Below are 70,520 nucleotides of genomic sequence, written 5' to 3' on the forward strand. Positions count from 1 at the left end.
ACCTCACGGTGGAAGTGCATGGCAGAGCAAAGTTTTTGACACCAGAAGCCAGGGAGCAAAAGAGAAAGGGACAGGGATCCCATTATCTCCTTTGGGGGCACGTTTCCAGTGACCCAAAGACCCCATATCAGTGCCCACTTCTTAAAAGTTTCACCACCTCCCAATAGGGCCATACTGGGCACCAAGACTTTTTTTTTTTTTTTAATATATAGCCTTTCAAAACATTTAAGATCAAAACCATAGAATGGGGGAAAGAGATAGGGGAAGTTAATCAGTTAACAGCTGTAGGAAAACCAACAAAATGACTATATTGAAACCTTGACTTAAATCCTTTCACTGCCAACCACAAGGAGTAGCTTTGTTATAGCAGAAAGCATGCCCATGCACACTCGTGTGCTCCCAGGTGACACCCTCTGCCCTATTTTGATGCAGTAAGGAGGCCCTTACCAGATGACAATACCTTGATAGTCTACTTCCCAGTCTCCAGAAGTGAGAGAAATAAATTTCTTTTCTTTATAAATTACTTAATCTGTTGTACTGCTATAGCAGCAAAAAAACAGGCTAAGAGAGGGTTCAAAAGTTGCTTGTTTTTATGTGAGAATAATGGCAATACACATTCATTCTCTTGCTTCTGTACTATGTTAATGCCACTCTCTGACACAGTATTTGTTGACTTTGATTGTCTCAATAGTCCACAGTGGACACCGTGGTAGTCCACCATATTAATGACATAATGCTAATTTGACCTAGTGAGTAAGAATAACCACATACTCTAGATGCCCTAGTAAGACACATGTCAGAGGATGGAGACAGAAAGTGTGAACAACCCATACTTGTAAAGCTTTATCTTACCTCTTTATTCTAGAAAAATTAGATATATATTAAAGTAGACAAAACAGCTGAGTGCAGTGATGCATTCCTGTAATCCCAGCAGCTCAGGAGCTGAGGCAGAAGGATCACAATTCAAAGCCAGCCTCAGCAACTTTGTAAGGCCCTAAGCAACTTAGCAAGACCCTGTCTCTAATAAAATACAAAAAGGGCTGGGGATGTGACTCAGTGGTTAAGCACCCCTGGGTTCAATCTCTGTTACAAAAAAGAAAAGAAAAAACATAGACAAACTAGCAAACCAAGCCCCCAGATCCACTCTCAAGGCCAATGTTATTTCATCTATGTCTCTATTCACTTCTCCCAACCCATATTATCTTGAACAAACTGGTGAAGTCAGGAATGCAGGAGTCTGGAATACACTAGGGTATCCCCTAGAAAATAAAGACAAGTTGTTGTGCCTTACCCTTTGGACATAGTGCTTGGTGAATTCCTGCTCCAACTACTTATTGAGTTCTTCATAAGGCTCACAACTTTGAGTGAAGCCCAGAGTTAAGAGAAAGCTCTACAATGTGTCCCACTCTGGTACAGGCTTCCCTGCCATTTGGTCCATATAATGCAGCAAATTCAAGGACACTAGATAGAGTCTCTGACAAGCTTTACTAAAATAGTTTCAGTGCAGATCTCTAGAATTCTGGAACAAGACCATGCCAATAGCTGGGCATGGTGGCACACACCTGTAATTCCAGCAACTCGGGAGGCTGAGGCAGAAGGATCACAAGTTCAGAACCATCCTTAGCAATTTAGACTCTGTCTCAAAATATAAACTAAAACAGGTCAGGGATGTAGCTCGGTGGTTGAGTGCCCCTGGATTCAATCCCCTGTACCAAAAAACAAACAAACCATACCTTTGAAACAGACAGCTACTTGACCTTTGAAAAGCAGCTATTTGTTTCCAATAAAAACAGGACCTGGCAATGGGGCATCAAAAGTTTATGTAACCAGAGATGCCCAGTATAATCTGGGTATTGCTAGATTCTATCAAGTTATTATATCAGGAAGGCTCATCAGCAATCCACCATAAACAGAAACGGCAGATTCAAAATCAGGACTAAACAGGTCAATAGGGTGCATGTTATAACAAAAACAGGTGGCTCAGATGCCATGATACCTACCTCAGCTATACTAACACCTGTCTCAGCTCAAACCCGTTAGGAGGTTCTCTGCAACTAATTGAAGAAGGTAAAAACACTCAGCTCTGACTCACAAATAGGTTAGCATAATCCTATATTGATTACTGTTACTGCAACACAGCTCCATTTAGGATGTAGCCCTGAAAACTGGTGAAGGAAAATCCTTCCAACAGGCTAAGCTATAAGCGATGCACTTGTTCATTCATGTTGTAGAGGGGGCAAGACAGTTTGATTTACACGTACTTGTGAACAATGGCAAATAGGTTAGTTGAGTGGAACCTGTTCAGATCTCAGGTCCCACTTGTGTGCAACTTGGAAGTACAGGGGAGTAGATGAATGGAACAGAATTAGGAAATAAATGACTCCTCATCCTAGATAGCTCTTTAGGAGTCCCAGTGGAGCTGGGCATGGTTGCACACTTATAATCCCAGCTACTCAGGAAACTGAGGCAGGAGGACTGCAAACAAACAAACAACAACAACAACAACAAAAATCTAAAGAAGGTCCCAGAGGAATGAAACCTGGGTCACTCATAGCAATGAGGCTCAGACAAACCTGAGACAAATGAAAAGAGAGAGGCACTTGCCTTCTGCTGGTGAAAAAGGTAAAAGAGCCACCAAGATATTCTGTAATTAAAGGTAAATATTTGAGCCAGACTCAACCATGCACCTGTAGTCCCAGTTACTTGGAAGGAAGGATCACTTAAGCCCAGGAGCTCAAGACAAGTAGGGAAACATAGCAAAACCTGCTCTCAAAAGTAATTAATTAGTTAATTAATAATATTTTAACATAAAATTGCAAAAAAAGAATGCAGAAATCCTAGATGAACACAATATCTATTTATCTACCTATCTATCTGTATAAATTTTTTTGTAATGAAGAGTGAACCCAGGGGTGCTTTACCACTGAGCAACATCCCCAGTCCTTTTTATTTTTTGAGACAGGATCTCACTAAGTTGCTTAGGGCTTTGTGAAGTTGCTGAGGCTGGCCTGGAACTTGTGATCCTCCTGCCTCAGCCTCCTGAGTTGCTGGGACAACAGGGGTGCACCACCATGCCTGGTTCACAATATAAAAATTGCAAGTCACAATTGGTATTGCTAATTTGTCTTTCAGGTTCCGGCTTCAAGAGGGCTCTTCCACACAGCATTGTTATTACACCCGGCCATTGCCAACTATCAGCTCAAGTTCACAGATTTTTGTTGGCTTTATCTCCTTTGACATTCACTTTACCCAATTCCTCAGATTTATTTTCTAGGGATCACTTCTCAAAATAAACTACCTCATATAAGTTCTTAGGCTTTGCCTTATTATCTGAATTTGGGGTGGAGGACTGAAATCCTAGCTAAGTAAGGTAACAGCTTACTACTCAAAGGATACTTTTTAAATTAAATGGAATCTATTAATAATTTCACTGAGTTAACAGGCATAAATCAGTTATCTTGCACATTAGGACATATGGTCTAAATATTGCAGATAGGGAAACTGAGGTTCCAAGGTGGTGGGATGTCAGTATAAGAGGAGGGGTCAGATCTGAGGCTACAAAACAGAGTCAGAATTGTCCCTCAACTTCTCAGTCAGGGGCCAAGGAAGCAAACCCATTGCTGCAAAAATCTCCAGAGGTGAGCTCTTTCACCTGTCAATCTCATCTGCCTCTTGAAACCCTGGGCTCAGACTCCAGCTCAGGCTATCCATCTCACTATCTATCTCACACAACAGCTGAAATGCATAGATCATAGATCTGGGCATTGAGCAGAACCCACTCCTCACCGGGGAAAAAAAAAAATAAACAAACAAAAAAAGACCGTGGCTTCTAGTTTGTTACTCTGCCAGGTCTGGGCGTCAAATAGAACCAGCTCCAGCTCCTCTTCATTCCCTCCCTCCTTAAATTCGTGGAATGGGGCCTGGCTATTCTACAAACAGAAGGCCTTCCAGTCCTAGAAGCTTCTGGAAGCCTGCCCCAAAAAGGGGACCTGAGGGCATGGGCAGGGCCAAGCCAAGGGGATGAATATTGGAACTCTGGTGTGGTGACAGCCACGCCTCCATCACTATGCTCTGGAAATGGGTCAGAATCTGCCTTGAAGTCTTCTACAGAAGCCCGCAGAAGGACTTAGGGACACCGCTAGGGCCACCCTGCAGCCCTTATCCCCAGCCCTTTTGGTCCAGAGCGCATTTCTGACCCAACATGACCTTGTTCATCCCTCCCAGGCTCTGGGCCTGTTAGTCCTTTTCAAGGTGAGGCTCCTGGCGCTTCTCTGGGCGCCACCGGTTGGCGACTGACTCGAGCCCTCCTAAGACCAGTGAAAAGTGAGCTCTCCGTCAGCTGATGCCAGCCACTTGAGCCGGGTGGCAAAGGAGAGCGCGCCCTCCTGTCACCCCTGCAGCCTGCAAAAGTTTCCCGCGAGCACAGACTTCGCTAAGTCTCTGGTCCGCGCCCGCACGAGTCCAGACTCTGCACTGGGACAGCAGAAGGACTCCTGACCCGGGCTAGGCCTGGCACCACGCGGACAGAGAACCTGGGGTCGACCTCGCTCCCAGGCTTTGGCCTCTCCCTTTCCGTTCCGCCCTCCCACGTTGGACTGGGGATCGTGAAGTCAGAGATCCGAGCTGGCCAAGCACTACCTGGTGCCTCAGCGCTACACTCGCTCACTAGCTTGCAGGCGACACCGCAGATCCTGGCTTCAAAGCCCTTAGGCTGCCTCTGGGCGAGCCAGGGCGCGCAGCGCGGGGCGGAGTCAGCGAAGAGCCCCGCCCCAGCCCCGCCCGGCCGCAGCCCATCCCTCTCCTCCAGCAACTGGGGATGGGGGTGTGGTCCCGAGACTTAGTCTTCTTCTGGCTCCGGGATCATTCCAATGCCTGAAGCCCAGTTTCCCGAAGCTGTCTTCTGCCCCGGAACGTTCTGACATCCACAGGAAAGGCCTAGGACGCGCGGCAGTCCCGAGAACGTCCTCATCACCAGGTTGCAAGCTGCGTAGCAGCGGGAAGCATGAGGGACTACGAGGAGGTGACCGCCTTCCTGGGCGAATGGGGTCCCTTCCAGCGCCTCATCTTTTTCCTGCTCAGTGCCAGCATCATCCCCAATGGCTTCAACGGTATGTCAGTCGTGTTCCTGGCGGGTACCCCGGAGCACCACTGCCGTGTGCCGGACACTGCGAATCTGAGCAGCGCGTGGCGCAACCATAGTATCCCGCTAGTGCGGCAGGAGGATCGCGAGGTGCCCCACAGCTGCCGCCGCTACCGACTGGCCACCATCGCCAACTTTTCATCTCTGGGGTTGGAACCGGGACGCGACGTGGACCTGGAGCAGCTGGAGCAGGAGAGCTGCCTGGATGGCTGGGAATTCAGCCAGGACGTCTACCTGTCCACCATCGTGACCGAGGTGGGTGGCAGTCCCCCGCCGGGGCCTAGGTACTGGGAATGGAGCAATCCTCCATTTGCGTCAGCCCCGCGTGAGACTCCCTGGCAATGCCTGAGTCAGCGCCCCCTCTGCCTCAAACCTGCCTGGTATGCTACTAGCTTAAGCTTCTAGCAACAGGTACGCAATCCAAGGGAGCAAGACTCACTGTAGGCTCATTCCTAAAGCGTTTCTGTCCAGTACCGAGAGGGTAGAGAATGGAGTGTTGTCACTAACTGTCTTTTCCTTTCCAAGTTTCACAACAAATGAAGTTATTTCCTCAGAGCCTAAATACTGTTCTGGGGAGGCCCAGCTCCAGGCTGCCTTGATTTACAGCCTATATTACTTTCCTAACAGGGGTGAGAGCAGAGTTGTGGAGGACTTTGCTGAGTCCAGGCATAGACACAGAGAAGGGCTCCTATCCTGAGGCCCCAATTTCTTCCAAAGGGAGCATGCTGGTTGTGCACAGGGAACAAGAAGAGGTAGAGCCCTAGCCTCAAGGCACTCATGGATAGACTCGCAGAGAATTCTTACGAATAGTGCCAGCTAGTGGGCAGGGGCTCCAGCCTCTGTCACTAGCCCCTCAGTATCAGAAGTGGTTTGGGTGCAGGTTCTGTAAGTTTCAGAAGTCGGGGTGTACATGCACTCACTCTGTGTTTCCTACTGTGCATCTATTGAGGACCAGGAGATGCTAGATCAGGTCATACCCTCCTTCTGAGAAGAGTGTTCCCACAGACTAATTTCCGGTTGTTAATCAAGCTGGTAGAAGTCCCTGCTTCTAGACTTCATCTTTATGTTCCTCCCAAGAAAAAAGGAACAGTTGTCTCTGCTATGGCCTCTGTTATCCTTTTCCCTCAGTACAATGTGGCAATCACTAGATAATAAGTCTGGCCCTGTGCTGGGCCCCAGGGTGTAGATATCCGGGACATGGGTCCTGCCTTCAAAACTCAGATGACTACTGGGTGCACTGGCTGTGTTAGAGAAGACTAACATCAACCCTGGTTAGCAATGGGGTTTGGGAGCATGGCTTGCTTGCTGTGTGACCTGGGGTAAATAAATTAACCTTTTCTGTGGAATAACAAAGTGAGGAAATGCTCCAAGAAGGAATGATAACATTTAAGCTACATCTGAATAGGACCTGTCCAGGCAAAGATAATGGCAGATGTGGGGAATGGAATTCCCATAGATGAGGGTAGTTATAGTTCGGAGGACCACAGGAGGCTATAAATGCTCATAGGTCCAGTTCATAGGCATACTGAAGAGCTGACTTTATTTTGAGGATGGCAAGAATGTAGCAAGGCCAGATTTGTATTTTTAGGGAAAAAAAACTTACTCTAGCTTTTATGAAAAGCAAGAGGACCTGTGAGGAAGCTATGGAAGTCACCTCTGCAAGAGAATGGTGGTCAGTTAGGAGTGGTGGCTATAGAATCTGCAGGAGATGTGGGAAGTGACCCAGCCTGTGGACCTCCTCTGAATCCCCCAGCATTAACTCTATGCCTGCCTTGGGCCCTGAGATGGCTTCTCTGGCTTTTACCCCCTAGCAAGGGCTCCTAATGCTTGCCTACCCCACCTACAGCCCAGCTCAGGAACATCTCAGGCTGGGAGCCAGTTCAACCCACCTCAATTCCTGGAAGTATTCTCAGCAGCTGAGATGGAGGCTGGACCGACTGGCTGCAGACTTCCCAGGCAGCTGGACTGAACTCCCCTTCCTTACTGGCTTTGTGAACCTCAGGATGTGAAGGGTAGGCAGCTAGTGGCTTCCAAGTCCATAGGTACCACTGTTGTGTCCTGTTCCGAAGTTTGTAGACACCTCTAAGGATACACATCCTCATACACATACCTGTTGCACCACAATCATCTGCTCTGCTTTTCTTTTGCATTTTTTTTTTTTTTGAGATGCTTGGGATTGAACCCAAAGCCTCATGCATGCTAGGCAAAGCTGTACCACTGATCTACCACTGAATTATATTCTCAGCTCTTCCCCCCCTCCACACTTTTTTTTTTTTTTTGACAGAATCTTACTCAGTTTCCCAGGCTGGCCTCAAACTTGCAATTCTCCTGCATCTGCCTCTAAGTAGCTGGGATATAGGTGTGCAGCACCACACTCAGCTCCCAGATCAGATTGTTTTTCATCAACCTTTCCTTTCCTTGCTTGCTTTTTGAGTGATGAGAGTAAAATAAAAGGCAAATGGGTACTGGTGGCTGGGAGGAGGAGTGGGGAGAAAAGCAAGTGCCAAGGTGAATGATATGGGTGGCTCTCCCCAGAGGGGTGCTGGCACAAGGAGTTCTGGGTGGTCACTAACAAAAATAAAAACAGAAATTAACACATGTTGGTGAGCACGTGGAAAAATTGGAAGACTTGTGTGTTGCTGGTGGGAACATGTGTTTTCCATTGCAATAATAAATACCTGAGACAATCAACTTAGAAAGAGACAAAATTTACTTAGCTCCTAGTTTTAGAAGTTCCAGTCTGTGATTGATTGGTGCCATTGCTTTTGGGTCCTGGGAGGCAGTGTAATAGAGCAAAGCTGCTTTCCTATTGGAGGAGACCAAAGAGAAAGAGGAAGAGACTGGAGTCCCACAATCCCCTTCAAGGGCACACCCCCAAAGATCTACCCCGCCATGGGCCCACCAATTAAAGTTTCCACCATCTCCCAGTAGTGTCATGCTGGGGGCCAAGCCTTTAGCACAAGGGCTTTGGGGGAACATTTTAGATCCAAACAATGGAAGAACATTAAATGGCATAGCTTCTATGGAAAACAATATGGTGGTTCCTCACAAAATTAAAATTAGAGCTGGTCATGGTGACTCATGCCTGTAATCCTAGCAGCTCAAGAGGCTGAGGCAGGAGGACCATGAGTTTGAGACCAGCCTCAGCAACCTAGAAATGTCCTAAGCAACTCAGCAAGACTCTGTTTCAAAATTTTTTAAAAAATGAAATAAAATAAAAATAAAAGGACTGGGAATATGGCTCAGTGGTTAAGTATCTCTGGGTTCAATTTCTGATACTGAAACAAACAAAAAAATTTTTAAAGGATTACCATTATGATCCCACAATTCCATTTTTGGGTACATACCCAAAATAATTGAAATCATTGTCTCAAAAAGATATTTGTATACCTGTGTTCATAGCAGCATTGTTCAAAATAGCCCAGAGGTGAAAACAACCCTAATATCTATCAACAGATGAGGGTATGTGTATAAATGTTTATGTGGATGTGTTTACACACACACAATATATAATATTATTCAGCTCTAAAAGAAAGCAAATTCTGACACATGCTACAATTAATGAACCTTGAGGATATTATGCTTAATGAAATAAACCAGTCACAAGAAGACAAACATTGAATGATTTCACTAATATCCATTATGAAGAGTAGTCACTCATAGAAACAGAGTGCAGATGATGGTTACCAGGAGCTGGAGGAAGGGAGGAATGAGGAGTTGTTGTTTAATGGATATCAAGTTTCTGTTTTGTACAGTGAAGAGTTCTGGAAATTGGTTACTCATGTGAACTCTATTGAACTGTGCATTTTAAAATGATGAAGATAGTAAATTTTATGTTATGTGTATATTTTATCACAATTTTTAAAAATAAGGATAATAATGACCCACCTCATCTGGGTCATTGGGAGAGCGTGGTGAGATCATGACCCCATATATGTCATGTGATAACCAACACAGAGGGTGGCACCAGCAAATGGCATAATAGGTGGGTGGTAAGGACAGGACCTCATCACCCTCTTTCTTGTACCTCTGTCTGGATACTGTGGATATTTTGGGACCTTTTCTAAGTCTCAGATTGTGGCTGGCCTAACAAGTGATAAGATTGCTGGTGGCTGAGCCCATCTCCCCAGAGGGGAAGATCCAGGGCTCCGATAACAGGACATACATAGGTTCAAACTCATGCCTACTTGGCCAGTGCCAGTGGAAAAAAAAAGGCCTCCTCTCCTCACAGGGTCAAGCCCATTTCCCCAGGCAGGTCTGGGCATCTGGGCTAGCATAGGTAGAGGGACCATCCCCAGATCATGTCTCTGCTTTTTCTGGGCCAGGATCTCCCAATGGGCATAGTTTCAAGGACAGAGAAGCCAACCTAGGCTTCCTCTCAACCTGGCCCTCCACGGGGGGACAAGATCAGCTATATCCCCAAGGATGCCATGTTCCACCATAGAAATGTGTTCCGTAGATGTCAGGTAGCAGGGATCTGGCGTCTGAGTCATGACTCACATGAGTATATCCGTCTGCTTATATGTATGTGTGCATCAGGTCATTTCTTTCTTCAGAGGCTGTTTGTGAAGTCCAGTTTATTAAGGCAGCTATTAAGAATCAAATGTTTGAAACTTCATTTTGAAATCAATTTTGATTTAGAGAAAAGTTGTAAAAGTACAGAAAACTCACATACACCCTTCATCCAACTTCCGCTGATGTTAACCATGACTCATAATCCATTTATCAAAAGCAAGAGATTAACATGGATTAACAATTGCATTAATGAAACCAGTTTTCCCCTTAATGTTCTCTTTCTGTTTGGGGATCCAATCCAGAACCCCACATTATATTCATTGTCATGTCTCAGTCTCCAATCTGTGACAATTTTTCAATTTTCTTTATCTCTTGTGACCAAGACATGTTTTATGAGTTATTTTGATAAATGTGCCTCCTTCTGAGTGTGTATGAATTTTTCTCATAAGCACATTGAGTTATGCACTTTTTGGTAAGAATACCATAGAAGTGATGTGTCTTGGAATATCATAACAGCAAGCACGTCTTAATTACTGGTGATGTTAATCTCAATCACTTGGTTAAATTTGTTGTGCTAGATCTCTCCTTGTAAGTTATTATTTTTTCCCTTTCAGAGTTAATAAATATCTTGGGGGAGATATTTTGAGATTATAAAAAAAATACCAAAATACCTCAAATTTTTACCCACTGCTTTTATCATCCTTCACTAGACCTTGACTGAAACCATCATTACTATGGTATTTTCCTAGTGTGGATTTGGAATTATTCTGGAAAGAAAAGCTTCCCCTCCACACCAATGTATTTATGCATTTACTAATTTATATCACTAGAGGCTAATTGCATATTTATTTTACTCTATCAGTTATCAATTCTTAGTTATCTTGTTGTTGCAGATTGAACCAAATTACTTTTCACTTTAAGAAAAAAGAATGGAAAAAGGCAGGGCAAGGTCCTTCCTCATCTTTGGACTCAGGGCTGGAAGAGGCTGTCCTCCACAGCCTCTTGGGAGGAGAGCCAGTTGCATCTAGTAGCTAAGGGAGGCAGCAGGGCAGAGACAGAGCAGGGGCAGGTGGCACCTGAGATAAGACTGGACATTATGTGGGGAAAGGTAGGGACCTCAGGTATCCAACAGTCTGTCTGAGGATGGGGTTTTTCACTACTCCAGTGGCCAGACCTTAGTCTCTATGGACATGCCCTCCCTATAGCTCTTTAATACCATGTACTTCAGAGAATAGCGACCTTGTGTGTGAGCAAGCTCAGAGCCTCCTGCCCTAAGACTCAAGGAGCAGGGACAGCAATCGGTGTCCTGATTTGCAGGGAGCCTAGGTTCATCAACAGGGCCACAGGGAGGGCAGAGATAGGCCTGGTGCTAAACATGGGCTGGCTCTTGCCTCAAGCCTGTCATCTTTTCCCCAGGAACATCATTAGCTACCCTTGACACTTCCCCCACCACCTGTCCATGACTGGGGATACTGAGGTAGTCACCTCTGAGCCAGAAACCTTTTTGATAGGCCATCAGTAGTCTGAGACAGGTCTACTGCCACGCACTCTATGCACTGTCCTTTCTGCGGATGGCTGCATCCTTTAGGAGCCTGATGGTGGAGCTGCTGGTGGCCATGTTCCTAAGCATGGTGACCATGCCCTTAAGTGTGATCAAAATTCCAGCAAAGAGCCCATACCCCTAGAGGCACTAACCTTGTGCTACTTTTCCTGAAAGATGGGATCAGGGCACAGTTAATGGCAAGAAACACTGATTTCTACCTACAGCCTCAAAGTGGGCCTGGTCTATGGAACAGGCTTCATCCCCTGCTGTCAGGGAGCTTCTGGGAGGCACTGGGGCAACCAGTGAACAATAAGACTGACAGCCTGGCAGTGTGGCTAGCCACTGTGTACAGTCTTTTCTGACAGGTGTGCAGGCTGCCCTGGGATACTTCTGGCTGGTAGGGAGACCCATAACCTGGCTGTCAAGATGGCCTTAATATTAACCAAATTGCTCAGCTGAGTCCATGCTCTGACCTGACCTCTGGTAGATTTCAAAGGGGATGAGGAGGCAGAGCCTCGACTCAAGCAAGTACCGGTGAGACTTATATTTCCAGTCAATGCTTCAGAGAGCAGATTCTGCCAATGCCAGAGAACAAACAAAGGAGCCTCCGGGGTGTCCCCTATCTCTGGCCTGAGTGTGCTTCTCTGTTTGTTTATCAGCTGCCTTGCCCCAAATTGTTTACCTGTTGCCTCTCAACTGTGTTCCTCTGACAACAGGCACCAGGATCTCAGAATGTGCCTTTGTTCCACGGTTGCTGCACCTGTACTTCCTGCCAAGTTTCTGGATAAACAGACTTGGTCTGTGGGCAGCAGAACTCTCTGAATCCAAGGTGGCAAATTGACAAAACAAGGCTGTGATAGGGCTTATCAGGAGGAGCTGGATGTGCCTGGGGCTTCTGAAAGGATTGTAATTCCCCTCCCCCCTTGTGACAGGTTACATTCAATTTATGTTTTAGACTAATGCAGATCTGCCTCATTATCTGGAGCCTTAGTGGGGCTTAAGCATGTCTCTGGAGCCCAAAAGAAGGCAAAGATCCCCATTTGGAGCAGAGATAATGTGAGGAAATGGAAGCTCTAGGGAAGGATGGATTCAGCCCTGTGGTCTAGCAAGAAGTACGACTAGCCCAAGGTTGGCAGCATGTGCTTAGCATCTGCAAGACTAGAAGGCAGTTTCACACTGGCTCCTTCAAGAGCTTACCCTCAAGGCTAGGTGGCTGGCACAGACCCTATCCACAGAGTACAACGTAGAAGAGCTTTGGTGGATCCAGTGCCAGGATGCAGAGGCTATGCCCAGGTCCCTAAGTGCCCATCCCTACCTTTCCATTCAAACTCCTTGTTTTTTGCTTTGATCTAGTCTGATGACCACAGAGAACTCTTCACTAGCATCTATCTACCTGAGGTGGTTTTTGCTTTACCACTAATCTAAAGGAAGAAGCATGTTGATAACATTTTAAGATGTGGCAGCTTCAGTTATCTGTAAAGGAAAAAATGAATAGAATAATTAAATAGCCAAAAAGATGGCCCGCAAAATGTGAGAAAACATTTGCAAAATCATATATTTGATAGAGGACTTGTATCCAGAATACAAAAAGTACCCTTTAAACTCAACAATAAAAAGCCCAATTTCACCAGCTATTATATGCCTGTAATCCCAGTGACTCAGGAAGCTGAGGAAAAGTGATCACCAGCCTCAGCAACCTAATGAGACCCTGTATCAAAATGAAAAAATTAAAAGGGCTGGGGATGTAGCTCACTGGTAAAGCGCCCCTGGGTTCAATTTTGTATAGTGAGAAAAAAAAAGACAATCTGATATTAAAATCAGCCAGGAGCCTGATGCACACCTGTAGACCCAGCCACTCAGGAGGCAAAAGCAGGAGGATTGCAAGTTTGAGACCAGACTGGGCAACATAGTGAGATCTTATCTAAAAAAAAAAAAGTAAAATATTTTATGTATTTTGGAAAATAGGTTTATTTCTCCAAAGAAGAATATTTGCAAATTAATAAGCACATGAAAAATTTTTCCAACTTCTAAAATGGTAGTGACAGGGCCTCTCCAGATTTGCTTCCCAGTGAAACAACTGTAACTAGTTGTTATACACACATACACACACGCACACATGCATGTACACACATACACATTATAGAGTGTGCACACACACACGCACACGCACACAGTTTTTTAAGAAATTGTCCTAAGGACATACAACAAATGAAAAACCCTTATGAGTGGAAGTCCATTGCCCTGTAGTCTCAACCTCTTTATTCCTCCCTTTCTTCCTTCTCCCTCTCCAGCACAGAAAGCGGGATAGTGGGCCTGGCCAAGAAAACAGAGTTCTCTCTTCCCTCAGCTCACAGTCAGGGGATACAGTCTTACCAAGAGGGGCCACCAATGCCCACCCCATCTCACCCTGCATTCCCTGAGCTCTGGGTTGCAGAGGCTAAAATCCTGGTGAATGCAACCAGGAGTTCAGGAGATCCCTTTCTCCACCCAGCCCATATATATTGGAGGCTCTAGCCAGGTCCCACGGGTCAAGAATATGGAGGTCTTGATTTCCCTTGCCTCGGCTCATTCATAGGTCACAGGTTCCATGTCAGGAGAAGCTAGCCAAAAAGACCAGGGGCTGCTACCCACACCCAGTGTCCAACTCATAAAGAACAGGTGTCACTCTGAGAGTGGGTCACTTTCCTGACCAGTGCTCTGGAGCAAGGGCTCAGAGATTTGGTCTTGGGGAGAAGTAGTCAAACAAACAAACAAACAAACAAAACAGATAGTTCTGACACTGTCCCCACGGGAACTGACTTTATTTGAAACAGAGGTATAGACGATGGTTAAGCCTACTATTGCTTCTAAAAATAGGGGAGATTTTGTGGTAAGCAACTAAGAGGAAATGCATAGCTCCAGTAGAACAAACTAACCCACAGGGCATCTCGTTTACCAGAAAGAACCAATAAAAGAGACAGCTAAGAGCAGCCCTTTTGAAGTCAGGACAAACCTCAAAGCTTGCCTCAAAAACTACTCCACCCAGTATCCTAATTAGAGGTAGCCCAGGGTAGGGGTAATCATCAGGGAGACCCGACTTCATTTCCATTACAAACTATGCCATCTTGTGAAAGAAAAAAAAAAAGTAATTACCTAGGCTTTTTTCCTTCTATTTTTAGTGAAAGACTTAAGACTGTCAACTCCCAAAAGTTTATCTGTTTTATATTATTTCATGCTATAGTAATGTTTTAATATTATTTTAAATCTGAATTTTTGTGTGTATTAGAACATCTGGTGTCCGTACCGAATGCATCTAGGCCATATCTCCTTATTACAAATTTTATCTGCATATTGGTGTCATTGACTTAAAATTTCAAGACACTTGCTTTCAAAATCTGTAAGCCAATATTAGATCTAGAAACAAAATTTTATAGATTTTAACTATATTAATCTTTTTAGGTTTTATTATAAATATAATAGAACCATATCTATCATATATGTTGCTATTAGAAATGTCAAAATATGTATAGGTTTTTAAAAAAGTAAAAAAAAAAAATGCCTGCAAAAGGGCTTGAATTCAATTGGATTGGATTATGGGACAATTTATGCCTTGGGGCATTGTCAAAAAGTAAGAAAGCAATTACCCAACATTTAATGGAGCCTAAAAGTAGGGTGTGATACTTTCATAGGCAAACAGCTTAATAGAAAGATCATGAAATAGGGGTGGGGTTGTCAGTATCCAGAGTCTCTACAACATGTTATCTAAGGTGCCCAGTTTTTACAACAACAAAATTATAAGACGTGCAAAGAAACAGGAAAGTGTGACCTATACTCAATAAAGAAAAAAGTAAGCAACAGAAATTGCTGGAGAGGGCCGACTTGTCAGATTTAACAAAGGCTTAAAAGCAACTATTATAAATATGTTCAAAGAGCTAAAGAAATGTAAAAGTAAAAAAAGGTATGAAGAAAATACCTCATCAAATACAGAATACCAATAAAAAATAGAAATTATATTTATATTTTAAAAGAACCAAAAAGAAACTCTGAAGTAAAAATGTGTAATAACACAAATTAAAAATTCATCAGATGCTCTTAACAGAGATTTGTATAGGAAGAAGAAAGAATCAGCAAAGTTGCAGAGGATTGGAAATTATGCAATTCAAAGAGCAGAAAGGAGAGAAAAAAAAAGAATAATATGGGGAAAAAATGAGCAGAATTTCAAGGAAAATGTGGAACACCACTAAATACACCAGTATATGCCTAATGAGAATCCTAAAAGAAGAAGAGAGAAAAAAGAAGCAGAAAAAAATAAATAGTTACTGAAAACTCCCCATATTTGATGAAAACATTAATCTATACGTCTCAGAAGCTCAGCCAACTCCACGTAGAATAACCACAAAAGAAATCCACAACCTGGATACATAGTAAAACACCTGGAAGCCAAACACAAAGGAAAATTTTTGAAAGAAGCAAAAAATATGACTTGTCACACACAAAGTAACTCCAATAAGATTATCTTTTGCCATCTTATAAGAAATAATAGAAGACAAAGAGCCATAGATGACATTCTAATTGCTGAAAGGAAAAAAAAAACTGTCAATGGAGCATCATGTATCCAGCAAGTCTTTAAAAAATTAAATAAAGACATCCCCAAATTTAAAAAACAATTCTCAAATAATTTGTTTCTAGCAGTGCAATGCAACTTTACAAATAATGCTAAGAAAATTTCTTCAGGAATAGATTTCAGCAAGAGTTTTCAAGTTTATATTCTGAGAACTATCAAACATCATTATTGAGCTGGGCCTGGTGGTAATTGCCTGTAATTCCAATGACTCTGGAGGTTAGGCATGAGGATCACAAGTTCAACGCCAGCTTCAGCAACTTGGTGAGGCTCTAAGCAATTTAGCAAAACCTTGTCTCAAAATAAAAAATAGGGCTGGGGATGTGGTTCAGTGGTTAAGCACTCCTTGGTTCAATCCCCAGTACCCTCCTCCCCAAAATCATTGAAATTAAGGCCGAAATAAATGAAAAGATATCCCTTGTTCTATTCACAGAGTCAAAAACTTATTGTCAACATGGAAGGACTCCCAAAATTAATATACAAATTCAATGCAAAACACGTTCAACTTTATTAGTCATTAGGAAATGCAAGTCAAAACCACAGGAGATACTTCTTTATACCTATTGGGACAGCCAAAATTAAAAAGACACATAATAACAGTGTGGGTAAAGATGTGGAGAATTTGAAACCCTCATTCATTGCTGTTGGGGTTATAAAATGGTGCAGCGAGTTTGGAAAGCAGATTGGGAATTCCTCAAAAAGTTAAACATAGATATAACCCAACAATTTTGCCACTATGTACATGCCCAGGAAAATTTAAAATATATGTCCATACACAATCTTGTTCATGAATGTTCATAGCAGCATTATTCCCAACAGCCAAAATTGAAAACCACCCAAAAATCTGTTTAGATAAATAAAATGTAAAGTGTTAATACTATGGAATATTATTCAAACCAAAAAGCAATGAAGTGCTGAAACACTCTACAACAGCACAGATGAACCTTGAAAACATTATGCTAAGTAAGAATCCAGTCACAAAAGACTACTTATTGTATGTTTCCATTTATATGAACTTCCCAGAATAGGCAAATCCATATAGCCAGAAAGTAGATTAGTGGTTGCCAAGGACTGGGACAGAAGAGTATGGGGTGTGGCTGCTAATATGTTTGGATTTTTTTTTAAGCGATGATGAAAATGTTCTAAAATTAGATAGTGCTAATGCTTACACAACTCTGTGAATATATGAAAACTACTCAACTGTACACTTTAAAAAGAGTGAATTTTGACATATGTAAATTGTATCTCAATAAAGCTGTTAAAAACAAAAAGAATGAAATATTCAGGGTTTTTTATTGTTTTTGTTTGTTTGCTTTATTTTGCAGATGATCAAGAATTTTCCAGCCTTAAGTCACAACCAAGTTATAAAGAAGGAACTGGGGTGGATGTATATTCTATTGTTAATTATTACTTCTTACTTTCCCTCTGGAATGAAGGATAACTATAAGAGAACACTATAGAAATCCGTTTTTCATTTTTAATGGACCATTGCTAATTTTTCATTCACAGTCATCTCTGGGATTAAAGGCCATTTATAAAAGGATTTTATACCTTGTGGTAAGAGCTTTTTTAGTTCTTAGTAATTGGATGAAAGAATTTTTATCTCTTTGCTTTTTAATTCATGCCATGCCTTTTTTAAAAAATATTTTACTTTTTAGTTGTAGTTGGATATAATACCTTTTTTTAAAATTTATTTTTATGTGGTGCAGAGGGTGGAACCCAGGGTCTCACACGTGCTAGGCAAGCTTTTTTAAGTTATGGTTTTGCTTTGGACAAAGGCATGAAGTTAGTAGAAAAGGAACTACCATTTTGCAAGGCCACAATGTGTCAGATATTCCACTTAGGTTTTTCATCCAATGTATACAACGAAACTAGGAAGCGCTATTGTTGTCACTTCTTTAAAATTAGAAGCAGACTAATATTGGTGAACGCATGGCCCACACAGCCAGAAGCGGTAGAATCTAAGAAAGCCTGTGCTGGTTGCTCAACATGAGGCTGCTTTCCAGAGCTCTGAGTTCTATGCAGGCCAGAGTGAATATACTGATCTTGATGGTCCTTTGTGGCTTTGGTAAAAGCTAAAACTGCCAGACTTTGGCTACTCAGAGAGTTCAAGGTTGCAGGTGATTTTCAAAGGACAGTGCATAGGTACTCAGCAGCCCCAGAACTACACATTTTCTCCACTCATTTTTCATTGCCCCTAGTTGTTTAACATATTTTCATCAACAATCTGTTAAGTATTCACCATGTGCCTATCCTTGTGTCAGTGTAAGTCATCTAAAATATATTTATACTGATTATTCATGTTTTAGAATTCTGTTCTTCTAGTAAAGGATAATGAGGAGAGGAAGGTATTTTTTTTTTCTTTTTCTCTAGCTAGAGAACAAGGGTGTTGTAACCCAGAAGAGCCTTCCCTGCCAGGACTACTAGGCTTATGCATGCCCGTACACACTGATCTATCCCTAAAGTGTGTTTGAACTTGAGCTTAATGAAGGCAGAGACCATGTATTGTGGCCAGCATAAAGCATCGGCTGGAACAGATAGATGCTCGAAGTCAAATAAACAAATGATTAAGCAATTTCTCTGGCCAATCCCCAAAAAGTATTTGGACTAGTCATTTTATTACTCTGTGCCTTTTTTTTACTAATTTGTAAAATGAAGATGAAAAGAATATTCACCCTATATGGAAACTTTGAAATCCCATTAAATAATACAAGATGCTCAATAAGTATTCAAAACACTAGACTGTCATTCCTAGTATTGTTACCATTGGGAAGCAAAAGAGGCACATTTATGCCAAGAGTGACCTTCCATCCCTAATAACCTTGTAACCTGGACTTTTGTCTCTTGAAGCATGACTGAAGGACACATGGTCCAGCTATATGGAGCTCCTTCTATTCTATTGTGAGAATCTTGGTCTGAGATCCTGAGGATCAGGTGGACATAGTAACACCGGGAGCATACATAGAGTGCCTACCCCTACATAACCTGGGCCAGCTAGTTGCCACATTTTACTCTTTCTCCAGAGGTAGGCTTTGTTTTCAGAATGTTAGTGTTTGGCTTAAAAGAATAGCCCCAGGCAATGTTGGCCCGCTCCTCACCACCCACCATTAGCCACAGGCCTCTGGACATGTGTCTCTGTGTGTGTGTATCCACATGTGCAAAGACCCATAGGAACAGTTCTGTCCCATCAAGATGAAGATGGTTTCTTATTGAATCTACAATGTCTGCTAACTACAGAGAGTTCTCTGTGTCCTGACTAGTTGTACCCCAAGACATAGCCCTCAAATTCCCAGGAGGTGGGTGCAGACAGGGCCTGGCTTCCCCAAGAACAGCCCTTTGAAGGGAAGGGCTTCTCTTTGGGCTGGCAGCTGATTTACTGGGCTCCTGCCCTTTAAGCCCAGCTGGAATTTTATCTGCCAATCCTTTGTCCCATTACCAGGCTCCTCATAGCTTTCCAAAAGGATAACCTGGACATATAAGGGGGAACCCAACCCTACAGCCACTCATGAGGTCTAGCTGTTTCCTGCAGAGTTTCCAGAGGCAGATCACCACTGCATGCACCGGCCCCCTCCTGTGCTGTATCATGCTGGCAAGGCTTCTTACACCTCTCTTCAGGGAGGAAAGTGAGACCTAGAGCCATGGCTGCATGGCCACCAGAAAGGAAAGCAATGGAGTGCTGGCCCTCACCTCACCCTTTCCAGTGCCCCAGCCCAGAACTCCTGCCTCTCCTCCATTCTCCAAAGATCAGGCTTGACCCCACTACCAGCACCAGCTTCATGGACATGCAACCTGAGCAGTCACACAGAACCCCACAACCAGTTTTAATGCTCTGCTCTTGGCCGTCTTGAAATTCATAATTTTTGAAAAAGGGGTCCTATAATTTCTGTTTGCACTGGCCTGCAAATTAGGTGTAGATGGTCCTACGCACTACTTTTGTTCATGCAAAAGCTGGCTGTACATCTGACAGCTTTTCTCTTTTCTTCCTCTCAAGTCTCATTGCTACCTCCCTAAGTCAAAGAACTAATAGAAAAAATATTTGAAATGCCATAGAATAGAGGACATTATATTTGGAGGAGCTTTTCTCCTCAACTGCAGATGGAACAGTGATTGAGAACAGACATGCATACCTCTGCCTAACTTGAATTTTCTTGGTTCTGTCCAAGGTTGAAGGCTGTGTTAGAGGCCTTTTACTCTGGGGGCAATTTTCTCTGGTATCACATTCTCAAAGAAGTGTAGGTTATCTTATTTAATCAGCTCCTTTTGTCCTGCCTTTGTTGTTCATGTTCAGAGCAAGACATGGGTATAAGGTTGGGCTCTGAGGCCCTAATTGGTATCTAGCATGCTCATTTACTTGCTATGACTTCAGACAAATTCTAGTCTCAGAGCATCAGTTTATTCTTCTTAAAAATGGGTCACATTTCACATCATGAGACTTTGGAGCCTCAATCATTCATTACTCTGTGTGTCATGGGCAGATCCCAAGCTCTGAAGCTATTACCAGTCATTTTTGGAGACAGGTGGCTATTAATTCAGGCACCATCTTGTGCACCACCTCTGATCTACCGACTGGCAGAGCACTTGATATATAATATTTGAGGGCTCATTGCTCTCTTCCCTGAAGTCCATTCAGGAACCTCTGCTGTCTTACTCTGTTTTCTATTGTTGTAACAGACTGGGTATTTTATTAAAAAAAAAAAATGGTTTATTCAGCTCAAAGTTCTGAACACTGGGAAGTTCAAGGTCAGGTGGCTGCCCCTAGAGAGGTCCTTCTTACTGGTGGGAAACTCTCTTCCAAGTCCCAAGGCAGCACGGGGCGTCAGTTGGCAAGACAAAACAAGCTTGCTCCCTTGGATCTCTCTTCCACTTCTCTGAAGCCACAGTCCCACGGGATTAGGGCCCCACCCTTTACGGCCTCATTTAACCTTAACTACCTCCCAAAAGTTCCACCTCAAATACCATAGTTGGGTTAAGTTTGTACCCTCGTAATACCTTACAATGGTGATTACATTTCAACATGAGTTTTAGTGGTGACTTTCAAACCAAGCACCAGGTGAGGTGACTCTACCACCAGATGAGGTGACTCTACTCTGAGTACCGTCTCGGATTTATAGTACCTGAATTGAAGAGAACAAGTTCCGGGTCCATGCTGTTTTTCCTCTGCAGAGCTGTGCTTGGGTATCTGCCTGGAGCGCCATGAGAAGCAGCTTCCTTAATCTTGCTGTTGTCTCTAGGACAAGAGTGTCCTTAAGGACATTATCCTTCACATCACAAAGTGATCCCTTTGTGGAAGGAAGTATGTCTGAGAGACTTTCCGTTCTCAGTACTCAGAAATAACTGTGCCGCTCCAGAAGGAGTTGATCACTGGAAACTGTGACCCTTTCAGGGAACTGAGCCACTGGGACAGTCAAAGCCAGCTTTGGAGCCTGCCTCGCTGGCTTAGGCAGGACAGTCTGGAGTCCCTCTCACCTTGCCTGGTTTCTATAAACCTCCCTCCCCTTTACTTGACGATTCTCTCGCTTTTTGTCTTATACTTTTTTTTATGTCTTTAGAAACACCTTTCTCAGCCTGCCTCAGAATAAGGTGGGGCATAAATACCTGAATTTGTGTTTAAAACAACCCCCAAAGTTCAGGGCAACTGTGAGAATTGCTTTGCAAACACCTTGGAAACAGGACTACCACCAAGGGGAACAGGGAGGGAGGGTCTTTCCTCTAAGCTGGATTATTTCACCACAGACAGCACTCCCCACTTCTGACTCACAGGCCCCGAATACTCATGGGCACCTGATTATTTTTATAATTAATGAAAGGTCACAAAACACATTTTGAAATCTTGGTGACTTCCCTTGAGATTTTACTGAATTGACTTTATTCAAGAATTGGGAGCCAGGGGCCCAGATGTAGGTCTGTAATAGTGGTTGCCTAACATGCACAAGGCCCTAAGTTCCATCCCCAGCCCTGGAAAAAACAAAAACAAAAAGCCAAGAATGGAAACTTTGGCTGAAACCTTGATTTTATGATTTCCTGGCTCCACCAGCAGGGACTTGTTAGGGCGATAGCAGCCAATAGGCCTGGGGAATGGGAGGAACCATGCTACTGGGAAGGAGGGTATAGGAATACAGGATGGGGAGATAGGAAGCCCTGGAGAGTGGGGGCGGGGGGGGTAGACCTCAGCCCAGTGGAGTCCTGGATCAAGGCCTGAGCTTAACCAGGGCATTCCAGAGGAGTCTACTCAAAACATAAAGTCCCAGAACTACTGTGACCACTTGTACTTTTTAACAAGGAGAGGACATTTCTACTCCTGGACAAAGCGACCATGCCCTCTTCCCTGCCCCTGGGCTTTTCAAATATCTTCTCTCCATGCTGGGCTGCCTTCTAAAGGGGCAGGGCCTCCTTTGCTTCATATCGCTTTGCTGCCAAGGGGTCACCAGTCACAGCCATGGCTTCAGCTGCTTCTTGCTATGTGACATAGGCAAAGTGGTGGCCATCACCCTCCCTTTCAGGAAAGGAAGCCGAGTCTCAGAGAACCAAGAGGAGCCCTAGCAAATCGTAGTCAGGAGTTAAACCCAGACCCAAAAGACCTGTATCCTTTGCACAGAGGTGACATCCTGGCGCCAGGGAGGAGAGCGTCTCTGGCTGCCATGTGATAATGTTTCCCGGAGCTGGGCTGGGGTTGGGGCCTGCTGCAGGGTTGGGCTCACGCTTCGTGCTGTCTTGTTGGCAGTGGAATCTGGTGTGTGAGGATGACTGGAAGACGCCCCTCACCGCCTCCCTGTTCTTCGTAGGCGTGCTCCTTGGCTCCTTCGTGTCTGGGCAGCTGTCAGACAGGTAAGGACATGGAGGGAGGAAAGGGGGACAGGGCCCCTTGTCACTGCCTATCTTGAGGTTGGACTGAATTCAAGGTATTTCTACATAGTGAAGGGGAGGATCCTCAGGCCACTGAGTCAGTGGTGGGGAGTCAGGATGTCTCCTGTTCACCCTGACCTCACACCCCTGTGGAGACCCACTTGTGTTCTATTCCCTGAGCCTGCGCTCCCCAGGCTTTGGGTAGGAATGGGGAGGGACCACTCCCCCCACTGGAAAGTGGAGTCTTCCTTCCACACATCCCTTGACCCAACGCCATGCTGCCACCACCACTGCCCCTCCACCCCACCCCCAACTCTTCAGAGTTGTTCTGGGGGACAGGGAGTGGATGACGGGATCAGTCCACAAACAGCCACCAGGACGGGTCGGGCCAGACAGCAGCACTAACTCTACACTCCCTGGGCCTGTGGGTTGGACTCTGGCTGGGCCCTGGGGCCACAGAGAAGACCCAGTCTGGTTCTGAGACCCCTGGAGCTCACAGGCTGGTAGAGACAACATTGCAGTATCCACGGACATGCTCTCTGGTGACCAGAACAGGAGGCAACAGTAATGAAGAGCAGTATTGGGGAAGGCTTCCAAGAGGGGTGCCTGTCTGTTCCCTAGCTTCAAACACCAATGGGGCCTCCAGCCAATGGCCTGACACCTGAACTTTGGAAAGTGGGGTGTCTGTTCTGCGCCCACCTGTGCTTCATCCCATCCATTGGTTACTACTGGAATGTGAAATTAACACCTAAACCAACTACATTGTCACCAAAAGACATGGCAAAAAGCTACATCTTTCCATAAAGCAGTGGTGGGGTGCTGGCATCAGTACAGATGTTCCTCAGCTTCCGAGGCCGTTGTTCCGTTAAGCCATCATCAGGGAAAATATCTTCAGTCAAAAATGCATTTGGTACACCTAACTCACTAACATTCAGCTTAGCAAGTCAGCATAGTGCAGTGACTGTTGTTGTCTCTTGTGATCACGTGACTGACTGGCGACTGTGTCTCACTGCAACTGCTCAGCATTGAAAGAGAGTACCATACGCATCTCCCTGGCTCAGGAAACCATCAAAGCTCATCATAGGGTTTTTACTGAATGCATATCACTCTTAAACCATTGGAAAGTAGAAACATCCTAAGCTGAATTATTTTTAAACCAGAAAACGTTGTAATCCAAGGTTAAAAACCACTGCCCTCAAGGAACTCTTGGTTCTGGATTTATAGAACTCACATGTTGCGGATATGAAAACTACCTGCAGATTCTGTGCTGTGGTGGCAGCTTCTACCTGTGGCTCCTTCTAAAGAGCAGCTTTCCATGTGGTCCTTGCATAGACTGTTCTATGTTTTCAAGATATGGGACCTGCATAGGAAGCTTAGAAACTTAAAGGTACCTCCTGGGAGATGGATGCCTGAGGCCTGACAGAGCCCTGAGAAAATAGTCTGCCATGATGTCTAGCTCAGAGCTTAAAACACACCCTGAGTTACCATTATGTTTTATTATACTGTTTTGCTTTATTCACCTATGTTATGCTTTATCCTGTAGGTTTGGCAGGAAGAACATTCTTTTTGCAACCATGGCTGTGCAGACGGGCTTCAGCTTCGTGCAGATTTTCTCCATCAACTGGGAGATGTTCACTGTGTTATTTGTCATCGTGGGCATGGGCCAGATCTCCAACTATGTTGTGGCCTTCATTCTAGGTAGGAATGGCTTCAGAGACAAAAATTCCTCCCTCCAATGCTCTGAAAGACCAGGAAGGAGGAGGCCACTGGGCTATGCTTCCAAAGTTCAGGCACTCACAGGGAGCCAGCTCTGTGCTGGACCCTGAATGGTGGCCACAAGAGTTCAAGCCAATAAGAATCAGCCACACAATAACTGAGACACATTCACAGGTGCACAGGGCACATAAGAGGAGACCCTGAGGGAGGGACGGCCTGGGAATGTCTTTGATTGGAGCTGTGAAGGCTTGAGGCTTCTACCTGGTTGCCTAGGAAAGGACTCAGGGTGGTTGAATGGCCCATACACAGGCATACAGGCAGTAAAGGCACTTGCCAGGAAGATTTCAATGTCAGCCCACCCAGTAGATCTGGCCTCACCCATACTCAAAGCCCATCCAGAGCATATCAGCTCTGTACAGGACAGGCCTCACTGCACTGATAGTAGACCTGTCAAGAGGCCACCGCTAAGAATAATAGGCTATAGGAGGGAGAGTCATCAGTTACAAACCCACACGGAGGCCCCAGGCCACTCCAGATTGTCTGGGGAGGAAGTGAGGTGAGCTCCAAACAAGTTAATCAGGTTCATCCTCAGGAGTGAGAGTCCCCAATGCACTCTCTGAGCCCCCAATATAAGCACGCGAGAAGGGGAGAGAAAGGGAGCCTTCTTTCCATAAGAATGGAAACTCCAATTCCTAAAATTTCTAGTGTGATCATTCTAGTTGGCTCAGCACAGTCCCTGTTTATCCCTATTGTCACAGCATAATTATGAATAGTGCCCTTTAATAGAAGTCTAAAGATTCTTCTTGGCTCAAAAGTCTGCACCTGGTCAGGTGATTCTGATTGCTTTCAAGAGTCTGATGACTCACTGGCTTTGGAGATGCTGCATCGGCTTAGTTGAAGATTTTTATACCCTCTGTCGGGTTGCCAAGATGGAATTGTTCAAATTCCACTCCTTTAATTATTTGTGAAGGGCTCCTTGCCATAGGTCCTGTTCTCAGTGTCTGTGGAGGGGAGAGGGAGAGGATAAGAGAGAACATACCCAAGCCACATGGTCTGGGCAGATAGCACACTCTTCAGTTGGCCCTGGCGGGTGGGGCCACTCTCTCCCTGCAGTGCTAAGGAGAGGAGCAAGATTTTCAGGGTCATTTGTGTGGAGAGTACAGGGAGTTGCAGGATAGCAATGCTGAAAACTGGGGAGTGGAGGGACTTAGGACCAAAATTGTAACTTCCTAATGTGCAATGGACACAGGACACAGGACTCTTGGACATAGCAAAGCCTATTCTCATGTTTTAAATCTCCACATCCATCTTCCTTGCTGTCAGCACCCATACATCTGAGTAGCCCTACACATGACTCTGCTTGGGCCAGATCCATCCCAGAAACCAAACAGGCCTCCCCCAGACAGAGGATTCTGTTCAAGGTCTGCAGATCCGTGTCACAGGAGGACCCGGAGGACCATCTGGAATGGAAGGGCAGAGAGTTGTGGTGAAGCTAGAGCAACCCTGCTCTTAGGGTTGGGAGCAGGGTAGAATCTATGAACCTGCCTCTCTACTCACCCAGGGTGCTTCTGGGGCTTAGAGCCTCTCCTCTATGAATGGACGAAGCAGGGAGGTCACTCTCCCCAGGCCTCTGCAGAAAAGGTCTGCCCCACTGCCCACCACTCCCCTTGCTTCTCCCCACCAGGTTTGCAGCCCCACACACAGGGCTGAGGGCAATCAGAGCCTAGGTGTGCCCAGCAGCCATCAAAAGGCTACCAGGTACAGGTACAGAAGGCTCCCCATCAGCTTGGGTCCATGCCTGCTATTCTTGGTGGCTTTGCAGGAAATAGCTGACTTTGGGTCCTGGTATGAGAGTTTTGTAATTAGTTCTCAGGCCTGAAAGATTTAGAGTTTCACTGAAAATCAGCCTGTCCCAGAGCAGCTGGACCCACCACTCCTGGAGTGGGAGGACCCAGTGCCAGGACAAAGTGGTTGCACCTTCCCCACGGCACATGAGTGCCCTCTGGTGTTGCAGAACTGAAATAGCCAAATTCCAGGTTTTATTTTATCCACCGCCCCCCTCCCCTTTTATTTTATCCTCCCCTTTTGAGCTGGATTTGAAACAACCAGGTTTTATTTGGGTAAACTAAACTGAAGGGTGAGGTTTGGACTGAAAATTCTGTCTGTCCCTTCACTTTTGGCCTCTGGCTCTAGGAAAGGTTTCGCAAGTTTCTGTGATGATGATCTTTAGTTTTAGGATTCTTCATGTTAATTTGGGAAGCTGAATTACACTCACTCTCAAAGCAGTGCAGAAATGAGTCTTCTTCTTATGCTAGTTTTTTCTTTTTTAAATCATCAAGCTCAATGGTAGACCACTTGCCTAGCATATGCAAGGCTCCGGGTTCAATCCCCAAGACTGGAGGAAAAAGAAAAAATAAAATCATGAAGCCTTCCAGAGTCATAGGATTCTAGAAAAGGCAAGAAAAAAACAATGCTACCCAAAGCCCCATGCAAAGTGGATGCATCTGAAATGATGGTGCTTCCAGAATGTGGCTAACTTAGGAGGAGGAAATGACCACTCAGGACCAAGGACTCTGACCTACCCCATCCCAGCTCCCTCATAATTTTCCCATTTCTCATCTTCAGCCTGTTCACAGGTTTCTGTGGGTAAAATTTCAATGGAATCCTCTTTCTTCCCCTGTAACTAACTACTTACATGTTTTTTGCAAATTTAACTGTCTGCTTCCTGTTCTCTTTTTTTTGGGGGGGAGGCATTACTGGGGATTGAACCCAGGGGTGCTGAAACACTGAGCCATATCCCCAGCCCTTTTTATTTTTTTATTTTGAGACAGAGTCTTGCTAAGTCACTTAGGGTCTGGCTAAGTTGCTGAGGCTGGCTTTGAACTTGGGATCTTCCTGCCTCAGCCTCCCAATTCACTGAGATTACAGGCATGTGCCACTACATCTGGCTGCCTCTTGTCTTGACTGATTCATTAACTCAGTATTTTCCAGTACTCTAAACATCTGTTCCCCCATACAACATTTCTTTGGGCATGATGAATTGTTGAAAGCTTTGATTCCTTTAACATCCAGATGTTTCCGTTCTCGTTAGTGTGTAACTGATGGCATCTTCCTTTTAACTTTGGCTTCCAGAAGTACAAATTTGAAATTTAACTACATCAGTTATGCAGCTTTTATCTACCATATATTTATTTGTTTATTTGTGGTGCTAGAAATCAAACCCAGGGTCTTGTGCATGGCAAGGACTCTACTAGTGAACTAGGCCCAGCCCCTGAAATGTTTTAAAATTGAAATAAAATTTTGTCTTAGTCTACTTGGGCAGAATGCCATAACAAAATGCCACAGAATATGTGGCTTAAAGGAAAAAAAAATTTAGTTTTCCATGGTTCTGGAGAATAGGAGTCAAAGATCAAGGTGCAAGCAGAACTGGGGTCTGGTGTGGGCTCAACCTGCTTGGTTGCACATGGCTGCCTCCCCTGTGTGTTCCTGTGGCCTGTCCTCTGTGCAGCTCAGAGAACAGTCAGGCTCAGGAACACAAGCTCTCTGGTATCCCTTCTTATAACAACAGCAGTATTATCAGATCAGGGCTCCACTCCCATGACTTCATTTCACCTTAATTTCTTCCTTAGTCCATATATAACCGTACTGGGAGTTAGAGTTTCAGTATATGACAGGATGATACAAACAATCAGTCCCTACCAAATTTGCATGCCATGATATTCATTCTTTGAAAGTGTACAATTCAGTGATTTTTAATGTTACAAAGGATGGGTTGAGGTGTAAATTCAGTATATTCACAAAATTGTACAATGTTTAGCACCCTAGAAAGCAACCTTCTAATCTTTAGCAGTCATTGCCCTCTTCCCCCAACTTTTGGCAACCACCAGTCTATTTTCTGTCTCTGGATTTGCCGATTCTGGACATTTCATATAAATGGAATCACATGGTGTGTGACCTTTTGCCTGGCTTCCTTCACTTAATATTTTCAAGAGTAACCCATATTAAAGCACGAATCAGTGTTCATTGTATGAATACAGCACATTTGGTTCATCTGTACACCAATCAGTCAACATCAAGGTTGCTTCTACTTTGAGGTTATTATAAACAATGCTACTATGAACCTTCTTCTCATCTCAAAACTGCACCTAGTTAGTCACTCTGCTTTCAAGGTTGTATACATATGTTTCCAGTTGTCTTGCATATATACAAGCATTGGAATTGCTGGGTCACACGATAGCTTTATGTTTAACCTTTGGAGGAACTGACAGACTTTTTTCAAAGTGATCAGTTGCGTATTCTTATTTGTTTTTTATTCAAGGCATCGTTTATTGTTGTTTTATTTTTCTTTATTTTTGTTGTTATTGTTGTTTTCGTTTTTGGTACTGGGTATTGAACCCAGAGGAATTTAACCACTGAGCTATATCCCCAGTTCTTTTTTGTTTTTTAGTTTGAGACAGGGTTTCACTGAGTTGCTCAGGGCTTCATTAAGTTGCGAAGGCTGGCCTTGAATTTGCAGTCCTCCTGTCTCAGTCTCCTGAGCTGCTGAGATTACAGGTGTAGCACAGGGCTTGGCTATATTGTATTTTAATGTTACCGTTGTTTTATTGTATTTAAATTACAAGATGCCTCAAAATCTTCAAAGGATGAGTTCAGGTATAAATATATTAACAATGCATAAATTGCTGGAACCCTTTGCATTGCACTGTGTAAGGGAAGAACTGAGGTAACACAAGGAGAAGCAAGAACTCACTTCTGTCTATTCACAAGGAGCTTACTGTCTGGGAAGATGACATGGGTCACAGAGGGGTGAGTGTAGATAACATTGCCGGGTATATGCAGAAGTAGGAAAGGTTACTTTTTTCTTTTTTTTTTTTTGTACCAGGGATGATTGAACCCAGGGGTGCTTAACCACTGAGCCACATCCCCAGCCCTTTTTATTTTTTATTTTGAGACAGGGTCTTGATAAATTCTTAGAGCCTCTCTAAATTTCTGGCCTTGAACTTGTGATACTCCTGCCTCAGCCTGGCATGCGCCATCAGGCCTGGCAGGAAATCTTACTTTTGATTAAAGTAATCTGTGAAGGTTTCAGAAGAAGGAAGGGAAAGCCCCCGGCTGGAGAACTTCTATTAATTTGATGGGATTTCTGAGCACTTTCTGGGAAGCAGAGAAGTTCCTCCATTAGGCCTCTCTTGGAAGGCATTGTACTTTCTATCATCCCTCATGTCAGACATATGTGGGCACTTTACATGCATGACATCAGTCCATATAACCATAACTCCATGAAGCAGCACCTATCAAAGTCACTCTAGCAAGGATTTAACATCAAGGGCCTCTGCTCTCTCCACATGCCTGATGGAGTACCCTCCTCCACCCCGACAGCTGCACTACAGACTCATTTCTCAAGCTGGGATTTGCTGCAGGCCTCTGGGTCATTCATGGAGGCTCATGTCCTCCTGCTTCTATGTGGAATGTGCCTAGTGGTGCCTGGGCCAATTACCAAAGAAGGACCCTGATCTACATGGAGGGGGACCTGGTCCTGTCTGAGTCATTCCTTCTTGGAAAGTGCTCAGTCAGGTGGAGTAGACAACTAGTGAGCAAACTCTCCATAGGCTATTTGGGCCCTTATCCTGACCAGAACAAGTCCTTTGGCTCAGATTTCAGAGTTTCATTCCCAGGAGACACTCAGAGGCCCAACCAGACCAAGACCAGCCAGGCTTTGCACTAGGAACAAAAACCTATAAGACAGAAGAAAGAACAGGGATCTCAAGTCAGCAGAGCCAGGACATCACTGTCATGTCTTACTGCCAGGTGGAAAGTTTGGGGCAGCTACAGTCCATGAGAGATCTGCAGGAATCAGGGATCCTCTCTCAGTGCTATTGAGATGGAGCTGGTTGGCCTCCAGTTGATTCAGAGACTATTTTCAGGGAGGGAAATTGGAAATTCTCACCTTTGAAAGGTGGGCACAGCCTCACCCATCTCCCTGCGTGTCTCCACTAGAATTTCAGTTGAAAGATTGTTGTATAGGACCAAAGCTTTGCCCCAGGTGGTTTTTTATTTTCTTTTTTTGATACTGAGGATTGAACACAGGAGCACTTAACCACTGAGCCACATTTCCAGACATTTTTTGTATTTTATTTAGAGACAGGGTCTCACTGAGTTGCTTAGGGCCTCACTAAATTTCTGAGGCTGACTTTGAACTCATGATCCTCATGCCTCAGCCTCCTGAGCTGCTGAGATTACAGGCATCCACCACCACACCTGGCTCCAGGTGATGTTTTTTCTTGGCAGCTAGACCAGTATCCATAAGTCAAATAGACACGGTTTAAATCCTAACTGTACTACTTATTATGGGTGTATAAACTGAGGCATTGGCTTTAATTCTTTTTAAATTCTTAGCTCATCTCATGTACAATGGGAGTAGCCTTAATTCTTATCTAATTGTTGTAAACAGTCAAAGAGATAATATATGTAAATACTTAGCCTGGAACCTGGCTTAAAATACCTATTTTAAAAAAATCTAACTGTGAAGTTGATGATGATGTTGATCATATTTAAGGAAGGATGGCTACCCAAAGGTTCACCCAAGGCAGTGCCAATAAGGACTTACTTGGGTCTGTATCCACATGGTTCCATAGGAAAACAGAGAGATAGTTTTACAAAGCTTCTGTCCCCAATGGGTACTCTGCAAAGCTATAACAACTCTGTTCTAGCTTGAGCTTAGAGAGGGAGATTATCCAGGACCCAGTAGTATAAAAATCTCTTTTCTCATCAAAGTTTTGAAGGTAGAAGGGAGCTCCACTAGCCTCACAATTCAATAAGATTCTTACTTGGTTTTATACTCTCCCCAGACCACCCCACAATCAAATCCTCTGCTGCTTTATTTCTGAATTTCTGCTTAGGAATAGAGCACCCTCTGTTCATTTTCATATCATAATCACAGCCAAGAGTTGGAGCTAGCACAGTAGAGGAAGGTTGTTCACAAAGTAAGAAAAGATCTGGAAATCACACTATTGATAATGGGCCCCATCCTTGGACATGAACTTATGGGCTGAGAAATGCCTGGGTGGTTAAACCCATGGTCTGCCCTGTGGGAACCAGGGGCACACGGCAGTGTCAGTCTCTATCCATCTGGCTTTTTTTTTTTTTATTTTTTATTGTTGGCTGTTCAAAACATTACATAGTTCTTGACATATCATATTTCACACTTTGATTCAAGTGGGTTATGAGCTCCCATTTTTACCCCGTATACAGATTACAGAAACACATCCATTGATTACACATCCATTGATTTACATGTTGCCATACTAGTGTCTGTTGTATTCTGCTGCCTTTCCTATCCTCTACTATCCCCCCTCCCCTCCCCTCCCCTCCCCTCCCCTCTTCTCTCTCTACCCACTCTACTGTCATTCATTTCTCCCCCTTGTATTATTTTTCCCTTTCCCCTCACTTCCTCTTGTATGTAATTTTGTATAACCCTGGGTCTCCTTCCATTTCCATGCAATTTCCCTTCTCTCTCCCTTTCCCTCCCACCTCTCATCCCTGTTTAATGTTAATCTTCTTCTCATGCTCTTCGTCCCTACTCTGTTCCCAGTTACTCTCCTTATATCAAAGAAGACATTTGGCATTTGTTTTTTAGGGATTGGCTAGCTTCACTTAGCATAATGTGCTCTAATGCCATCCATTTCCCTGCAAATTCTATGATTTTGTCATTTTTTAATGCAGAGTAATACTCCATTGTGTATAAATGCCACATTTTTTTTATCCATTCATCTATTGAAGGGCATCTAGGTTGGTTCCACAGTCTAGCTATTGTGAATTGTGCTGCTATGAACATCCATGTAGCAGTGTCCCTGTAGCATGCTCTTTTTAGGTCTTTAGGGAATAGACCGAGAAGGGGAATAGATGGGTCAAATGGTGGTTCCATTCCCAGCTTTCCAAGAAATCTCCATACTGCTTTCCAAATTGGCTGCACCAATTTGCAGTCCCACCAGCAGTGTACAAGTGTACCCTTTTCCCCACATCCTCGCCAGCACTTGTTGTTGTTTGACTTCCTAATGGCTGCCAATCTTACTGGAGTGAGATGGTATCTTAGGGTGGTTTTGATTTGCATTTCTCTGACAGCTAGAGATGGTGAGCATTTTTTCATGTACTTGTTGATTGATTGTATGTCCTCCTCTGAGAAGTGTCTGTTCAGGTCCTTGGCCCATTTGTTGATTGGGTTGTTTGTTCTCTTATTGTCTAATTTTTTGAGTTCTTTGTATACTCCGGATATTAGGGCTCTATCTGAAGTGTGAGGAGTAAATATTTGTTCCCAGGATGTAGGCTCCGTATTTACCTCTCTTATTGTTTCTTTTGCTGAGAAAAAACTTTTTAGTTTAAGTAAGTCCCATTTGTTGATTCTAGTTATTAACTTTTGTGCTATGGGTGTCCTATTGAGGAATTTGGAGCCCAACCCCACAGTATGTAGATCATAGCCAACTTTTTCTTCTATCAGACGGTGTGTCTCTGATTTGATATCAAGCTCCTTGATCCATTTTGAATTAACTTTTGTGCATGGCGAGAGAAAGGGATTCAGTTTCATTTTGTTGCATATGGATTTCCAGTTTTCCCAGCACCATTTGTTGAAGATGCTATCCTTCCTCCATTGCATGCTTTTAGCCCCTTTATCAAATATAAGATAGTTGTAGTTTTGTGGATTGGTTTCTGTGTCCTCTATTCTGTACCATTGGTCCACCCGCCTGTTTTGGTACCAGTACCATGCTGTTTTTTTTACTATTGCTCTGTAGTATAGTTTGAAGTCTGGTATCGCTATACCGCCTGATTCACACTTCCTGCTTAGCATTGTTTTTGCTATTCTGGGTCTTTTATTTTTCCATATGAATTTCATGATTGCTTTCTCTATTTCTACAAGAAATGCCATTGGGATTTTGATTGGCATTGCATTAAACCTATAGAGAACTTTTGGTAATATCGCCATTTTGATGATGTTAGTTCTGCCTATCCATGAACAGGGCATATTTTTCCATCTTCTAAGATCTTCTTCTATTTCTCTCTTTAGGGTTCTGTAGTTTTCATTGTATAAGTCTTTCACCTCTTTTGTTAGGTTGATTCCCAAGTATTTTATTTTTTTTGAAGATATTTTGAATGGAGTGGTTGTCCTCATTTCCATTTCAGAGGATTTGTCGCTGATATACAGGAATGCCTTTGATTTATGCGTGTTGATTTTATATCCTGCCACTTTGCTGAATTCATTTATTAGCTCTAATAGTTTCTTTGTAGACCCTTTTGGGTCTGCTAGGTATAGAATCATGTCATCTGCAAATAGTGATAATTTAAGTTCTTCTTTTCCTATTTTTATGCCTTTAATTTCTTTCGTCTGTCTAATTGCTCTGGCCAGTGTTTCGAGAACTATGTTGAACAGAAGTGGAGAGAGAGGGCATCCCTGTCTTGTTCCAGATTTTAGAGGGAATGCCTTCAATTTTTCTCCATTCAGAATGTCCATCTGGCTTTTTAAGTAGTAAAGTTGCTCAAGAGAGAATCACTAAGGCAGGTGTCTCCGTTCTGATGAGTGAGGGAGAGCGAATGGGATGGGTTGGCACAGGTAGGCAGTGGTTGCTAGGACATCAGCAGCAAATGCTGCTTCTCTGGAATTCATTCTTTAGCCTGTGCTAGGGCCCCATAAATGTGGTTAAGAAAATCTCTCTTGAGAGCCAAACTAAATGTTCTTTGAATTATCTGTGCTTTATTTCCTGGGCTACTTCTTCTCTGTAGTGTGGGCAAATCCCAAACTAAAGGCAGAACTGTTGCTATTGGCTAGATCTCTGCCCATGAGGCAAAGGAACAAGCGTGGCCTCTGGAGCTCTATGACAAGGAGCTTGTGCTTGGCCTCCTCATTGCCATCCAAGAATTCCAAAGACCAGGCAACAACTCTGGAGTAACTGGCACCAAGGGTCCCCTGTGGTGCTGTGCAGAGCAGCAGCTCAGGGTTTCCAGCAATTCCTGTGGCAGACAGTGCCCAACACCACGAGATCTTGGGCCTTTATACTGTTCTGGGAAAGCTGTCTACTTCACTGGGAGTGTGCCCAGCTCCAGGGATGCCACCTGCAGGGGTAGCAGAACAGTTCCTTCTCTTTTGTTCTCAGTCTGAGAGGACTGTATCTGCCTGGGGCTATCTCTGTGGGGGAAGTCAGCCCTGGTGCTGGGGGCCTGCTCTGTGCATCTCCAGAGCCAGCTCCTGTTTATCGTTTCTTGGGGCTGGAAACTTAGAGCCCTCCACTGTTTCCCCATGGGCCAATGTCTGTTTACTTACAAATGAGACACATGGGACAGGCAGCCCCTCAGAAGAGCCACCTGAGTCTCTTGGACGAGAAGTTCTCTCTGCTTCTCTCTGAGTCTCTTATTGTAAATATGCATCAGTCTCAGAAGGGACCACCTCCCGGGGGTGGGTAAGATAGTTCTAGGACATGAAATGGCTTTTAAAAACACAAATCTAGCTGAGCATGGTAGTGCACACCTGTAATCCCAGCTACTCAAGAGGCTTGGGCAGAAGGATCTCAAGTTTGAATCCAGCTTGGACAATTTAGTGAGATCCTATTCCAAAATATAAAAGGAAAAAAGGACTATGGATGTAATTCAGTGGAGCACTTGCCTAGCAAGGGCCAGGCCCTGGGTTCCATTCCTGGTACGACCCTCTCACACACTCTGCAAATGCAAATCTATGGCTCCTTTAAACATTTCGGGGAATTCCTTCCATAAGTAGATACATCCTGGATCTCCTCCCACCTTCCCCCACCCTGACCACTCCTGCTCTGGGCCATGAACAAATACCTTTCCCCTTTTCTAAGTGGTCGTAGTGTGAACTCCAACATCCAGATAATGACATATAAGGCCAATCTTAAAGTGAGGTTAAAATGCTAACACTCCTCCCTTGTTTTGAACAGGAACTGAAATTCTTGGCAAGTCAGTTCGTATTATATTCTCCACGTTAGGCGTGTGCACGTTTTTTGCCGTGGGCTACATGGTGCTGCCACTGTTTGCTTACTTCATCAGAGACTGGCGGATGCTGCTGCTGGCACTGACAGTGCCCGGGGTGCTGTGTGTCCCACTGTGGTGGTGAGTGTGATTCACTTGTTCCCAGCCAGGCCCACTGCAACCTGAGGTGGCTGCCTTCAAGCCCAAGCCTGGAGAGTTTCTGTCTCTTCGTGGGTGGGCCCAGACTGCTGGGTTTTGATTATCCGTTACCCTTCAAAGCTGTCTTCTGGGGGGATTCTGATCCCCTCCCAGAGTCTCCTGGCTCTCGTCTGTTGTTGGTTGAGGTTGTTGGTGGAGATGGTATTGTCGGATTTTGTTTTTAACTCTGCCCTCTGCCTTTGATACTTTGTCCTCTAGAAGGTCTCTTTCTTGGGCTGGAGTTGTAGCTTGCCTAGCACATGTGAGGCACTGGGTTTGAACTTCAGCACCACATAAAATAAATAAATAAAAGAAAGGTATTGTATCCATTGACAACTAAAAATTTTAAAAAAGAAAATCTCTTTCTCTATTCAGCTACAGTACAGTGAGTCTTCTGTATCTGTGTGTTCTGCACCCACAGACAGATTCAATCAACAGAGGATTTTTTTTTTTGGTAAAAGGCATCTATACTGAATAAGTACAGACCTTATTCTTGTCCTTATTCCCTGAACTATACAATATAACAACAGCTATTTACACTGTATTTAATTGTATCAGGTTTTAATGGGCTGGAGATAGCTCAGTGGTAGGGCACATACTTAGCATGCACAAGACCCTGGGTTCAATGCCCGGCACTCAAATAAATAAATAAATTTTATTTATTTATATATTTACATTATTATATATATATATATATATATATATATATATATATATATACATTTAATTATATTAGATATTATATTAGGTATTATAAGTAACCTAGAGGGGATTTAAGGTATACAGGATAAGGTGTGCAGATTATATGCAAATAGTGTACTATTTTATATAAAGGACATGAAAGTCTTAGGATTTTTATACCTGCAGGGGTTCTGGAACCAAGGCCACATAGATATCAAGAAATACTTAATTACTTATGATGATTGGCATCTAAGGTGCTCCTGCTTATCTACTTGGATACTTGGAGGGATTACTTTTGTTTAAAGAGAAGTTAAAGAAGTGTTCTCTTCTCCCACAGTCCCTCTTTTTCCCCACCACTGAAGATTGAACCCAAGACATTGTGCATTTTAGGCAAGTACTATACTACTGAGCTACTCCCCCCCACCCCAGGACCTTCCCAACAGTTAATGGGTTAATCTCCCAAATTTGGAGATTCTAGCTTCAGTCTTACCTAATATGACTCTCCCTGGAATATCTGAGGGGAAAGAACAAATTAACAATAATGGAATAAGGTCCAAGCCATACTCCCTTTGTTTGGAATGTCTTTTGGAATATCTCATTTCTTTGATTTTCATATTTAAATAAGAAGAAAGGGGATTTCTTTCATTTCTCTCTCTCTCTCTCTCTCTCTCTCTCTCTCTCTCTCTCTCACACACACACACACACACACACACACACACATTTATTCTTCTTGGTTTGTTTCATTAACCAAAGAACCAGTAGTAGCTGGTTGGTTTCTATCTGCTTATACAATTGCTTATAAAATTATGTAATAAAAGTTTCTTTGATAATTATTCGGAATTCAAAGTTTAGATGAGACCTCATGATTTTCCTGTCATATCCTGCTGGGAATTTATCCAGATGGTCTATCTTGCTGCAGCTTTTAGGCAACCACAGGGGTTGACAGCCCACCTTGGCCTTCCTTGCCTGGCCAGGTGGCTCAGGTTGGACTCTCCATAGTACTGTCTTCTTATGACCTCCAAGACTGTGCAGTTTAACAGCACAAATTTTTGGCATGAAGTATATGTGCGGTGGGGATTAGTGTATGGAGGGAGAAGTTTTTCCCCTTAATTCCCTGGAATTTGAGAAGAGATTTTTTTTTTAAAGGCCAAATGTTTCTCTTATTTATGTGTAAGTTTCTTCTGAAGCCCAGTCTGAGGGTCAGTAAATGAGGAGAAGCTATTATCTATACAATTCTGCCTCTAAGGAAAGCACCCAGATTGGCAAGAGCTGAGCAATTTTCTGGAATGAGAGTCATCGTCATCATTATCATCATCACACCCTTGGTCCTTCTTTCCACAATCCCTGTGCTAACTAAATCTATTGAAAAATGTTGGTGACCAGGGCTCTCAAGACACATGACAAGGTTATTTTCTGCCTCTTCAGATAAATTATTTCAATAATCTATGTTCTTTGGCTCATGTTGTCATTTTGGCCTAAGCGATCAGTACTTTTAAAACCGGTTGTAATACATTTTATTGTTGTAAGATGCTATCAGAGAGGAGAACAACAGCAGAGCTCTGATAGCCCATACACACTTGAGTAGATCTTTCCTCAGGACCTCATATCATAGCAGTAGCAGCTCTTGTTGAGACCTCTGAGTTTTCAGCAGAGAAGACTCATTCCACACAAAGCTGCCTCACTCTGCCCTGAGGAGAGTTCTTTATTTCATTGCCCATGGGCTGGTCCACGAGTGCTCCTGGCTATGGGCACATTGCACCAGGGACAAGACTTCCTCAGACAGAGGGCAGCAGGGGGCCAGCTCTCATGAGCTGAGTGCTCACCTGGAAAGTTTTCATTATCTTAAAGTCTTTTCATTTTCCTCTAAAACCAAAACAACTTTCTTCTGAACATCTAGTCCTTGAGGGCTAGACTTCCTTAAATGATGTTCATTAGCTAGTGGGCTGGGATGAGGAGGGACTGCTTCAGGGTCCTGGGTACCCTGCTGCCTAATCAGAATGTGACAGACTCTCCAGCAGCATCCCACCCCTGCTTAATCTGAAGTAAATCTATAGAAAGATTATAGTGTGCAACCTCATTTGTCACTCTATTAGCTTCGGAAATGATCTCTAGACAAGAGATTTTGTGCACTAAAAAAGCAACTTAAAAGTAGATATTCCAGGGGCCCCATGTTACTGTAGTTTTAGGGTGAGAGCCCCAGCTCTGGGAGGTCCCAAAAGACTAGATTCTGCCACATTCCAAGATGCCAATTAAAGAGAAAAGCAGTTGTGAAGGCTAGAAAGGAACTTTAATCAGTGTATCTATATCACGAAGACAAGAGGACCAGTGTCATCACCCCATCTTCAGGGTTACTGATGTGAGCTCCCAGACTATATAAGAAAGGGGGCCAGAAGTCTGTAAGTCAAGCAGTGTTGATTAAACTGCAATCTGGTTGATCATTGCCTCAGATTTGATCTGGAGGTGACTTATCAGCTGGTTGCAATAAGAAAGTTGCTGTTTCCTGGGGTTGAAGGTAGTTTCAACTCATCACAAGATGTTTCTCAATCAGACCTGTTGTTTCTAGAATCTCAGGCTCTGAAAATAATACAGAGCAAAGGAGACAGATGCAAAATGGAGGCAGAGGTGCCAAGGGAGGGTGCATGGGGGCAGGAAAGATGGTGGAATGAGATGAACATCATTACTCTGATTCTAGTTACCCATTGGACATTTGCAGGCTCAAGTGAAGAGTCAACATTTTCAGCCAAAGCAGCTACTAAGTCCCTGTTACAAGTTCACTGGGCTGGAAAATGGGAGTCAAGCCTACATAGAACCACTGAAGGTGGTTTGGAACTTTTTTTTTCCTTCTGGGTACTGAGGATTGAACCCAGGAGTGCAGGAGTGATTTACTGCTATATATCTCCGGTCATTTTTTTTGAAAATTTATTTATTTAATTTAATTAGGTATATATGATAGCAGAATGCATTTTGATTCATTGTACACAATTGCAGCATAATTTTATATTTCTATGGTTGTACACGATGTAGAGTCACACCATATATGTGTGTCCATCTCATTCCACCATCTTTCCTGCCCCCATGCCCCCTCCCTACCCTCCTTCCCCTTTGCCCAATCAAAGTTCCTCCATTTTCCCCATGCCTACCCACTCCACATTGTGGATCAGTATCCACTTATCAGAGAGAATATTCGGCCTTTGATTTTTTAGGATTGGCTTACTTTGCTTAGCATGATATTCTCCGACTCTATCCATTCACCTGCAAATGCCATAATTTTATTCTCTTTTAATGCTGAGTAATAGTCCATTGTGTATATATACCACAGTTTCTTTATCCATTTATCTATTGAAGGGCATCCAGGTTGCTTCCACAGTTTAGCTATTGTAAATTGAGCTGCTATGAACACTGATGTGGCTGCATTACTATAGTATGCTAATTTTAAGTCCTTGGGGTGTAGACCGAGGAGTAGAATAGCTGGGTCAAATGGTGGTTCCATTCCGAGTTTTCTAAGGAATCTCCATACTGCTTTCCAGATTGATTGGACCAATTTGGAGTTCCACCAACAATGTATGAGTGTGCCTTTTCCCCCATATCCTCAGTCCTTTTTACATTTTATTTTGAGACAGGATTTTGCTAAATTGTTGAGGCTGGCCTCAAATTTGCAATCCTCCTGCTCAGCTTCCTGCATCACTGAGATGACAGGCATGTGCCACCATGCCTGGCTGCTTAGGACTTTTTTTTTTAATGTCCCAAATTCTCTTTAAAAAGTTTGGCAGGAAGTGGCCACAAGTGTGTGTGGAGTATAGTAGGTGGGGACAGGGTGGGGAAAGAAGCCATAGATGAACAGTAGAGAAGTCTTAGCAATTTCTGGCTGACTAAATATTAGAAATTAGAAGAAAGAAAGAAAGATATTTCTTTGTTTTTCATTGGTGTGTTATAGTTACACACAATAGTGGAATTTATTACGTCATATTCAAACATGCACATAACATAATTTGATCAATCTCATTCCCCAGAACCTTTCATTTCTCTACTTACCTCCCTCCCTCATCTACTTGCTCTGTTCTATGATCTCCCTTACATTATTGTTATGATTGTTTTAATTTGTGCATTATAATTATAAACATGCAGGATTCATTGTGGTATATTCATATATGAATATAGCATAATTTGGAAGATTTCATTCCCCCATCTTTCCCCATGTCCTGCCCTCCTTCCTGCATCTCAGTGCCCTTCCTCTACTCTGTTGGTGGAAGGCAGGACATTTCTAAGCATAACCTAGTTGGGGAAAGATACTGCTCAGTAGAGATGTCCATGAAATATGGCCTTGTAGTAAGACCTCTAATTCTATATAGCCACCAACCTGTGTAGCTATTTATATTAAAATTAATATTAAAAGCAAATAGAGTTACACTTTCATCCTTTCAGTCACACTAGTTATATTAGCTCAATATGTAGTTAGTGGCTTTGGGGACAACACAGATATAAGACATTCTGGAAGTTTTACTAGACTGCACAGCTCTGATGACTGGGGGTCACTGACAACATCAACACAAGTTTCTACAGGGACAAACTAAGAACATATTCTGAAAAATGCAAACTGGGCACATTTTCCAACCCATGTGCTAAGTAGGCTGGCGAAGGGAACTGGTCATTGGCCATCTAATACATCAGATGTATTAGTTTTGCTGTGAGATAATTCCTAGTGCAGCTTTGGGGCCTATTACTTAGAGGAGACCTTTGTACCTGCTACTTGTAATTTATTTTCTAGGATAACTGAGTACTGACACTTAGGTTAGGAAAACAAGATTTGGCAGGGGAATGCCTAAAGAGTCTGAGAAATGAAAGACAGGAAAGAACAGTCTTATATTTGTAGCTGTGTTTGAACATCTGTTATCAATGTGTATGGACTATTTAATTTTTTTAAATTATGTTTTTAGATATTGGGGGAAAAGAAAACAAAATAAAACAGGAAAGAAACCATGGGAGCTCATCTCCCAAAAACTGGTTTGTGTACTCTGGCTGACCTAGAAACCTGCTATAAGCAATAAGGACAGCCCATAGGTGGTGCCAGTGCCCTCAACTTTCCCTCTGAATGCAGAAAATAAAAACTTAAGGAATACAAATGCCCCAGCCATCCTTTACCCAAGAAACTTGCAACATCACTACCTGGGTCCCTATGATTCTGCGAGGAATAAATTCACCAAAAAAGATATTCTCCTCTCTTGAGGCACTTACAGTCCCCCTTAGAGCTACACCGGTCATTGAATTTTGGCCTTCTGCAACTGCCATAGCTTAAACATACCCACAATTAAGGTTATCCTTATGATCTGGTCCTGGTCTCAAGCACAACTGATGATCAATCCTGCAATTCAATCAGAAGTTTAAAACTTGAGGGTATTTTTATTTATTTCTAAGATCCAGTGGACATCTCATGAAGGCTTGCACCCAGTGGTCTTTAAAAAGACCACCTGATTATTACATATTGTCTACACTAATTGAAATGTCACACTGTACCCCAGAAATATGTATAGTATGTATGTACTATGTATCAGTTAGAAACAAAAATATAGCCAGTGCACAGTGATGCATGCCCATAATCCCAGCAACTCAGAAGGCTAAAATAGGAGGATCACAAGTTCAAGGCCAGCCTCAACAACCTTGTCTCAAAATAAAAAACAAAAAGGACTAGGGATGTGGCTCAATAGTAGAGTGCCCTGGGATCAATTCCCCAGTACCAAAATAAATTAATCAATTAAAATAAAAATTTTTAAAGAATACAAACTGGAATTTTATAAAATTAAATGATCCAAGGGAAGCTTACAGTTAATAGTCTCAAATCCTGCTGTTGTGAAAGATTATAAACTATTAAAAATGACTTCTAGGTTTATTCCTGAATCTCCCCGATGGCTAATATCCCAGAGAAGATTTAAAGAGGCTGAAGCTATCATCCAAAGAGCTGCAAAGATGAACAACATAGTTGCACCAGCTGTGATATTTGATCCTGCAGAGGTAAGTATTTGCAGATGTTTCCTCTTAAGATCAGCTCTGCATTCTTGATCTTATGGAATTTCATTTGTTAAGTGTCAACTATTAACCAGATTCTGTACTAGCCAGAAGGAACACAATCATGATTATGTTCTGAGATGAAATCCAGCTGGATATGGTGGTGTGCACCTGTAGTCTCAGCCACTGTGGAGGCTGAAGCAGGAGGATCTCAAGCCTAGGCATTTGGGGTTAGTCTGGTCAATGTAGCAAGAACTTGTCGCTTAAATAAAATTTTTAAAAAATCCATCTTAAAGAGCCATTTAAGAATTCACTGCAGTATCTGGGGCTGTAACTCAGTGGTAGAGTGCTTGCCTAGCAAAGGTCTGGCTTCAGTCTGCATCAACCGAAAAGTATTAAGTGCAAGCAATACAGGTAAATTGCTTAGCAAATATTTCCCCTTGATTTGCAAGTTGGTCTTCAATTTTTTGTTGACATAGCTATGTACTGATGATTTTTAAATGTCCAGATTAAGTGGAGAAAATGTGTTTGAGGGCTAGGCCACCCTGGGTTCCGCACTGTGCCTTGAATCTTACCAAAGCCTGTGAGAAAGCTAGCACATTTTTGTATGGCTATGTATCATGTCTAAGGCCATTAGATCTGAGAGCACAGGTTCAGGGTTCACACCACCCTCTGCCCTGAAAGGCAGGTTGGCTACAAGGGAAAGATGGTATTCCATGGAGGCAGTCATGCGTCTTGATAGTAAGAACATGCTGTCACCATTGCTGTGCTGGCTCTGAGAGAAAACAAGAAAAATAAGAACAGAATTTTAAAATAATAGAATGTCATTAAGAAAGCAAGAGGATTCCATGAAAGGAAAATTATAAGAGAGGAAATGCCAAGGAATGGACCCTGTGCTAACAGTACAGAGAAAGAAGGCAGGGTGGCCCAAGGACTGAAGAAGCAGGTCCAGAGCAGGAGGACAGCAGGATTCATTTAGCTGAATAGAAAGGACGGGGCAGGGCATTCCTGGCTAAGAGAAGGGCCAGAGACTCTCGGGACTCCTGAAGAAGACTATGGTGGCTTCAGCAGAGTTACGCATGTCATGCACTAAAATCAGCCCTACTGGCTACCTCAGGAAGCAGAACTCTGTGGAGGACAGTGGCCTTGCCGGTGCTCTACCAGAGGGCTTCTCCTGTCCCTGGCTAACAGGACCTTTTCCAAAAGCAGATATCCTGGTCATGGCTATAGGCTTAATTACAGTAGCCATGAACCCAAGCTCTCAGACTAAGTTCTTTCACCCTTCAAATTAAGTCCTTCCCAGTCTTAATCAACTTAACTGGATACAAAAATAACATGGGAAGTGTCTAACACTCCTGCTTCCCCGTGTATTTGTTGATATTTATGCCTAGTTCCTATCTTCAAGAAGTTTACAGACTAATTGCTAAGAGAAAGATGAAAGCATCATCAAATAGATATATACTTATGAACAAATAAGAATAAAATCCTGTGTCCAAACATGCTCGGGATTGAGTCTCATTTCTTCCTGACATGACACACATCTAGCCTGAACTGGACAAGCCCACTGAGGGAAAGGCAACTTGTGCCTTCCCGAGGCCCAGTCATCTCCCCTGTTCATCATCCTATAGGATCCTCTTTAGAAGGACCTGCAGAGGCCCATTCAGAATGAGGAAGACCCTATTAGATGCCAAGCACTATATTCACCTCATGTTAGATACTCATACTCCCCATATTGTTAGTAGGTACTGCTGTTAGCTCCATTTTTCAGGAGAGGAAACTGTGGCACAGAGAAATTAAGTGATTTACCTGGAATCAACAGCTCTTAGGATTTACAACCTACGTCTCTTTGGTGTCAAAGTGCATGCTATAAAAAGATGTGATTTTTTATTTCATGTTAAGGGCAGTAGCATTATATTGGACAGAAAAAAGAGAGAGAGAGAGAGTAGTATTATCTTGGGAAACAATCTTGAGCTTCCCTGGTTTCAGAAGAAGCACCTTCAACCTGCTCACATGCCTGATCCAGAGACTCTGGGTGGCAGGATCCAGACCAGGGACAACCACTGAATACAAAATATTTTTGTCCTGAGGTTTCCAAATTGGCTATTTATCACAGTCACTCAAGTGGTTTTAAATATACAGATTCCCAGGTTTCTGATTTCTATGGAAGAATCATAGTGAGCAGGCCCAGAGTGGGTCCTGGCAATCTGCTTATTTGCCTATTAATTTGTTTGTTTGTTTGTTTGTTTGTTTATTGCAGTGCTGGGGCTCAAACCCAGGGACTCATACATGCTAGGGAAGCACTGCACCACTGAGCTGCATCCCTGGCCCTGGGAATCTGCATTTTAGCAAGGGCCTGTGGAAGTACCAAGTGTTAACACAGGCCTACCCACAGGTCCTGACTATGTGTGGCACCCCCAAAACCTCTAGGAGGACTTCCAATTCCCACTAGTTCATGCAGCAGCTTTGTTTTGTTGTAATAACTGGGTCATGCTGCTAGGGGCATGTTCTCCAAATAGCACAGGAAGGAAAAGACATTGTGGCTGTGAGCTGTCAGTGTCTGAGCACCTGGAAAAAAGGACACTGACATTTGGGGAGCACCTGCTACAATTGCTGGCCTGATGCTCTCACTTTCCTGATAGAAACTCCTCCCTCAGTCTGTTACTGAACACACACCATAGGACCACAAAATCTCCTACTTTATCTCCAAGAGATCCCCCACATCAGAACCTTATAACTTGTATTTTAGCTTCAATTCTAACCAGCTTAATTATAGAAAATTCACAACTCATGACAAGTTAACATCAGCAAATTAAAATGAAAACTATTGACAGCGTAAGAAATTGCCACTAACCACTAGCCACTGATGGCTAGCATTTTTTCCTCAATGGTGCAGCAATAATAACAATAGTAATAATATAATATAGTTAAAATGTATTGGGCTTTTACTATAGTTCAAATATTATGCTAAGTTTCATATAAGATATTATTTAATCTTCTCAACTCCCAGTTAATATACCCATTTTGTAGAAAAGTAATCTGAATCTCAGAGAACATAAACTGTAACTTGCCTAAGGACACTCTCAGTTAATCAGAGTCTGTTCTGATGTTAAGAAACAACAAGAAAGTTATCAAAAAGCAGACATGACCTCCAAGTGGTTGGGGTCACATGGCCCTCCTCACCCAATAGCTGCAAGTCAGACTATGATAAGGAGATGGTGGGCTGCTATTGTATATTTTGAAGGCCTCTGTCTACAAAGGGCTGCAAACATTTTAAAGTGTTGGGATAAGCATCATAGATGCAAAATCACTTATTCCCCTGCAATTTGTAAGCATATTAAAGGTAAGAGTCACATGCATAAGTTTTTCCCATACCCAAGATACTTCCTTACTACTTCCCAATCTCATAGTTATTCGCATTGTTTTAGCTACAGGAGCTAAACTCCTCGGAGCAGCAAAAAGTTTACATTCTGGACCTGTTCAGGACCTGGAACATTGCCATAATATCCATTATGTCTTTGCTTTTGTGGTAAGTAATAAGTGACCTGGAAATGCAGTTACACAGCATCTAAATATTCACCTGATTTTCCTTAATTCAGGGAAACCCAGGCCTTGCCCTTCCCTTATCCAGAGAAACATGGCGAGGCCTGGGTTTCCCTGAAGAAAAATAAAAATTATAGATATTCTAAGTTATTTGGGAATTCCTCAGTTTAATTCATGGGACTAAATACAAAACAAAACAAAACAAAAACAGTTATAGGGACCAATATTGAGTCTGCAGTACTTGGATACACAAGGAAAGGATTCTCTTAATCCCTCCTAACATTAAGGGATTAAGACTAGTGATGGGGCTGGGCTGTAACTCAGTAGAAGACGGCTTGCCTAGCATGTGTGAGGCACTGGGTTCAATCCTTAGCACTGCATAAAAAATAAATAAATAAAAATAAAGACATGATGTCCATCTACAATTATAGAAAAAAAAAAAAAAAAGACTAATGATATCCCTGGTACCTGAAGCAGAGAGGCTAATTGAGTTCCTGCTTCCTGATGCTGAACAGGAATTGAGCAGTGAGGTAAGAATGACCTGGAGCCCCCCTGTCTGAACTGGAGTCTTGACATGCTTTTCACACTCACCTGTAGCAAACTAATAAGTGGCTTTAAGGCACAGGAATAATGAATTGGCTTTGTAGAGTAGATTTAACAAAGTATCTTCTAAAAATGAGGAAGTAAAAAAGAAGAACCTGCCTACCCACAGTTGCATCATTAAAAAAGAAAAAAAATGATCAGAACTGGTAGGTTCAGGCTGAACCAAGTCTATTTTTAGAGTCATCTTGTTTTGTGATTCATTAATTCAGAGTTTTTGCTTCTGGATTAAGCAGATGTGTCCCAGGCACGTGGCCTCCCTAGCTGTGTTCTTACATCTCCTGCATCCCTGATGCAGTGTATCTCTAGCAGTGGTGCAATGGTGCCGATAACCAACAAGTCACTATTCCACCTGAGCTGCTCTTATTCCTAACAGAAAGTACTAAGATGCTTAGGGCAAGCAAGTTTAATTTTTTGTTTTGTTTTGGATTTGTCCTTGTGCTTCTCAGCTTGACCTAGTATGTACAAAGAGATCCAACAGTGTTCCTGAAAACATTCTTCATATAACCTCTGCTTTTCAGAACTGTTAATGATTTGTACAAATTTGCACATTTGTACACAGGGGAGTCTACCCTGTTAAATACTGATCTCTGTAGACTAGTGCTGTCCCATAGAACTTTCTGCAGTGATGGAAATGTTTTATATTTGTGTTGCCCAATATGGTAGCCACAAGCCATACATGGCTATTGAATGCTTAAAGAGTGGCTGATGGAACTGAATTTGTAATTCAGTTTTAATTTACTTAAACGTAAATGGCCGTATGTGGCTAGTGGCTTTATATAACACTTTAAGATCTGGACAACTTCTGTCTCTTTTTATTTTTTTGTGCTGGGGATCAAATCTAGGACCTAGCACATGGTAGGCAAGCATTCCACCATTGAGCTACATGCTCAGCCCAGCTCTAGACAACCTTTTGATCATGACAAAATTTTAAAGTGATTCAGATTGTTTATCCACTTGCCATTTTGATTGATTATCTTTCCTCTTTCAGGATGCTAACCTCAGTGGGTTACTTTGGTTTGTCCCTCAATGTTCCTAATTTACATGGAGATCCCTATCTGAACTGTTTCCTCTCTGCCCTGATTGAAGTTCCGGCTTACATTACAGCCTGGCTGCTGCTGAGAACACTACCCAGGCGTTATATCATAGCTGGGGTACTGTTCTGGGGAGGAGGTGTCCTCCTGTTGATTCAAGTGGTACCTGCAGGTAAGAAGTTAACCAAGATGAACAGCTTCCCAGAACATCCCGTTGACTAGGCCATTTATGAGTTACTGCTCTTTGATAACATCAGAGATGGATCAAATTAGCCAGGTGATAGCCAAGGACTATGGAGTTTTCTGCATTCAAAACAACTACCTTCAAACAGAAGAGTTAGAAACCACCAATTAAAGGGGGAGGGTAATTCTCCTCAAAGAAAGACCAAACTCTCAAATCTCCTACTTTGTGTCACACTCTTGATTCCTAATTTCTTGGTTCCTTCAAACCTTTTCTCTAGAAGTGTATTTTCAAGTGTTATAATTGATAACACATGGTGGTTCCACTATAAATTTAGCAATTTTATGGTCTGAATCTTTAGATAATTAAATAGGACACAAAGGGGCACATGTTTACCTTTTCCTCTATGTCCAGCTGTCTCATATTATAAAAATGTTAAGTCAATAAGATACATAGTAACATACATAGACATGTATTTCTTAATAATAAGAAACAGGATGGAAATGATTGGCCTTTTTCTCTAAAGATTAAACTTAACTATTCTACTTGCTAACAACTCGCCATGAAACTGTTGTCACAAACAGAAGACAAGTGGACAAAGGTCACCGGATACCTTATGATCTAGAATAACAGTAGAGCAAAGTACAAAGCCACCCGTCACTCTCCATCTTGGTCCATGCCCCATTGGTCAGACATTTGAAGAGATAGTGTTATTTGGTAACACTTTATCTTAATGAAAATATTCCCTTTAGAGCACAAAGGACACAAAAAGCAACTTAGTTAACATTGCGTCTAAAGCACCTCTGTTTACAATGGGCCTCTTTTCCAGATTATTACTTCGTGTCCATCGGTCTGGTGATGCTGGGAAAATTTGGGGTCACCTCTGCTTTCTCCATGCTGTATGTCTTCACTGCAGAGCTCTACCCCACCCTGGTCAGGAACATGGCGGTGGGCATCACCTCCATGGCCTCCAGGGTGGGCAGCATCATTGCTCCCTACTTTGTTTACCTTGGTGAGATGCATCTTGTCTGTTTGTTCTTTCTTTAGTTTTAAAAATAAAAGTAGTTGATTTTCATTTTGAAAAATTCAAGCAGTATAGAAAATATTGGAAAAAGTACAAGTTCACCTCTCCTCTCCCAGCTCCCCAAATGGCCCTAGAAGTAACCAATACCATTTCAGGTGACTTTGTGAACAACCATTCAGATGTTTAATTTTGCACAGGACACAGGCAAGTGCACACATATGCTCACATATACATATGTGTATATTTTAAGCACAAAAATAAGTTATAACTTTTAAATTTGATATTGTCTCAAAATATCCTTTCAAATGGATATAATAAGTACTCGTTTACCTTCTTTTTAGTAAATACTATGTATATATCTTAACTTATATAAACTATGTATACATGTATGATACACATATCATACATTTAGTCGATGGATGGACATTAAGACCATTTCCAGGTTTTTGCTATTACATTTGAGCATTTCTAATGTGAATAGTCCAAATTCTAAAATGTTCCAAACTCTAAAACTTTTTGAGCACCAATGCTTGGATTTGGGAACATTTCAGATTTCAGACTTTCCAAATAAGAATGCTCAACTGGTGAAGTTTATTCCAAAATCCAAAAATCTCTGAAATATTTCTGGTCCCAAGCATGTTGGATCAGGGATGTTCACCCTATACAAAATAACATTGCAATGAATATTCCCCTATGCTTCTATACCCTTTATGAACTTTTTTACATATATTTGGATTCATAGAAGTAATCTTTCTGGAACAATGCCATTTTAACATATCACACATATTACCAAATTTAACTCTAAATATTGTGCCAATAAATAACCTAATTATTAGTAGATGAGAGTGGTTGTTTCCCCATACCTTCACCACCAATGGGGACTATACAATTTTTAAATCATTGGTCATCTGATATATGAAATATTGACATCACTTGCTTTCATTTTTATTTCTTTAATTTTAAATGTTGTTGAGCATTTACTCATATATTTATTGGCCCTTCCATTTATTTTTCAATGAACTAACTGCTCATGTCTCTTGCCCATTCTTCTGAGAGTGCTTTTTTTTTATTTATTTATTTTTATTTGTTTTAATTAGTTACACATGAAAGTGCAATTATCTTAACATATCATACATTTGAATCATATGGGATATAATTTCTCATCTTTCTGAGTATACAGGTTGCAGAATTACATTGGTCATGCAGTCACGTATATACCCACAGCAATAATAATGTCTATTTTATTCTGCTGTCCTTCCATTTGTGTGAGCTCTTTGCAATGGAAGGAAATTAGCCTTCTGTATATATGTTGAAAGCATTTCCCCTAGTTTATCATTTGCATTTTGACTTTATGATTTTTTTTTGCAACGCAGAAAATTTTAGTTTTTATATAACTGAATAAATCAATTTGGAATAACACCACAGAGGAACTTTAGTAGTATCTTCTTTGGGATATAGGATTTGGCATTTCGAGCCTTGTCTTCCTTCATTAAGGACTCTGTTGGTGAGAAATGTGGATATTCCTCCTAATTCTTCCTAGTCATCATTTAGTTACCTACTGGTTCAAATATACAAACATGCGTACCTACACCCCAAAGACACAATTTCTCAGATAATAAACACACTCTAAATTATCAGAGAAAGAGAAACATTTTCCTAACTTAAATATACTCTGCACAGCTGCTCTGAACCACACCTGAGATCACCTATCACACAGAGTGGTGTCATTTCTCCTCTGTTCTTCTCTATAATTTCATTCTATTGCTCAGATGGTCCAGTGGTGGGCCATTGGTTCATGAGAAACAAAGTTCAAAAAGGAGCTTTCAACTCCACAGTAGTTACTCCTAGTAGCAATACAGAGGCCTCAGAGAAGCCTTGGGATTAATGTTTTTCTTGTTTTAAGTCAAATAAAATATTATAAATACATAGGGGTGGTGTTCCTCTATAAACACTGTATGCAGAAGAGAAGTGAAATCAAGATTCATTACTCTTCTGTCCTAGCAACATCACTAAAGAAGAGGTGGAATGATTGATCCTATTACATATAAAACTCAGACATGTAAATGCTGTAAAAAAAAAAAAAAAAAAAAACTAAATCCAGGCACAGTGCTTTCACAGAATGTGCCCAACATTTATCATTTATTGTTTTATTTTTTAAAATTTATTTTTTAGTTTTAGGTGGACACAACATCTTTGTGTTATTTTTACGTGGTGCTGAGAATCTAACCCAGTGTCTCATACATGCTAGGCGAGCACTTGAGCCATATCCCCAGCCCCTCATTTATTGTTTTAAACTGAATTAAATATATTACTTAGATTATTTGTTAAAGCATCTCATGGAGCCAGGCATGGTAGCACACACCTATAATCCCAGCTACACTGGAGGCTGAGGCAGGAGAGCCACAAGTTTAACTTAGTGAGACCTTGTCTAGAAATAAAATAAAAAGGGATGGGGATGTGGCTCAGCAGTAGAGAACTCATCCAGCATGAGTAAGGCCCTGGGATCAATCTACAATACCACAAAAAAAAAAAAAAAAAAAAAAAAATCATGACTCTGTGGACCTCACCTTCCAATGCAGCCTGCTGGTTTGAGCAAAAGCAAGGTCATTCCAGACTTATGATGGCCAGAATCTCTCCCTAAAACCTAGTGGTCAACCTCTTTCCTCTTGATGTTCTCCCACCCTCCATCTCCCACACTCCACTTACTTATACCTTAAGAGGAGAACTTAGTAAGCAAAGACTTCTATCAACAGAAAATCTGCTATGCATGATTAACCAGTGGCTTGGAAGATACCGGCTGATAGGAAAGAATTAGAAACCTCACGATAATGCAAAATCTAGTAGGTAAATGATTACAGACCTTCAGTCAATGGCATCTGCTGACTATTTTTCTTCTGAAGACGTTTGTATTTAAAACTGTTCTCATATCTACTGTTTGCCACTTTTACAAAATGATTCTTAAGAGCATCCAGGGAATCTGTGTCTGACATTTTTATGTTCGGTTCTTTACAGGTGCCTACAACAAAGTTCTGCCCTACATTGTTATGGGAAGTCTGACTGTCCTGATTGGAATTGTCACCCTTTTTTTCCCTGAAAGTTTTGGAGCAACTCTACCAGAGACCTTAGAGCAGATGCAGAAAGTGAAAGGGTAAGTGGAAACTAACCAAATGACAGGAAGAGTGAACACCAGAGAATAGCTAGGAAGATTCCAAAAACGAAGAGTAATAAGTAAAGTCCAGCTCTATCAGACGATAAAGCATATTGTTAAGCTGTGGTAATGGTACAGTAATAGAAACCAAGGGAATAGATAGAATTCAGAATAAAACACAAGAAAATCTGAGAATTTAGTGTGTGACACAAAGCAACAATTCACAATCAATGGGGAAAAGTTAGACTACTCAATGAAAGTTGTTACAATATTCACCTAGATATTCTGAATAAAAATAAAAAGGTTGAGGGCTGGGGATGTGGCTCAAGCGGTAGCGCACTCGCCTGGCATGTGTGCGGCACGGGTTTGATCCTCAGCACCACATACAAACAAAGATGTTGTGTCCGCTGAAAACTAAAAAATAAATATTAAAACTCTCTCTTTCTTTAAAAAAAAACATATTAAAAAAAATAAAAAGGTTGAATTCTAACAAACAAATACATCAAGATAAATTCCAAAAAGATTTTTTAAATGGGCCTAAAAATGTGAAATCATAAATGTAAGAAAACATATTTTCAAAAAAAAATTTTGTAGAATAAATAAATAATTTAATTTTTTAAAAAAAAATTTGTGCATGTGTGGTGCTGGGGATTTAACTCAAAGAATCACACATGCTAGGGAAGCACTCTCTCACTGACTCACAACCCCATTCTAAAAAACATGAATATTTTTATAACCCTTACAAAAGATCTGTCTTCTAACATAATATGAAAAATCAAAGCGCCTTAAAGGACCAGGTACAGTGGCACACACCTGTAATCCAAGCTAGTTAGGAAGCTGAGGCAGGAGGATCACAATTTTGAGGCCATCCCTGAGAACTAGGTGAAACCCTGTCTCAAAATAAAAAATATATATATTTATTTATTGGGCTGGGGATATGGCTCAAGCGGTAGCACGCTCGCCTGGCATGAGCGGGGTGCTGGGTTCAATCCTCAGCACCACATAAAAATAAAGATGTTGTGTCCACCGAAAACTAAAAAATAAATATTAAAAAATTCTCTCTCTTAAAAAAAATAATATATATGTTTTTTTTTTTTTAAACAATGAGAGCACAGGGATGTAACTGAATGGTAGACTGCCTTAGGTTCAATCCCCAGAACAGAAAAAAAAAAAATTATAACATAAAATACAGACATAGGGTTAGTATACAAAAAATTGTTACTAATCACTGGAAAAATACAAACAACTCAGTAGGAAAACTGGTAAAGGACACAAACAGGCTATTGACAGAAAATGGTGACACCCCTATAGTCCCAGCCACTCAGGAGGCTGAAGCAGGAGGATAATGAATTTGAGCCCAGCCTGAGCAATGTAGGAAGACTCTGTCTCAAAAACAAAACAAAACAAAAAAAAAGTGATGAAATTGAAGCATCCAATATACACATAAAAATTTATTTATCCACATTAAGAATTACAAAATAAAACAGTTTGGCATTATATTTTGATGAGATTGTATGAGGTTTTTCTTTCATCTATCAACTAATTCTGACACCTATGTAGATGTCCTACAATTTCAGTTCAATTCTGACAGTACATAAAGTCAGTGTCAAACTTAACAGGTTTAAAGGCTCATTTGGTCTCACAATATTTCTCTCATTTCAGATGCCATCACAAATTACCCACTTGGTTACAAAGTTTGGAGCTCCTATCATTTCCCTCCTTGGGTTTGCTAGAATAACTCTCAGGTCTTGGAAAAACACCTTACTTACTATGAGAAGTTTATGATAAAGGTTGCAATGAAGTAGTCAGATCTAGTGATAGGGACAGGTCTGGAAGGGTCCTGAATGCAGGAGCTTTTGTGCTACTCTCCTGGCACATGGAGGAGTTCAACAATTCAGAAGTTCTCTGAACCAACCTTATCGTTTAGTAGTTTCCACAAAAGTTTCATCACATTAGCTTGATAGATTATTATTAACCCTATCTCCAGTTCTCTCCTCTCCTCAGAGGTTGAAAGAGTGGAAGCTAAAAGTTCCAGACTCCTGAATCAAGGTGTGATCTTCCTGGTGACCAGCCCCCATCCTGAAGCTAGCTAAGGGCCTTGCCAAGAGTTGCCTCTGTGGAACAAAAGTCATAATTATCACTCCATCCCTCAGGAAATTACAGGATATTTAGCATTTAGGAGCTCTGTGTCAGGAACCAGAGATAAAGACTAAACAACTTTCTATGATACCACAGCTTGGCAAATGTTTAAGATTAATGGTTTGCAGGAGCTAAGATTTTAAGGTGAATCTGCCTCAAATGCTACATCTGCTGCATAAATCTGAGCAGATCATTGACGTTTCCTTAACTCAGTACTCCTGTCCATTGTATGAGAATGTTTCACATGGTTGTTTTGAGGTTATATAAGATAAAGTGTTTTTAGGGGCTGGGGTTGTGGCTCAGCAGTAGAGCACTCTCCTAGCATGTGCGAGGCACTGGGTTCAATCCTCAGCACCATGTAAAAATAAATAAATAAAATACAGGTATTGTGTCCAACTACAACTAAAAAAAAAATTAAAAAGAAGATAAAGTGTTTTGAGTGCCTAACTATGATAAAGATAAGTCCATAAGTGAAAAGGATTCTGATCCCTGAAAGAACAAGTACAGTGAAAGAGCCATTTTTAGTAAGTTTTTTAAAATGATAAAACTACTTCAATATCAACTTTAATTGTAAAAGAACTTCAAGTTAACCCTTTATCCTTTCCTCAGGAAAATCTTGAAAGAATTTAAGTTCTATGTTTAATTAAGAAAATAACCAAGATGTTCAAAATCAAGTACTAGATCTATGCTGATGAGACTCTTCAATTTGAGTTAAAATACTCCGTCATTAATCAAAGAATGGTTTTTCCTTGTCAGCTCAGCTTTTTTGAGGAGGATCTTGAATTTTTAGTTTCCTTTAGCATCTGTTTTATTTTCAGGTTCAGATGTTGGAGGAGATCAAGAAACTCAATACAGAGAGAAGAAAATCCCAAGGTTCTAATAACTGCATTCTGAGGAAACTTCTGTTGTATCTGATACTCTGAAAAACAGATGCACACATCAGACTCTGTGAAGAAACCAAAGCCTTCTCTGATGAAGTGGACTGACAGCAACGATCAACACTAAAATGGACCGTGCTATGGAGAATGCGTGTCCTAGAAAACTCTGAACCACTCTTCCAGAGAGTCTCCTTGTTTTTAACAACAAACATTTCTAGAGGGTCTTCCTGACTAATTCAATAAAATAAATTTGTAAGATTTTTTTTTAATGTGGCAAAGACTGGTAAAATCCACAGAAAGGGTAACCTTCATTTCCAAATATACAAGTATTATCCAAATAAAAAAAATCATTGTATTAACACAACTATTAGAGGACAACAGTGTGTATGTATGTGTACATATAAAAATTTACTTTTATTTTCACGAGTTTTTTTATAGCGCTTGAATGTGAATCAGCATATTCAAAGATACAGCTGTTTTTGAAGTGAACTCATAGAGTGCTATAACCAAATGATTATAGTCTGCCAGCTGTGAATTCTTGAAGATGACATGTGCTATATAGTTAAGCCTATGATGGTTGCATATGTACCAAATGTGTACAGACTTTTTTTTCTTATAAATATTTGCTAAACAATATAGTTTAACAACTCTTTACATAACATTTACATTTCATTAGATTAAAAGTAATCTCGAGATTATTTAAGCTATACCAGAGGATATATGCAATACCATGCTATTTGGTATGAAGGACTTGAGCATCCTCAGATTTTAGTAACCAACAGGGTCCTGGAACCCTTCCTCCATGGATACTGCAGGATTATCATATATAATATTATGTTATTATATGCTCCTTTAAAAGGAATTGATGACAGGTTTTAAAGAAAAGAAAAGAAACATTTTCTCCCTCGATTGTCACACTCGACACAGAGCATTTGTGTAACCAGATGTTTGTGGCTGGGGAATAGCTATTACCCCACACATTCAGAAGATGAATGGATGTCCTATAGCTCAATTCAATTCATATGTGTCTACCTGATAACAGTGTCAGATCCCTCAGGATGAAGGTTCAGTCCCAAACAACTGCCCCTCTGCGGCTGTGGATTGCAAGTCCAGGCCACTCTACTTGTGACCAATTGGATACAAACAAGGGTGCCCAGGACCTCCTCCAGGATTCAATGAATCTGCTTCGCCAGCTCTCAGAATTCAGGGAAATGCTTATTAACGTTGCCAGTTTATCAAACAGTATACAGATGAAGAGATTCAAGGGCCCTCCTAGCACATAGACACTTATCAAATCTTGTTATTCAAGAGTTTTCCCAGCTCTTGATCTCCAGTGCGCCCACATCAGACGTCACCGAGTAGGCTGAAAATTCCAAACCTCAAATCCTCTGTCACCTGGTCTTTCTGGTGACTGGCTCCAACCTCAGTTACCTTATCTAGGAACCCCACATCAGTAACCTCATTATTATAAACCTGGAAGTTACCAAAGGTGCTTATTTGTTATTATGAATAACAAAAGATCCATCACTCAGGAAATTCCAGTGGTTTGGTTACTGGGCAGAGGCCTACCCTGAAACTGAGGCAGCCAGCCATGGAGACCTGTTCTCCACCCTGATTCTTTCAATCATGCCATAAGATTTTAGACATGGCACTCAGAGTAGCAGGTATGAGTTTTATTAGAAGGAACAGGAAAATAAAAATGGGGACAATCTCAAGGAAGAAAGTGGGTCCCCTCAGAGAGGAGAAGGATGACTTGCCCCTCCTGCCTTCCACCTTTATCGGGAGTCCCAGGGAAGTTTCCAGAGAATCCCACTCAGGTTCACCTCTTGACTTTTGAGTGACAGCAGGATGACATTAGACTTTCAAGATTCCATTGTGCATGATTGGTCACTTTGGCTCATGCTGACCTGTTCTAATGGGAACCTGTTCTTAACAGATTTTACGATTAGGGAAAATTATTCTTATCTCTCTTGAGTTCTGAGGTCTGATCTGTGCAAGGCTTACAAAAGTCTCCCCCCACCCACCCACCCGATGTCATGGCAACTTGTGTTCTTTTTATCAGCATTTCAGGCCTGCATTTCTCTTGCAGATAATAAATAGGTTGTTTGCTGAGGAATATGACATACCCTGTTGACTTCAGCCCAGTCATGGCTACAGGCAAATTACTTAAAAAAAAAAAAAAGAAAGAAAGAAAAAGAAAAAGAAAGAATGTGAGGGTCAGGCACAGTGGGCCTAGTTCATAGAATTATTCCCTTAACCTTATGTTCCCACTCCTCAGATCTGTCTGTTCCCCATCCAGTTTTAGGTACTCAAAAATGGGAAACAAGAACAAAAAACAAACTGCACAAACCAGTTAGATGGGCAGAGATGGCTAGCATGCCCAAGAGCCAGGAGAGGGGAGCACCAAAGGAGAAAAAAGATTGTCAAAATATAACTGTTCTTTTCATGAATACATCCCCTGCTAAGCACCATATCCAAATGAATCCCTCTCGAACCAGGTGTGCATATGGTCAGCAGTAGTGGAACCTCAGCACCATGAATGAGCAGCCCTAAAGACAGAACTCACTAATAGGGTGAGATATTACTCAGAAAACACACATCAGCTCCAGTTCCTGCCACGCACCAGGCATTCGGACATAACAGCATGAAGTTACTCCTGCAGACTTGGGGCCACATTCTTTCCTTGAAAGTAGCTTCTGGAGATCAGCCCTGTGACTAGGGGCAACCTTTGAGCATAATGAGAACTATAGTTTGATCATAGACAGGGGAACCTCCAGTTTTAGATATATATTTATTGGCACCGCCTCTGAAAGAGCAATACTCAAATGCAAATTTTCATTATCTAAATATTTTTCAAAGGACCCTTTCATATAACATTTCAATAAACTGTCATAATTTCAATATGCTTATCTTGAACTCCTCTGATCAGTTACAAAAGTTGTCTTTTGCCCTGTTTATAACACACAGTTATATCTGAAGCCCTGACACACTGATCTACTTTTTAATTGCTTTTGCTATTGTTCTGTTCTTTCGGGGGTTTTTTGTTTGTTTGATTTTGTAGTGCTGGGGATTGAACCCAGGGGTGCTCTACCACTGAGCTACAATCCCCAGCCTTTTTATTTTGAGATAGGTTTTCCCTAAATTGCTGAGGCTGGCATCAAATTTGCAATTCTCCTGCCCCAACACCTGAACCACTGAGATAACAGTTGTGCATTTTAAACCCCATAGAATATCTTAGAATAGCTTAGGCTTGGTCATTGGGAATGTAGGTGCACAGCTTCAGCTATTTGGCCTTTGTGTCTCCCCCACTGCAGCCTGTTTAGATCACCTGTCTAGATCACCCACAGGCCACAATGCTGCCTGTCCTGCCGGGAGCAGATCATGCGGCCTCCCAAGAAGCTGTCCTTGAACTTCCATCCAGGGACAGCGACTGTCCACTCCTCTGTGCTCTTTCTGCGCTTGTCACTCTCACTCAATTGGCCCTCTAGATGGCCACAGCTCTAGAAACCTGGCACCTATCTTGCCTATCTTTTCAGCCTTTCCAGTACTATTTAGCATAGTGCTTTCTTGCATATAGTAGGCATTGGATAAATATTTATTTTAATGAACATACCTTGTAACTCCAGCTCAGTGAAAATATTATGTTTGATTACATAGACAATTGGATGTTTATATCCCTAAATATTGAAGGTTCTTAAAGTATTTTTTCTAAATAAAATAAGTAAGGATGTATATTTAACTTTCACTGCTATTTGTGTGAGTACTCTATAATTTGTAATAGCAAGAGAACTCTTTAAAATCTGATTCTAAAATGTAATGCATACATAAATGATTGTATCTCTGCTAATTAAAAGAACTACTAGATCAATGAATGAGCCAAATGGGTATTTAATTAAATTCACATAAACTTCTGATTTTTTTTTTTTTTTTTTTTTTGGTACTGGGGATTGAACCCAGGGATGCTTAGCCACTGAGCCACATCCTCAGCTCCTCTCCCTTTTTTTTTTGAGACAGGTCTTACTAAGTTGCTGAGGCTGGCCTTAAGCTTGTGATCCTCCTGCCTCAGCCTCCTGAATCACTGGGATTACATGCCCAGTTTAACCTGTTGATTTTTAAAACTACTTTTTATAGTTCATTTTGTCCTTTGTGGAAAAATAAAATAAAATCAGTAGATTTTACTATAAACCTTTAAAGAATTCTGTACATCAAAAAATCTTTCCAAAGTAACAAATTGGAAAATATGAACAAAAAGATAATCAGCAAAATTATCTTCAATTTTTTTAAGTGCTCACAAATGTTCCAGTTAAACAAATAGTAAGAGGGCTCAGTACACACACTGTGAAGAGAATTTTTCCTGGACCTGACCCTGGATCTGTCCCTCACCAGCTGTGTGAGCTTGAGCAAGTTATTTTCTTCCTAAACTTCAAGTTCTTCATCTTTAAGATGATTATAGGAGATAATGCATGTATTTAAGATCATACTTGGTGTAAATTTCAACATTTCCCCCGCCCCTCTCATCTCACTCAGGTCTTCACTTCCTTTCTTGGCAAGCTTAAATTCCATGCTTAATCATTACAATCAATGTCCTTGATCCTTTCTTGATCCACCTCATCTTTGGAGCAAGCTATAATGCTGCTTAAATCTTATCCCTCTCCTGTGCACCTGTGCAGCTAAAGGCAGCTGCAGAGAAAATTATGCAAACCTGGTGACTGTTTGGTTTTAATCATCAGTAACTTCAAGAGGCCCTATTGTCCTGGTCTATTTTGCATTCTGGACCATCTTCCTTCTCTTCAGAACCCCAACATCTCCTCACCCACACTCACTGAGGGCAGTTCTGCCTTTGCTTTTTATATCATTAGAAAATAGAAGCAACTCATACCACCATCATCCACCAGCCTAAGGACATCTGTCCCACTTGCTCCCTCTTTTCTCTGCTACTTGAGACCAGCAGTCTCTGCTCCTAGCACAGGCCTTCCCCACCACCCGCCCCCAGCCCCTTATGTACTTTTTGTCCCAGCCTCCCAACTTCCTTCCTCATCCCCAAGGATTTTGCTCTAGCAACTGTTCTGGTCCTCTCCCAATCCCATGTCTTTCCCTTTCCAGTGGATCTTCCCATCCAACACACAGTCAGGTTGTGACTCTACAATGTTATAAAGCTCCATCTTGACCCCACTTAGCCTTTAGCCCCTGCCCAATTTCTCCCTTTCCCTTTACAGCAAAACTCCTCAAAAGATTGCTGCTTTCTTGCTACTTCTAAACTTCTCTATAATTTGTAAGAGCAAGAGAAGACTCTTTTTTTCTGGAATTTTCTCTGGAATCCAGTACAAATAAGCTGTAGCTCCCACTATTCAGCAAAAATTTTATCAAGTTCCTCCCAATGATTTGCAGGCTTCTACATTCGATGGCCAATTCAGCCTTCTTCTACCTGACTTCTCCAGGCACATTGACAAACTATGCCCCCTTTTCTCCTTGAACCACTCTCTAGGACACCACAATGGCTTGGGTTTCCGTGCACCTCATTAACTGTCCCTTCGCCATCTCCTTTGCTGCGTCTTCCTTATCTCACCTTTGCTACCATCACAGTGCCCAGCACATAGTGTTTAGTTTTCTCCCTGTTTTAAAGGTCCAGGCTTATGGTTTTAAATATCATGTCTACATCAACAATCACCAAATATGGGAAGAGAATAGAACCCCAGGATCTACATACTAACTGCCCATTCCATATCCTCACTTGGACATATAATAGGTATCTCAAATTGAAAATGTCTCAATCTAACTTGTGCTCCTAATCCCCCCAAATCTGCTCTACCTAAACTCTTCTCCATCCCAATAATGGCAACTCCACTTTTCTATTTGCTCTCTCATATATCCAGTCAGTCAATAAAGATTTTTTTGGTCATAATTTCAACATATCTAGAATCCAAGTTCTTTCCTGTATTCTGTTGGCTTCCTAACATGCCCCTTCTCCCTAATTCTGCCACTCTTCCCTTTAATCTTTTCTCAGCATAGCAGTCAAAGCCATCCTAATCAGAGCTTCTCATTTTTTTTCTGCTTGAAACCTTCCAACAGCTTCCTATGTCCATCAAATCTTTTAAAAGTCCTTACAATGGTCAACAGGTAGGATGACATATTCTAGTCTGTCTAGGATAGTCACAGTTTTTATCTCTTGGCCTAGTATAATTATCATTATATATTTTTTAATACCAGCGTTTGAACCCAGGAGCACTTAACTACTGAGCCACATCCCTAGCCCATTTTTATTCTTTATTTTGAGTCAGTGTCTCACTAAGTTCCTTAGGGCCTTACTAAGTTGCGGAGGCCGGCTTTGAATTTATAATCCTCCTGCCTCAACCTCTCAAGCTGCTGGGATTACAGGCATATGTCACCGCACCCAGCTCTGACCTAATTATTAATTATTAATAGCCATCACTACCATCTTTCATTTTAAAAGTTTCCCATTGAGGAGGATGAATTACTTATGGTTCCCCAGCTAACAGGGCCCTACTGTATCTGGACCTTCCTGGTTTCGCTGTCTGACTCCATCTCCTATTATCCTCTCCATTGCTTTCTTCATGCAGGTTATCCTGCCTTGCTGTCCTTGAACACAGTAGACATGCTTCCCAAGTCTCCTCTTCCTGGGAATATTCCTCCCAGTCTGGCTTTGAACTCACAATCCTCCTGCTTCAGCCTCGAGGGCCACTGGGATTACAGGCGAGGGCCACTGGGATTACAGGCATGCGCCACTGCACCTGGAAATCCTCAGTATTTTTAATGCAACTTGGCAGGCTGGGGGTGCCTGCAACACACTCTATTGGGTTTTTCTCAACAAATGCTCAACAAATACTTGCTGAGTAAATGAATAATATATTATCATCATTTTTATAGTTGAATGGGAAAAGATAATTACCAATTTTCAAAAAAAGGAAATATTGCCTAATAAACATACAAAAAAGTGTTCTGCTTCCTAAGGAACCAAATAAATACTAATTGAAGCAACAATGTGATGTCATTTTCCAATTAGCACATTAGCAACATTAAAAAACCATGTTATTCAGTATTGATGAGATTTAATGACATGCACTCTGACTCTTCTGGTATAATATATAAATTGGTTCATGTTTTTCCCCAAAACTGGCAAAGTGTATTCAGAGTCTTAAAATGCTTGGTTTGTGGTTTTGTTTGTTCATTTTTGAAATACTAAATCCACAACTAGAAAATAATGAGAGGTATAGTAAGTATTCATGTATATACATGTTTATTATGGCATTATTTACAATTTAGGAAAACTTAGTATAGGCCAGTCATGGCAGCACACACTTGTAATCCTAGCAACTCAGGAGGCTGATACAGGAAAATTGCAAGTTTGAGGCCAGCCTGATCAATTTAGGGAAACCCTGTCTCAAAATAAAAAGGGGTAGAAAAACCCAATATGGAAATAGTAAATAAATGATACTACATCTTAATAAAATAATATTACACCGTCTTTAAAAATGGTGTTTAAGAATTATTTTTAGGGCTGGAGTTGCAGCTCAGTATTACAGCATTTGCCTAGCATGCATGAGGACCTGGGTTCAATCCCTAGCTCTGAATAAAAAAAAACATTTCTAATAACATGATAAGATGTTTGTGATATAATCCACATATTAAAATCAGAATGAATATTAACTAAATAATGAATGAATGATTTGTGTTTAAAAGGCATGCCTGAAATCCCCAGCAATGCATAAAAAAACAAACAAAAAGACTAAAAAAAGTATTTCAAGGCATGTTTGAATAATGAGATTGTAGATTACTTCCATATTAGTTTTCTTTCTTTTTTGTTGTTCTCCTTACTTTACAAATGTTTCACAAATATTTTAGGATGAACATAATGTTACTTTTTTAAACCATAAAGATAACTTTTATTGAGTGTCTACTAAATGCCAGGTCTTGATATTTGTGTGTGTATGTGTGTGTATAAGAGAGAGAGATATTGAAAGACAGAGGGGGTGGGGGACTGGAAATCAACTCAGGGCCTCACAGGTGCTAGGCAAGAGCTGTACCACGGAGCTACACCTTGAGATCAAATAATTCCTTTTTGTTGTTTTTGTTTGCAATGCCAGGGATTGAACCAGGGGCTTGACACAAGCTAAGCATGTACTCCTTCCTGGACCTACACCCTTGGCTCCTCCAGACCTTGGAAAGTAAAGGTGAACATGAAAAATGCAAAATAGTTGCCCACAGTGGACTCAGTCTAGAGAGATGATAAAGTCCTGCCTGGGGCCCTAGCAGCTAGTCCAGAGCCCCCAGCTAGGGCTGAGTTTTGCAGAGGCTGAGACCCAGGTCAAAGTAATTTTCTCCCACCCAGAGCTGGACATTTTTACACCTCTCTGCTCATTCATTTGAGCAGCAGTCACCTCTACCCTAGTTTAGCCCAAGGCAGACTGGTTCTGCTGAGGTGAATTACTTTATGACCGAGGTTATATTTAACAGACAGTTAAACAGATTGTAAAAAATTATGAGGATTTGAACTATTACCCAGAGCCTCTGTACCCACAAAGAAAAAGTCTAAACTCTAATTTTGAGAACCTGAGACAAGTTTCCTCCTGCACATTCCTCAAATGTCACCCTTCCTATAACAGGCTCTGATTCTAACTGCTTTGGGGCTGACCACCCTACACAGCCACCAGCCCACCCTCCTGCCCTTACCTTCCTGGCTCCTGCTTCCTCTGAAATGCTCCCTGAATTGCCAACAAACAACTCTTCCTCTTTCAAGCACATCCCTAGTTGCTTTCTCCATCTCCTCTCCTTTCCAGAGACCTGGCTTCCTCCTGAGCATTCCCTTTCTTTAAGGGTCTGTCTCTCAAAAACAGGCTACTCATTTCCCCCTTCCCATGAACTTGACAGCCAGTCAGTTCTCAGCGTTTTCCTTGTAACCCACAGCCATCTCCAAAACAAAACGCCTTCACCTTCACATCCATAGATTGCCTTCTTCCAGTTTGTGCAGTGCCCTCTGCTTATCTATAATCTGCCTGGCTACTTAACCACATTCAATGAACTCTCTGAAAACCAGCCCCTGGTTTTAGTGACTTGAGCTCTGCAGGATGAGATATCCTACACGTCAGACTCACAGTACTTAACCTTTGTACTGTAGTCCTTCACCACCAGAGACACACCCTGAACCCAGTGCCAGACACAACAGCTCCACCTCCTTCTGGGACTTTTGGTTTCCTCCTGACACTTCAGCTCTGTGCTGACATCATTTCTTTTCCATTCCAGTTATACCTCCTGATGCCTCCAATTAGTTCACACACTTGCTACTAAACTGATTCTTGTTTATTTGTCTTGCAAATCTAAGCCCCAGATAAACCAACCCATTTTACACTTCACTCTCAATCTGGGCTGCTGAGTTAAGATACAGGAGAGGGGGCATCATTGATAGATCTGAGAAAATAGTGGATTGGGACAGTGACAAGTTGATTGAGGATCCAAACGGGATTGGAAATGTAAATTTGTACAGACACCAATTCACAGAGTTGTATGATTCCCTCCTGGGCCCCAGGATAGGTAGAATGCACACAAATGCTTGGATAGGGGGCTTTGCAGTACAGGTGACCAGGGTGACAAGACTGAAACAAAGGACCACACTATTCAGATCGTAAAGGAAAGGGAGTAAAAAGCATGATCACTCTGTTGGGCCTGGTACACTGTGTCCATCTGCCTTCATTTACTTTGTTTGGGGTATATGCCGAGATCCACACTGTCCAGAGAGGCTGCAGCTCAACCTAACTAAAGTAGCAGGAACAGCACATCTGTCTTGGATCATTCTTCAGCACATGGATACAACCATAAGGGCATGAAACCTACAGAGGCTGAATGCAGCCAATTGGTTAGGGCCCATGGCCTACATTTCATTTTTTGGAATAATTAGTAAATAAGAGTACAGGCATGAAGGCAGACCATATTAGTCAGGGTTTTCCAGAACCAATAGGATATACAGATACAGACATAGATAAATAAGAGGGAGACTTCTTATGAGATTCACATAATGATAGAGGTTAGGAAGTCCCCTGATCTGATTCAAGCTGGAGAACCCAGAAACTAGTGCTATAGTTGAAACAAAGGACCATACTATTCAGATCGTAAAGGAAAGGGAGTTGAGTCCAATTGTTGAGTCCAATTCTGAGGGCTTGAGGGGTCAGAGTGTCACAGGAAAGCAGGGAGCTGAAACTCCAAACCTTGATTCTTGTATTCCAATAAAAGAAAATTTCAAGTCAGACACCAAAGGTCATGCAAGAGAACTTCATTATAAGTGAAAATAAAGTAAAAGTAAAGGGAGTCTTAAGCAGAGAGCACTCTCAAAAGAGTGGGCTGTCTCTGAGCAGAGAATGACAAAGGAGACATGCTATCTCTAAATTTATTACTGTTTGGTGTTTACCAGGAGAACTGGGGGCCACCTCTGTACTCTTTGCCAATCAGGTGTTCAACTCCTCCTTCACCTCAGATGGTGATGTTTTGACCTCCTTTGGTCCTCTCCAGAACTGTGATGGTGGCCATCCTATTTAGAGGGGGCTTCAACTACAAGTCAATTCCATGTTAATTGAGCACCAGCGTCAGTAACTGGTCAGAAGTTACTTCAGTGCACCTGTGCTGCTAAAGGAATCTTCCTTCCCAGACAAATGGTGACACCTAGAGCCATACTTCCTAGCTTCACATAACATCAATGGATGATGTCAAGAGTTAGTCCCATTTAATCCTTTTCTTTTAACATATTTTCTCATTAGTCCCTTTGTTTCTCTTTATTTTCTACAAATTAACTACCACTCTTTATTTGCTCATCTACTTTGAAAGTAATTTAAAGAAGACCCTAAAGTAATTTAAAGAATACATTTCCCCCTCAAGGACTGGAGACCCTGAATCATACAGGAATTAAGGGGTGATGAAGTCAAATCAATACCTACTTCCTGCTGATTAAGGGCATAGGCCTACAGGGATCTCCAGTCCTTGCTATCTGTCAGTGAAATGCTTCAGATCATGAGTAAGGTCTATCCAGGGGGCCAAAGTAATTCTCTGGTTTAGTAGAAATATTGTAAAGTCATCTGAAAGGTGGATGCCCTATGGACAAAACAAGAAGACATAAGTATTGGGAAAAGATTGATACAATAGAGGCAGCAACCTGATCTTTTCTTAAAATTGGGAGCCATCTCACCACAAAGCCATGAAAAGATAATTTTGGCTTTACTATAAATTACTGCAAATTCTGAACCTGCTTGGAATGCCTGCCCGTGCCTTGAACTCACCCATGCCTGGCTCTCTGACCAGGCATGGTCAGAGATAGCAGCCCTCTCTGAAACCTTAGTGACGCCTCACAAATCTTGGCCTTCCCTGGCCAGATAACAACCATCTCTGAGGCTCTCTAATGACCTTCATAAATTCTGATGTTGGGGCCAGCAAAAATGTAAACTACCATTAGTGTTATGCTTGTCAGAGTTTTGTTATCTGTAACCCCCTTTGTGTAACTTTCTGGGCTATAAAGCTGGGCTGCAGGAAAGCTGCTGCTGCTGTCTTGTTCCTGCAGTTTTGGGTGGGAGAGGCAGCCCTGCCGGTCGAAATAATAAGCTTGCTTTAATTTGATTTTAAATGGAGTCAGTGGTCTTTTCTTGCGTCCTGGTCTAACAATCTCTAAATATACCAATAATATGACAATGATTATATCTCAGCAGTTTCTTCCACCAGGAAGTGTCAGAAAACTATGAGCTAAAAAGTTGATCCCAGGAGAACAGGCAGACCCAGGTCAGCCCACCAATACCCACGTAACCCACACTGGGTCTTTGAAAACATCTTTGAACACATTGCCCAACACCACCACCTGTGCCCGCCACCCAACCTGATACTCCAATGCTGAAAGCAGCTGCATCCATCTTGAGACATTGTCATCACCATCTTTAGTTTCGGCAATTCCCAGCTTAGAACACTAGCTGGGCAGGAGAGGTAAAGGAACCCTGCAGGGGCACTATAAGCCTAAAGCATAAAAAAACAGTAATACTGCAGATCCTCAGTAATAGAAGGAAAGACACACAAACAGCAAGAAAAAAAGGTGCCCAAACAAATCCAGATACTACATTATTAGAATCCAAGGCTAGCACAACAAATAAAATGACAGAGAAGGAGTTCAGGATGTACATAATTAAAACATTCTGCGAATTAAAGGATGATATAAGAGAACAAATACAGGCAGCAAAAGATCATTTCGATAAAGAGCTACAGAAGAAAATAGAGGAAGCAAAAGATTACTTTGATGAGGAGATAGAGGTTCTGAAAAAAAAAAAAAAACAGAGATCCTTGAAATGAAAGAAACAATAAACCAAATTAAAAGCTCACTAGAAAGCATCCCCAACAGACTAGATCACTTGGAATACAGGACCTCTGACAATGAAGAAAAAAATATATAATCTCAACCCTAAGTACATGTACGAAGACATAAATGCTGTGACTCTACTTTGTGTACAACCAGAGATATAAAAAAAAATGTGCTCTATATGTGTAATATGAATCGTAATGTATATTGCTGTCATATATAACAAATTAAAAATTTTATAAATGAAATATAGGGCTGGGGATGTGGCTCAGCAGTAGCACACTCACCTGGCATGCATGCAGCCCGGGTTCGATCCTCAGCACCACATACAAACAAAGATGTTGTGTCTGCCAAAAACTAAAAAAATAAATAAATATTAAAAAAAGAAAAATTCTCACTCTCTCTCACTCTCTCTCACTCTCTCTCTTTAAAAAAAATTAAAAATGAAATATATATATATATATATAAAAAATCTCGAAAAGAATGTAGATCACACAGCAAAGATAGTAAGAAACCATGAGTGGAACATTCAAGAAATATGGGATAGCATAAAAAGACCAAATTTAAGAGTTGTAGGGGTAGAGGAAGGCACAGAGTTCCAAACCAAAAGAATAAGCAATCTATTTAATGAAATGATATCAGAAAATTTTGTAAACATGAAGAAAATTGGAAAACCAAATACAAGAGGCTTACAGGACACCAAATATACAAAATCACAACAGAACCACACCAAGGCACATTATAATGAAAATGCCTAGCATACAAAATAAGGAGAGAATCTTAGAAACCCCGAGAGGAAGGAATCAGATTACATTTGGGGGAAACCAATTAGGATGTCTGCAGATTTTCAACCCAGACCCTGAAAACTAGAAGATCCTGGAACAACATATATGAAGCTCTGAAAGAAATGGATGTCAACAAAGAATCTTATATCCAGCAAAATTAAGTTTTAGATTTGATGGTGAAAAAAAAACAAAAGTTAAAAGATTTTATAGCTTGAATGCTGGCACTACAGAACACCCTCAGCAAAATATTCCATGAGGAGGATATGAAAAAAAAAAAAATGAAAATCAGCATAGGGAGGTATTACACTAAAGGAAAAACCAATCAAAGGAGAAACCAAGTCAGTTTAATATAAAAAATAAACAAGAATGGCTGTAAATACAAATCATGTCTCAATAATAACCCTGAATGTTAATGGCCTAAACTCATGAATCAAAAGACATAGACCGGCAGATTGGATTTTTTAAAAAGATCCAACAATATGCTGCCTCCAAGAAACTCATCTCATGGGAAAAGACATCCACAGACTGAGAGTGAAAGGTTGGGAAAAAGGACTGCGGAAACAAGCAGGGGTTTCTATTCTCATATCAAATAAAGTAGACTTCAAGTCAAAGTTAATCAAAAGGGATAAATAAGGGCACTACATACTGCTCAAGAGACCTATACATCAATAAGACATAACAATTACAAATATATATGCCCCAAACAATGGAGCATCTATGTTCATCAAATAAACTCTTGTCAAGTTCAAGAGTTAAATAGACCACAACACAATAATTCTGGGTGACTTTAACACTCCTCTTTCACCACTGGATAGATCTTCCAAACAAAAACTGAACCAAAAATACTACAGAAATCAATACAACAATCTATAACTTAGACTTAACTGACATATATAGAAAATTTCATCCTTCAAAGAGCAAATATACTTTCTTCTCAGCAGCACATGGATCCTTCTCTAAAATAGACCATATATTATGCCACAAAGCAACTCTTAGCAAATACAAAAGAGTAGAGATACTACCCTGCATTCTATCCGATCATAATGGAATGAAATTAGCAGTCAATGACAAAATAAAAAATAAAAGCTACTCCAACACCTGGAGACTAAATAATATGCTAATGAACAATGGATTGCAAAAGACATCAAAGAAGAGATTTAAAATTTTTAAAGATAAATGAGAACACTGATACAACATATCAAACTCTGTGGGACACTATGAAGGCAGTACTAAGAGTAAAATTCATTGCAAGGAATTCATTCCTTAAAAGAAGAAAAAGTCAACAAATAAATGATCTCATAATACTTCTCAAAGCCCTAGAGGAAAAAACAAATCAACACCAAAAGCAGTAGAAGACAGGAAATAATTAAAATTAGAGCAGAAATCAATGAAATTGAAACACAAGAAACAATTGAAAAATTGACAAAACAAAAAGTTGTTTCTTTGAAAAAATAAATAAAATTGATAAAACTTTAGCTATGCTAACAAAGAGAAGGAGAGAGAAAACTCAAGTTACTAATATCCATGATGAAAAAGGAAATATCATGACAGACACTATAGAAATACAGAAGATAATTGAAAATTATTTTGAAAATTTGTACTCTAATAAAATAGAAAATACCAGAGGCATCGACAAATTTCTAGAGTCACATGATTTGCCCAAACTGAACCAGGATAATGTACACAATTTAAACAGAACAATTTCAACTAATGAAATCCAAGACACCATCAGAAGCCTTACCAACCAAGAAAAGTCCAGAACCAGATGGATACACAACTGAGTTCTACAAGACCTTTAAAGAAGAACTAATACCAATACTCCTCAAATTATTTCATGAAATAGAAAAAAAAAAAAGGGAACACTTCCAAACTCATTCTATGAGGCCAATATCACGCTGATTCCAAAATCAGGCAAAACCATTTTAAAACCACCTTAGAAGATGGAAAGATCTACCTTGTTCTTGGATAGGCAGAATTAATATTGTCAAAATGACCATACTACCAAAAGCGCTATACAGATTTAATGCAATTCCAATCAAAATCCCAATGACATGCCTCATAGAAATAGAAAAAGCAGTCATGAAATTCATCTGGAAAAATAAGAGACCCAGAATAGCTAAAGCAATCTTTAGCAAGAAGAATGAAGCAGGTGACATTACTATTAAACTATATTAGACCTTAATTTTGACACAGCTATCCCACTTCTCAGTTTATGCCCAAAGGACTTAAAAACAGTATACTGTAGTAATGCAGCCACATCACTATTTATAGCAGCACAATTCACAATACCTAAATTGTTGATCCAACATAGATACCCTTCAGTAGATGAATGAATGAAGAAAATCTGATATATATATATATATAATATTACTCAGCATTAAAAGAGAAGAAAATCATGGCATTTGCAGGTAAATGGATGGAGTTGGAGAATATAATGCTAAGTAAGCCAATCCCAAAAAGACAAATGCCAAATGTCTTCTCTGATATAAGTATGCTTATTCATAATGGGAAAGGAGGGAGCATGGGAGAAATAGACAAACTTTAGATAGGTCAAAAGGGAAGAAGGGTAAGGGGGATTATTGGGGTAAGAAAGATGGAATGAGACAGACATCATTACCCTAAGTACATGTATAAAAACATGGATGCT

General features: G+C 41.5%; 1 protein-coding gene across 2 annotated transcripts; it reads left to right on the forward strand.

The window, feature by feature from the left end:
- The first annotated feature begins 4,746 nt into the window (after positions 1-4,746).
- Positions 4,747-55,018, forward strand: Slc22a4 (solute carrier family 22 member 4). Of its 2 annotated transcripts, XM_046467671.2 has the most exons (10): positions 4,752-5,395; positions 22,520-22,623; positions 24,185-24,339; positions 35,298-35,469; positions 42,087-42,213; positions 45,633-45,733; positions 47,339-47,553; positions 48,392-48,574; positions 51,599-51,734; positions 54,692-55,018. In XM_046467671.2, exons 1-10 carry the CDS (start codon positions 5,003-5,005, stop codon positions 54,765-54,767), a joined length of 1,662 nt encoding a protein of 553 aa, XP_046323627.1. In that variant the 5' UTR covers positions 4,752-5,002; the 3' UTR covers positions 54,768-55,018. The 2 variants fall into 2 exon arrangements, with proteins under 2 accessions (XP_046323628.1, XP_046323627.1); XM_046467672.2 differs by lacking the exon at positions 48,392-48,574 and having other exon boundaries at positions 4,747-5,395.
- Positions 55,019-70,520: the final 15,502 nt, after the last annotated feature.

This window comes from Marmota monax, unplaced genomic scaffold, assembly GCF_021218885.2.
Source record: "Marmota monax isolate L192 unplaced genomic scaffold, Marmota_monax_Labrador192_F-V1.1 WCK01_AAM20220418_F8-fsc00199, whole genome shotgun sequence".
Taxonomy (NCBI): domain Eukaryota; kingdom Metazoa; phylum Chordata; class Mammalia; order Rodentia; family Sciuridae; genus Marmota; species Marmota monax.

Excerpts from the sequence above, each read along its gene's own strand:
- Slc22a4 (XM_046467671.2), top strand. The coding sequence starts at position 5,003 with ATGAGGGACTACGAGGAGGTGACCGCCTTCCTGGGCGAATGGGGTCCC. Across the intron at positions 48,575-51,598 it reads TCCCTACTTTGTTTACCTTG|GTGCCTACAACAAAGTTCTG; the intron begins GTGAGATGCATC and ends GGTTCTTTACAG. Across the intron at positions 51,735-54,691 it reads CAGATGCAGAAAGTGAAAGG|GTTCAGATGTTGGAGGAGAT; the intron begins GTAAGTGGAAAC and ends TTTTATTTTCAG.